Source organism: Triticum urartu, chromosome 6A, assembly GCF_056163025.1.
Source record: "Triticum urartu cultivar PI428250 chromosome 6A, HENAU_Tu73, whole genome shotgun sequence".
Taxonomy (NCBI): domain Eukaryota; kingdom Viridiplantae; phylum Streptophyta; class Magnoliopsida; order Poales; family Poaceae; genus Triticum; species Triticum urartu.
In genome coordinates, this window is record NC_141878.1 from 577,558,608 (window position 1) to 577,630,696 (window position 72,089).

At 44.3% G+C, this 72,089-nt stretch overlaps 4 protein-coding genes, 1 long non-coding RNA gene and 1 pseudogene across 5 annotated transcripts in view; 2 read left to right on the top strand and 4 right to left on the bottom strand.

Annotated features, from left to right (window-relative positions):
- The first annotated feature begins 18,416 nt into the window (after nucleotides 1–18,416).
- LOC147966572 (uncharacterized) lies at nucleotides 18,417–20,641 on the top strand (annotated as a pseudogene).
- A 3,820-nt stretch (nucleotides 20,642–24,461) lies between these two features.
- Nucleotides 24,462–25,091, bottom strand: LOC147966573 (uncharacterized). Its single transcript, XR_015607801.1, has 2 exons — nucleotides 24,850–25,091; nucleotides 24,462–24,736 (listed from the first exon to the last, which is right to left on the bottom strand). It is a non-coding gene; the product is annotated as an uncharacterized LOC147966573 (long non-coding RNA).
- Nucleotides 25,092–30,495: 5,404 nt separating this feature from the next.
- Nucleotides 30,496–31,228, bottom strand: LOC147966574 (uncharacterized). The gene is made up of 2 exons (XM_087528957.1): nucleotides 30,982–31,228; nucleotides 30,496–30,868 (listed from the first exon to the last, which is right to left on the bottom strand). Exons 1-2 carry the CDS (start codon nucleotides 31,154–31,156, stop codon nucleotides 30,756–30,758), a joined length of 288 nt encoding a protein of 95 aa, XP_087385083.1. The 5' UTR covers nucleotides 31,157–31,228; the 3' UTR covers nucleotides 30,496–30,755.
- Nucleotides 31,229–33,638: 2,410 nt separating this feature from the next.
- LOC147966575 (uncharacterized) lies at nucleotides 33,639–35,943 on the top strand. The gene is given in 2 exon segments (XM_087527415.1): nucleotides 33,639–34,784; nucleotides 34,786–35,943. Coding segments are annotated over 2 exon segments (2,304 nt in total).
- A 17,895-nt stretch (nucleotides 35,944–53,838) lies between these two features.
- Nucleotides 53,839–55,288, bottom strand: LOC125512928 (protein G1-like6). The gene is made up of 2 exons (XM_048677989.2): nucleotides 55,000–55,288; nucleotides 53,839–54,849 (listed from the first exon to the last, which is right to left on the bottom strand). The coding sequence occupies exon 2, from the start codon at nucleotides 54,819–54,821 to the stop codon at nucleotides 54,063–54,065; it is 759 nt and encodes a 252-aa protein (XP_048533946.1). The 5' UTR covers nucleotides 54,822–54,849; nucleotides 55,000–55,288; the 3' UTR covers nucleotides 53,839–54,062.
- Nucleotides 55,289–69,315: 14,027 nt separating this feature from the next.
- The window catches only part of LOC125515294 (SAP-like protein BP-73), a 3,429-nt gene continuing 655 nt past the window's right edge, over nucleotides 69,316–72,089 (bottom strand). Inside the window, exon 2 of the mRNA XM_048680739.2 lies at nucleotides 69,316–70,758. Coding sequence (XP_048536696.2) covers nucleotides 69,632–70,758 — 1,127 coding nt within the window. The 3' untranslated portion in view covers nucleotides 69,316–69,631. The remainder of the gene's footprint in view (nucleotides 70,759–72,089) is intronic.

Here is a 72,089-nt window from a genome sequence, read left to right on the forward strand (position 1 = left end):
AGAAGAACACGCTTTAATAAAGGCATCTTTCATAGCACGCGTCCTAGCGGTTCTTTCCTTGCACTCATCAATGGAAATTCTCATGACTTTGAGAGACTCATTGATATCATGCTTAGGTGGAATAGATCTAAGTTTCAAAGAATCAACATCAAGAGCGATTCTATCAACGTTCCTAGCCAAATCATCAATCTTAAGCAATTTTTCTTCAATGATAGCATTAAAATTCTTTTGCGAAGTACTAAATTATTTAATATTAGATTCAAAATCAGAGGGAATCTTATTATAATTTACATAAGAATTGTTGTAGGAATTACCATAATTATTAGAGGGATTACTAGGATAAGGCCTAGGATTGAAATTTCCTCTATACGCGCTGTTACCAAAATTGTTCCTACCAAAAAAATTCACATCCATAGATTCATTGTTATTCTCACTCAAAGTAGACAAGGGCATATCATTAGGATCAGAAGAAACACTCTTATTAGCAAATAATTTCATAAGTTCATCCATCTTTCCACTCAAAACATTAATTTCTTCTATCGCATGCACCTTTTTATTAGTAGATCTTTCAATATGCCATTGAGAATAATTAACCATAATATTATCTAGGAGTTTAGTAGCATCTCCTAAAGTGATTTCCATAAAAGTGCCTCCCACGGCCGAATCTAAAAGATTTCTAGAAGCAAAATTCAATCCGGCATAAAAATTTTGTATAATCATCCACAAATTCAAACCATGAGTAGGGCAATTATGTATCATTAATTTCATTCTCTCCCAAGCTTGTGCAACATGTTCATGATCAAGTTGCTTAAAATTCATAATATCGTTTCTAAGAGAGATGATCTTAGCGGGAGGAAAATACTTAGAGATAAAAGCATCTTTGCACTTGTTCCATGAATCAATACTATTTTTAGGCAAAGATGAAAACCAAGCTTTAGCACGATCTCTAAGTGAAAAAGGAAATAGCTTCAATTTAGCAATATCATTATCGACATATTTCTTCTTTTGCATGTCACACAAATCAATGAAGCTATTAAGATGGGTAGCGGCATCTTCACTAGGAAGGCCGGAAAACGGATCTTCCATGACAAGATTCAGCAAAGCAGCATTAATTTCACAAGATTCAGCATCAGTAAGAGGAGCAATCGGAGTGCTAAGGAAATCTTTATTGTTGGTATTGGTGAAGTCACACAATTTAGTATTATCTTGAGCCATCACAACAAACAAGCAATCCAACACACGAGCAATCAAAAAGCAAACGAGCAAAAGAGTCAAATAGAGAGGGAGGATAGATAGAGAGGGCGAATAAAACGGCAAGGGTGAAGTGGGGTTGAGGAAAACGAGAGGCAAATGGCAAATAATGTAATGCGGGGAATAGGGATTGTGATGGGTACTTGGTATGTTGACTTTTGCGCAGACTCCCCGGCAACGGCGCCAGAAATTCTTCTTGCTACCTCATGAGCACTGCGTTGGATTTCCCCGAAGAGGAGAGGATGATGCAACAAAGTAGCGTAAGTATTTCCCTCAGTTTTTTAGAACCAAGGTATCAATCTAGTAGGAGGCTACGCGCGAGTTCCTCGTACCTACACAAAAACAATAGCTCAACGCAACCAACGCGCTTAGGGGTTGTCAATCCCTTCATGGTCACTTATGAAAGTGAGATCTGATAGAGATGATAAATAATATTTTTGGTATTTTTGGTATAAATATGCAAATTAAAAATTAAAATCAAAGTAAAAGCAAAGCAATAATAAAGTGATGGAGATTAATATGATGAGAAAGAGACCCGGGGGCCATAGGTTTCACTAGTGGCTTCTCTCAAGAGCATAAGTATTCTACGGGGGGTGAACAAATTACTGTTGAGCAATTGACAAAATTGAGCATAGTTATGAGAATATCTAGGTATGATCATGTATATAGGCATCACGTCCGAGACAAGTAGACTGACTCCTGCCTGCATCTACTACTATTACTCCACTCATCGACCGCTATCCAGCATGCATCTAGAGTATTAAGTTAAAAACAGAGTAACGCCTTAAGCAAGATGACATGATGTAGAGGGATAGTTTCATGCAATATGATAAAAAACCCATCTTGTTATCCTCGATGGCAACGATACAACACGTGCCTTGCTGCCCCTTCTGTCACTGGGAAAGGACACCGCAAGATCGAACCCAAAGCTAAGCACTTCTCCCATGGTAAGAACAACCAATCTAGTAGACCAAACCAAACTGATAATTCGAAGAGACTTGCAAAGATAACCAATCGTACATAAAAGAATTCAGAGAAGATTCAAATATTATTCATAGATAGAGTTGATCATAAACCCACAATTCATCGGTCTCAACAAACACACTGCAAAAAGAAGATTACATCGAATAGATCTCCATGAGAGAGGGGGGAACATTGTATTGAGATCCAAAAAGAGAGAAGAAGCCATCTAGCTACTAACTATGGACCCGTAGGTCTAAAGTAAACTACTCACACTTCATCGGAGGGGCTTGGATGATGGTGTAGAAGCCCTCCGTGATCGATGCCCACTCTGGCGGAACTCCGGAACAGGCCCCGAGATGGGATCTCGTGGATACAGAAAGTTGCGGTGGTGGAATTAGGTTTTTGGCTCCGTCCCCGATCGTTTGGGGGTACGTAGGTATATATAGGAGGAAGAAGTACGTTGGTGGAGCTTCGAGGGGCCCACGAGGCAGGGGGCGCACCCTAGGGGGGCGCCCTCCACCCTCGTGGCCGCCTCGTGGCTTTCTTGACGGAGGGTCCAAGTCTCCTCCTGGATCTTATCTGATGAGAAAATCACGTTTCCGAAGGTTTCATTCCGTTTGATATTTTGTTTCTGCGAAACACTGAAATAGGCAAAAAAACAGCAATTCTGGGCTGGGCCTCCGGTTAATAGGTTAGTCCGAAAAATAATATAAAAGTGGAAAATAAAGCCCAATATAGTCCAAAACAGTAGATAATATAGCATGGAGCAATCAAAAATTATAGATACGTTGGAGACGTATCAGTCGACGTCCCAGGGCTCAACAGGGCCGCATCGCAGGAACGCGTCTGGCCATCACGTGCAGGCCGCTGTGAGGGTCCACCACACAGCTGTGTTCGCATGCCCTTCGGCTTGCCGAGCGTGGCATCGGCCTATCAGCGCAATGTGCGGCAAGCCCTGGCAGCTCAGGAGGCCAGGTTCCACGCCGTTCTGGAGGAGATGGGGATGGTCTGTAGGGAACCTCCTGAGCCCCCAGAGCCTCCCGAGCCCCCAGAGCCCTCAGGGTCCCGGTGGCTCATGAGGAGCCATTCCTTCAACGCGTGGCTTTAGCTACACCAACTCTACTTCGTCTACAGAACCAGGTGACATCTACCAAGTTCATTTAAGGTGGGAGCGCCCCTCAGGCTGCATTATTCCCAGGCTACATGGGTCCGTCCCTGTGGCATGTATCCATTTTGCTTAAGTCTATAGTTTACCTTGTTGGGGGCGCCCCTCGGGCTACATCATCCCCAAGCCTCTCGGGCCGGACCCGGTGGCATGTATCTTCCTGCATTTACCTAAGTTGATCTGCTCTCCCTGCTTAACCTGCCTATGGTTATCACCTGCTCAATCATCGCCTCCCACGGGGACTCCTCACAGGCACGGCGTTGGTGCATGGGTCTGTCCCTGCCACGTTGACAAATCTGAGTGGTCGAGCTCTGGCTCGCGGCACGCCCTGCGCCCGTCACCTCACCAGGCCATCAGTGCCTTCACTTCCTCCGGACCAACCAGCGGCAGGCAGGTGGCAGTAACGGCAAGCCATGTTTCTTCTTGTGCCTGTCCATAGGGACCCCGCGGGAAGGATAGCAGGCGGCACCACGAGTCTCCTTTCCTCTCGTGCAAATCGCTTGCGTGTTAAAAGGGGGGTTCCAGAGCATCACGACTCAGGAGCTCTTACTGGCTCTCCAGCCCTCACCCCTGGCCTTGACCACGGCATCGCGACCTGGCATACCAGTGGCGGCTGAGCTCGCTCGAGGGCCGGGACCTGAGGACGTAGAGTACTAAGAAGAGCTCGGGGGAAGGAAAACTCGTACGGACCGGCCTAGCTATGTCACATAAGTTGGCGCGCAGCCCTAGCGCAACATCAGGAATCACCGCGAAGTCAGCAAGATAAGTCTCGCCCTCGGATCGGCTAAATATTTGGGCCTAGTAGTCGCTCACACCATGCCGCAACCCCGTAGCGGCCAAGTCATCTTCCTTTCTTTCCTTACCATGGCCGCTTGGGCGCTAAGGGGGACCTCCTGAGCATCGCGCCTCAGGGGCTCTTACTGGACCTCGGGCCGCGCACCTCCTGGCCTTGACCACGGCATCGCGACCTGGCATACCAGCGACGGCTGTAGCCGCCTTGGGACCGGGACCCATCAGCGTAGAGCAACAAGCTATCGCGAGGAAAGGAAGGGGAACCGAGCCTTAACGAGACACACATTCATCAAATCTTCATAAAAAGGAAGATAAGTACAAAGGCATTGCAGATCCTTACATGCCCCCACGGGGTGATTCATGATTCTTCGCAGGAAACAAAAGCTGATACTAAGGGGAATCCTATCTACACCCTCCCGTGGCAGACGCCATCATCAACAGTGGGCCACGGGAGGCTGGCGCCAACCCCATCAAGATCAGCGGCGGCCGGACGCTGCAGCCCTGCTCCGAGCGCGGCGAGAGCTCGGGGGCATGTAGCTCTCGTCGCTCGTCTCCGGAGTCCCATAGAGCTCGGGAGAGCTGCTGGACTCCCAAGGGCTGCTGCTGCTGGAGTAGTCGCGAGCGGAGCGCGTATCAGTCTCGCGCTCCTCTCCGGAGCAGCACTCCAGGCGGCGGCCCGCGGCGTCGAAGACCTTGAAGGAGAGTGTGGACGGCACGCGTCGTCGTGGCACGGTGACCCCGGATGCGGCGCTGCTCATCGCTCCTACCTCCTGAGCCCCCTGCTCGGGCATGCAAGGGTAGCGGGTACCCCAGTGGAGGCCGCTCGTACCAAGACCCCGTCACCACTTGCATGGCGGCTTCGTCACGGCGATGGATCGACCTCTTCTTCGGCGGAAGTGGCCCCGGATCATCATGGGGAGCTTTCCCTTTCCCTTCGGCGGAAAACCTTCTGATGGGCGCCATTGTTGTCAGCGCCGCAAGCAATGGAGCAGAGACGCGAGCAAGCGAGGAAGAGATGGGCAACGGGGGCTCGGCCCCCCTCCCGCTGTTGCAATAATTCCCTAGAAAAGTCAGAATGTGATAAAATGTTGGAACCTTTTTAATATTAAGATCTAATAAATTTACTACAGTGGGAATTTTATTTCATAATTTTTGGAGCTAGGGAAGTATGGATGTTGCAGTATTCTTTACAGACTATCCAGTTTAGGCAGATTGCTGTTATGTTTGCATTGTTTGCATATGGTTGCTTCTTTAATGATTCTATTTGAGGATAGGACTATTAAATATGCAGAGGCATTTAGTATGCAATGTTGAATAATAATTTTAGCGGTTTGCTACAGTAGAGTATGATAAGGTTTTTGCAATGGTTTATACTAACTTATCTCACGAGTCCTTGTTGAGTTTTGTGTGGATGAAGCTTTTGAGATTTAGGGAGACCGTGATATGAGAGGAATTAAGGAGACACAAAAGCTCAAGCTTGGGGATGCCCAAGGCACCCCAAGATAATATTTCAAGAAGTCTCAAGCATCTAAGCTTGGGGATGCCCCAGTTGGCATCCCACCTTTCTTCTTCAACAACTATCGGTTAGTATCGGTTGATCCTAAGTTTTTGCTTCTTCACATGATGTTTGCTATTCTTAGATGTCATTTTCTTTTGCTTTGCTTCCTATTTGAATAGAGTACCAAGATCTGAAATTATTAAATGTTAGAGAGTCTTCACATGGTTGCATAATTATTCGACTACTCATTGATCTTCACTTATATCTTTTGGAGTAGTTTGTCATTTTCTCTAGTGCTTCACTTATATCTTTTAGAGCATGGTGGTAGTTTTATTTTGAATAAATAGATAACTCTCATGCTTCACTTAGATTATTTTGAGAGTCTCAAATAGCATGGTAATTTGCTTAAAATCCTAATATGCTAGGTATTCAAGAATAATAAAATTCTCTTATGAGTGTGTTGAATACTATGAGAAGTTTGATGCTTGATGATTGTTTTGAGATATGGATATGGTGATATTAGAGTCATGCTAGTTGAGTAGTTGTGAATTTGAGAAATACTTGTGTTGAAGTTTGTGATTCCTGTAGCATGCACGTATGGTGAACCGTTATGTGATGAAGTCGGAGCATGATTTATTTATTGATTGTCTTCCTTATGTGTGGCGGTCGGGGACGAGCGATGGTCTTTTCCTACCAATCTATCCCCCTAGGAGCATGCGCGTAGTACTTTGTTTCGATAACTAATAGATTTTTGCAATAAGTATGTGAGTTCTTTATGACTAATGTTGAGTCCATGGATTATACGCACTCTCACCCTTCCACCATTGCTAGCCTCTCTAGTACCGCGCAACTTTCGCCGGTACCATAAACCCACCATATACCTTCCTCAAAACAGCCACCATACCTACCTATTATGGCATTTCCATAGCCATTCCGAGATATATTGCCATGGAACCTTCCACCATCTAGTTCATCATGACACATTCATCATTGTCATATTGCTTAGCATGATCATGTAGTTGACATAGTATTTGTGGCAAAGCCACTGTTCATGATTCTTTCATACTTGTCACTCTTGATTCATTGCATATCCCGGTACACTGCCGGAGGCATTCATATAGAGTCATCTTTGTTCTAGTATCGAGTTGTATCTCGAGTTGTAAATAAATAGAAGTGTGATGATCATAATTCAATAGAGCATTGTCCCAAAAAAAAAGGCAAAAAAGGCCAAATAAAAAAATAAAAAAGAGAAAGGCCAAATAAAAAAAGAAAGGCCAAAAAAGGGACAATGCTACTATCCTTTTACCACACTTGTGCTTCAAAGTAGCACCATGTTCTTCATATAGAGAGTCTCTTATGTTGTCACTTTCATATACTAGTGGGAATTTTCATTATAGAACTTGGCTTGTATATTCCAATGATGGGCTTCCTCAAATTACCCTAGGTATTCATGAGCAAGCAAGTTGGATGCACACCCACTTAGTTTCTTTTTGAGCTTTCATATACTTATAGCTCTAGTGCATCCGTTGCATGGCAATCCCTACTCACTCACATTGATATCTGTTGATGGGCATCTCCATAGCCCATTGATACGCCTAGTTGATGTGAGACTATCTTCTCCTTTTTGTCTTCTCCACAACCACCATTCTATTCCACCTATAGTGCTATGTCCATGGCTCACGCTCATGTATTGCGTGAAGATTGAAAAAGTTTGAGAACATCAAAAGTATGAAACAATTGCTTGGCTTATCATCGGGGTTGTGCATGATTTAAATACTTTGTGTGGTGAAGATGGAGCATAGCCAGACTATATGATTTTGTAGGGATAGCTTTCTTTAGCCATGTTATTTTGAGAAGACATGATTGCTAAGTTACTATGCTTGAAGTATTATTATTTTTATGTCAATATGAACTTTTGTCTTGAATCTTTCAGATCTGAATATTCATATCACAAGTAAGAAGAATTACATTGAAATTATGCCAACTAGCATTCCACATCAAAAATTATCTTTTTATCTTTTACCTACTTGAGGACGAGGAGGAATTAAGCTTGGGGATGCTTGATACGTCTCCAACGTATCTATAATTTTTGATTGCTCCATGCTATATTATCTACTGTTTTGGGCAATATTGGGCTTTATTATCCACTTTTATATTACTTTTGGGACTAACCTATTAACCGGAGGCCCAGCCCAGATTTGCTGTTTTATGCCTATTTCAGTGTTTCAAAGAAAAGGAATATCAGACGGAGTCGAAACGGAACGAAATCAACTGGAGAAGTTATTTTTGGAAGGAAACACACCTGATGGACTTGGACCCCACGTCAGGGGAGACACGAGGTGCTCACGAGGGTGGGGGGCACCCCCCCTAGGGCGCGCCCCCCTGTCTCGTGGGACCCCCGCGGCTCCTCCGGCGTCCTCCCTGCACCCATATATACCCACGTGACCTAAAACTTCCAGAACGAACAATAGATCGGGAGTTCCGCCGCCAGAAGCCTCCGTAGCCATCGAAAACCAATCTAGACCCGTTCCGGCACCCTGCCGGAGGGGGCAATCCTTCTCCGGTGGCCATCTTCATCATCCCGGTGCTCTCCATGACGAAGAGGGAGTAGTTCTCCCTCGGGGCTGAGGGTATGTACCAGTAGCTATGTGTTTGATCTCTCTCTCTCGTGTTCTTGAGATGATACGATCTTGATGTATCGCGAGCTTTGCTATTATATTTGGATCCTATGATGTTTCTTCCCCCCTCTTCTCTCTTGTAATGAATCGAGTTTCCCCTTTGAAGTAATCTTATCGGTTTGAGTCTTTAAAGATTTGAGAACACTTGATGTATGTCTTGCCGTGGATGTCTGTTGTGACAATGGGATACCGCGTGCCACTTGATGTATGTTAAGGTGACCAACTTGCGGGTCCATGAACCTATGCATAGGGGTTGGCACACATTTTCGTCGTGATTATCCGGTAGAAACTTTGGGGCACTCTTTGAGGTCCTTTGTGTTGGTTGAATAGGTGAATCTGAGATTGTGTGATGCATATCGTATAATCATACCCACGGATACTTGAGGTGACATTGGAGTATCTAGGTGACATTAGGGTTTTGGTTGATTTGTGTCTTAAGGTGTTATTCTAGTACGAACTCTAGGGTTGTTTGTGACACTTATAGGAATAGCCCAACGGATTGATTGGAAAGAATAACTTTGAGGTGGTTTCGTACCCTACCATAATCTCTTCGTTCGTTCTCCGCTATTAGTGACTTTGGAGTGACCCTTTGTTGCATGTTGAGGGATAGTTATGTGATCCAATTATGTTAGTATTGTTGAGAGGACTTACACTAGTGAAAGTATGAACCCTAGGCCTTGTTTCCACACATTGAAATACCGTTTACGCTCACTTTTATCACTTGCTACCTTGCTGTTTTTATATTTTCAGATTACAAAAACTATTATCTACTATCCATATACTGCTTGTATCACCATCTCTTGGCCGAACTAGTGCACCTATACAATTTACCATTGTATTGGGTGTGTTGGGGACACAAGAGACTCTTTGTTATTTGGTTGCAGGGTTGCTTGAGAGAGACCATCTTCATCCTACGCCTCCTACGTATTGATAAACCTTAGATCATCCACTTGAGGGAAATTTGCTACTGTCCTACAAACCTCTGCACTTGGAGGCCCAACAGGTCTACAAGAAGAAGGTTGTGTAGTAGACATCAAAGGCCAACCGGTGTCTCCCACGATTGCAGGTAATGATGGTTTGCCTTGCATGTCGCAGGGACTTGTCAAGTCATGAAGTCGTCAGGGCAGCGTGCGGAAGCCGAGACGCCCACATCCAATCAACCGCCAGGCGCCAACCGAGGCCGCGGGCTTTTGGGGCATGTGGTGCTCCGAACTTGATCCTTGGCTTCGCCGCGAAGCCAAGCCCGCGCGCACCTTAGGCCCGGGGGCTACTGTCGGTGTTCTGGGAACGGGGGTCCCCAGACCTGCCTGCCTGCAGCCCACGGCGTGGCTGAGCCAGCAGGTCGTACGACCCATCTTCGTCAACAAGGCACCCAAGACCCTCACGAGGGTCCAAGCCTCGCGAGGCGGACAACGCAAGACCTCCTCTGGAGCGGCCTGGTCAGGCAGGCTCACGAGGAGCGGAGATATCAAGGCGGGGCGAACCTCACAAGACTCCCGTGACGTGAACCATGATGCACAACACCAGGCGGGCGCCAACGCGCGCAGCGTCCTCATTTCCTCTTTGGTGCTAAGGAGGCAAGCGCGAGCGAGGAGTACCGAGGCCCTAGGCAAAGGTTTCCATTTTAGTGCAACGAGACCAAGACCAGAAGGACGGCAAGACGGAGGTCATCGTGGAGCCCAAGATGGCGTCACCACCAGAGCCTTTCACAGGCGAAGACCGCTTTTGTCAGGATAGCTTGTACTAGCTATCCCCCTTCAAATTAGCCCGCCATTGTTGGCTCCCTTCCCGCTCAATATTTGGGAAGAGGACCAGGGCCTCTATAAATAGGACTAGCCACCACCATAGTAGGGGTATCTGATTTTAGCTTGAGGGCATCTCATCTTAGCTTGAGGGAATCTACACACCACAAGTTCATACGCACAAGAACACCTCAACCTCAGGAGGCTGTTCTTCCCCTTGTATTGTTCATCATCAGCCCAAGAGGCAATCCACCACCACCACACTGGAGTAGGGTATTACACCACAACGGTGGCCCGAACCAGTATAAACCCCGTGTCTTTCTGTGTTGTGATTTCGTCGAGTTCGTCCGCAAGACCTTAGCGAGCTAGAGCGTAGATCGGTAGGAGGGAAAGACTTCGCGTGCACCCCAGTGTTTGAACCTTAAGGGTTTGCCGGAACCCCACATCCGACAGTTCTGGACTCTGCGGCAGCTGGAATTGATTTTCATCGACTCCCCAAGGGTTTCTGGAATATTGGGGTATTTATAGAGCAAAGAGGCGGTCTGAGGGGCACCCGAGGTGGGCACAACCCACCAGGGCGCTCCTGGGCCTCCTGCCGTGCCCTGGTGGGTTGTGCTCCCCTCAGAGCATCCCCAGGCGCTGGCTTCGCCCATTGGGTGTCTTCTGGTCCATAAAAAATCTCCGTGAAGTTTTGTTGCATTTGGACTCCGTTTGGTATCGATTTCCTGCGATGTAAAAAACATGCAGAAAACAGCAACTGGCACTTGGCACTATGTCAATAGGTTAGTACCAAAAAATGATATAAAATTATTATAAAACATCCAAGATCGATAATATAACAGCATGGAACAATCAAAAATTATAGATACGTTGGAGACGTATCAATGGGGCAGGGGTCTGGGTCTGGGCAGGGTCTTGTTCGCCGTGCTGCCTCCAAGCAGCCTGTCGTTGAGGCCTCCGATGATTCTGAGGAAGAGTATGACTCGCAAGATGATGCTCACTATGTCGACCCCAATGATGATGCAGAGATAGAAGAAGAGGATGATCGTGTTGATGAGGAGGAAGAGGAGTCTAGTCCTGAGCAAGCCATTCCAGGCGAGCGAGACCTCCGGAATATGCCTCTTGCCAAGTGGACCAAGCCAGAGCTTTGGGCTGAGAGACAGAGTCAACCTTATGCGGCTGCCAGTAGTTTGGGAGTGGACCCCTGGTTCAAGAACGAGTTTCAGCAACGAGTTTATCATGAGCTTCTCATGACCAAGTCGAAGAAGTTTGCACCGCACAATCAAGTGAATACTGAGAGTCTGCACGACAATGATCATCTATATCCCGGTGTGTATTCAGCTCTTGGGAGGTTGGGCCTCATTCTGTTCGTCACATTCAACCATCCATACAATGAAGATTTGGTGATGTAGTTCTTTGCCACTTTGTTATTCTCCGATGACTCTGCTCACACCCTCACTTGGATGTCAGGGACTCATCGGTGCTCTGCTCCTATGGCTAAGTTTTCAGAGATCATTCCTTATCCTTTCATTGATGAAGAGGTTGCATCTGATGAGTTTGGAAAAGTTCGTGAAAGTGGGCAGCGCACTAAGGATGAGATTGCATTCGCTTACAAGCAGGAGAAGTTGTTTGTCACCAGGTCCATCAAAGACCTTGTGCCTCTCTATGAAACTATGCGCCATATCTTGAGGTATACACTCACTCCTAAGGCTGGTGATTCCCACAACATTCGGAGTTCCATGTTGGATGTTTTTGTGTACCTGCATCAGAAGAAGAGGGTGGATGTTCTGGATTTCATGTTCTATGAGCTCCGTCAGTGTGTTCAAGAGAACAAGTCCTTGATCTATGCTCCGTTCATTTAGGCCTTGATTGAGACTGTCTGCCCAGCCAAGTACATTGATCCGTACAAGACTTCCATTCCCAAGTGCAACTCTAACTGGACCCCAGCTGCTCCTGCTCCATATGTTCCTATCGAGAAGGGGCGCAATCCTAGGCCTGAGGATTGTGCTACATTCACTCCAGGCATGTCCTCCACTACATGGATCCCTCGTGGTAAGGCCAAGTCTGTTGGTTTTGTGGCCGTTTTTGCTAGAGGTGAGAAGAAGTCTCTGTTCAAGACCTTGAGCAACATGTTCAAAATGTGCCAGTCTATCCAGCGCCGTCAGATTAAGGAAATCAACAAGGACAAGCTTATGAGGCATGAGCAAAAGGCAGCTAGGGTTGCAGCCGGTGAGGAGGTCGGTCCAGGGTCTAAGGACAATGACAGTGAGGCCATAGCTCGGTCCTTTCTGATGGTAGGATGGCACTTTGATGATGATGATGATGCCTCGAGTGCTCCTCCTCTTGTCAAGTGGGTCTGTGTGTCGCCATTTGTCTCCTTTTTTGTCTTGATGACAAAGGGGGAGAAGTGGTGGGTGTTGGTGTTTCGTGGGTGTTGGTGTGTGTTGAGATCTCAAGCCTTGTGTTTCTCTTTGTTGGTTGCCTTTAGCTGGCTTGAGATACTCTTATTTGTGTTCCGCTTGTGTGGTGGTGAGCCACTCATTTATGCTTGTGAGACTCGTCATTTATCTTTGAACCTAATGCTATGATCATATTATGCTTATTATGTGTCTCATGATATTTGCTCACCACACCAATTCATGAGATCTAGGCACCGTTATAGGTTTATTATGTTGATCTCACGTCTTGACAATGCCTCCTATGTGTGTACTTGATGCATTCTCAAGCATTCATTTTTTTCAGGCACACATATAGGGGGAGCTATCATGATCATTCCTCTGTCCCATGGCTATTCAATTATATATATATTCTCTATGTCATGCTCTAACCACGTTGTCATCAATGCACCAAAAAGAGGGAGATTGAAAGTGCAAGTGGCACTTATACTATATTTCGGTGTGATGACAATGTGGTTAGTTGAACTAATATCGGTTATTAAAGTTTATCTCAGGATATTGGTTCCAAGTGCGTCGTGATGGAGGTGTGCAACCCCCAATTCAAAAAGGTCAAAGGCGTGGTCTTCCAGCAAATCGAAGGTTTAGTTTTTGGTTTACTTTGAGTCGTAGGAAAGACGGCACTATTAAGAGGGGTTTGTGTGGATGAAAGTTGTGTGGGAATGCCATTGCCGAACCATATACACTAGCCTACCCATTCCTACCACCTAAAATCCTAGTGTGTGTGTGCTTGTGGTACTCAGAAAGCTTGTGGTAGAAAGTTACTGGGTACCCCGTGCGCACGGGGTCTTTTGACCCCCGTGCGCACGGGGTACTGCGTAACTCTCTGGGTACCCCATGCACACGGAGTCTTTTGGCCCCCGTGCGCATGGGGTACTGCGTAAACTCTATGGGAACCCCGTGCGCACGGGGTGGTGTGAAAGTCTCTGAGTACCCCATGCGCACGGGGCTGACTTAGCCCGTGCGCATGGGGTCCAACGGGCAGAAATCCCCACCTCGCCAAGAACACTATATAAAACCCCTTCTTCCACCTCCAACCCTTAACCCTAATGTCTTGTTGAGCTCCACCATTGCTACAACTCTTTTTGCTCAATACTCTCAATCCCTCCACCCAAACTTGTTGTAACTTTGGGGATTGGGAGAGCAAGACCCGATCTACATCTTTACCAAACCAAATCGCGTTCCCCGCAATATTTCTTCCCCATTGACTTGTTAATCTTGGAGCTTGGGCTCTTAGGCGGTTAGAAGTTCCTTCAGAAGCTTCCTTGCTTGTGGTGTGCTCCGGAGAAGTTTGTAAAGGTGTGGTGGTCGCCTTCAAGACCAACCCCGAGTGATTCGAGGCTCATCCGTTGGGGGTGACTCGAAGGAGATTACGGTGAGCCTTCGGTGGCGTTCCGCAAGCTTTGGCTCCGGCACCGCTCCAAACAGAGAGTAGCTCTTCCCCAAGGAAGACTGAACTTCAGGATAAAATATGCGTCCTCGTCTCACTTGTGGTTAATCCTTTCCCGCACCTTACTTTGCTTTGTATGCTTGTTGGCTTGCTACTTATTTTTTTGCCTAGCATATTTAGCTTGGAACTTGCTTGTCATAAAGGTTGCATTCATGTAGTTGCATATCTAGTGAACCCTATTTATCTGCTAAGCCTTAAAATTGACAAGAAATATTAAAATTTGTAGTCTCCTATTCACCCCTCCTCTAGTCGACCGTATCGATCCTTTCACCGTGGGTCTCCTACACTATTGTTGCAATCTTAGCGTTGCCACTTGATGCTGACTACGCCCCTAAGTCCAATACTTTGTAGTGAAATTGCTCTGGAGGAGGATGTTGGCCTTCTTGACATCTTCATGGAGGATTGGCAGGTAGGTCTTTCAGTGCATGTATGCCAATGCCTCTACCGACTATCCATGGGCATGTCAGTGTTAAGCTACTTGTAGTGGATGAAGTGGAAGAGGTGTCGTTTGAGATACTCATAGACCAGCATTGGGTACTCCACCTCAAGGCAGCAGACGAGAAGCTTCAAGACGTTTTGGTGGTTGTCCTGGGAGAGAATATGCATCTCCCTCGCGAAGTCATTGGTCTTGTCCTACTCCATCATCTTGGACTTCTTGATGGCCTCTATGGTCTTGACCTTGTGAACACCTCTATAGATGATGTTGTGTCCACCGGAACTGAGGGGCTGGTCGGTGAACGATCTAGAAAGTATCTTGAACCATTGTGGAAATGCATCTACTACTGTGGGGTGACAACTCTATTGTGCTCCAAGAAGCTCTGCTTTATCTAGGCGAGTTTCATATTCTAGAGCCCCACGCGGAATCAGAAGCAGATGAACATTGACAAGAACATCTCCATAGATGAGTCCTAAACATAAAACATCCCATACTAAATCATTAGCTAATATTCTCATGAAGAAATTGCAAGAAGAAGTAGAATCTTGTACGTTGATGATCAGATCAGTGTGTACCTATAAATAAAGGTAGCCATTCTCTATGGTGGCATCTCCACTGGTCCCGAAGGGTATTTTTAGGTGTGGCTTCCAAGTGTGATTGTGCAGATCCCCTAGCACACGCATTCATCCTTAAGTGTTCACCCTTTGATGTCTTATGTTTTAAAAAGAATTTCATCATTTGATTTGTTCAATGTATTAACAAAACACAATATATTATAAAAACACTTGTGGTGTTGTATCTATTTGATCTAATTTTGAGATTAATAAAATTTCCATTATAAATCATTTTTAAATTGTGTGTACATTGTTGAACAAGAGGTTTCCGCCAAATCTCTTACATCAGTTGCACCAGTACAGATGTCGCTGACGAAATCAGTCCTCGTGTGTGCTCCAATGCAAAAAACAGTTACATTAGTTGATGACATTATTAATGGTATATTGAAGTAGAATGGGCATGATAATTTTTTGATGCAGTTGATGAACACAGACATTGTAATAAGACATGATGTCGGAGTTGAAGTGGAGTCGTCCTCCTGCTCATTTGCCAGTAGAATCTTGGTGCACTCGCGCGACATACACACACCTCCCCGGGGATTATCTAGTGATGTCATAAACATTTTCTAGGTCCAGAGCGAGTTTAAACAAACTTTATTTATACTAAACTTCAGTACTTAATTATAAGTACAACATCAAGTAGCATATTTTTTGTCTAAGAACCATATACAAAGGTTGCTAAATTTAATATAAAATTCTTTGTTTACATTTCTAACATCAGTCATCAAAAATATATGCACACCATGCCAAACTAAATTTTGTGTTGTAGCAGAAATAATTTCTATTTTAAACAATACCCTATATAAGATTATACAATATTTCCTCAAACTCGATTAGTAAAGAACAAATTTTAATCCTTTCACAGATTAGTCTATCAAACTTGTGTAAATCATAGTGTCTGTTTTTATTTTGAAATAGAGGCATACCCTCGACCTTTGCATTATTTCGATGTACACAACCATTTATTAAACAAAGTGCAGGTATCAAGTTCAAACAACTAAAGTAGTAACAATTAAGAATTAAACAACCACAACAAAAACAAAATTGTACTGTATATATGTGTGTGCATTTGTATATTTCAATATTCTTAAATATCTGAGGACAAGGATATATAAAGCGTGGAGTTCAACAAATATCTTAGATCATCTCAAACAACTTTGCCTTGCCATCTCCATTCTTTGTATTGGGGGAATTTGGGCCAAAAAACGAGCTCGGACATCCTACATATCTCCAATAAATTATTGGTGATCATCAATAAAACAACCCAACTCCCAATATATAGAGGGGAAGTTGGCCCTCTCCCAATACCATGGGGGCCATGTGTCATTTTTAGATTTTTTAATTATGTCGAGCTTAAAATTGCAATTCTCTGATTTGAAGCACAACTCAATATCTAGACTATGATGAAGTAATGCAAAAGTATCTTTGCCCATTCTGAGCCAAAGTGCAAATTCTTCTCTTCGCAGGTGCTTCACAGCAGGATACTCACAGTTGACATGCTCGCAGTGAGGGGATGGCATCACTATCCTTGTTGACAATGTTGGCCTCAGGCCAGGGGATTGTGACCGACCTTTGTAACGATTGCCCTTTTTACAATCACAGTCTCGAATCACATTAGGTCCTGGACTAGGGAGGCTAGCATGGCTACTCTTTCTCTTCCGGGCCCTGGGGCCGTCTTCAACTTGTGGCATGACATGCTTTCAGAGGAATATAAGGAATCACGCCACCACCATAGTGGCCACCTTCTCTACACCTTTTGAAAATATAAACTTTGTAAGACGTGGTTTCATATTTCTCTCAACTGTATTCGTGACATTGTTCTGTTAGAGGTTGTCGTGAACTTAGTAACAAAATGCAGCATCTTTAATTTAAGTTGAAGAAAACAAAAATGGTACCATATATGAGCACACGAAAGGCTTCATGTAACATTGTCTGATTGATTCCCTTTGAATGTTATGAACACCTTATTTTGTATTTCCAAACAGTTGTACTCCAGTCTCCAGGAAAATTCCCTTTTTCCGGTGGCAAGGAAAAAATATCTGTTTTTTTTCTTTTAGAGAATAGAAAATAAAATCTGTTTTTTAGGGGAAGTGATCTCCTTTCGGGCTAAGCCCAGCCCGGTTCTGGGCTTAAGCTCATCCCAGATCTCTCTCCGTAGGGTTGGGAACCTGCGCCGTGCCCATTTCCGTTGAAATCACTAATTGAGAAGTACTTGTTGCAAAGATCACCCCAACTCCCTTGGTTGCGACAAGTGAGACACATGCATCACGCCACTTGTCGTAATCTAGGAGTTTTCCCTTTTTCATAGATCTATTTATTCAAAACCTTTTATCTCTCAAACTGTGCGTCCAAATCTCGAACCGCTTTCACCGTTGGATTCCTCGCGTCGAGATCTTCAAAACTAGATCTTATGTTGATAGATTTTAATGAACTTTTTTTCACGAAAAAACCCGAACCGGGAGCACGGGTTTTCTCCCTTTCCGAAAGAGGCACGCCCGTGCCTCTCACGAAATCACAACCGTGCCTCTTGCGGAAGCAAAACCGTAACTCTCGCGAAAGGAAAAAAGAAGAGAAAACGCGTTTTTTTCTGATTCCGAGGAGGCACGGCCGTGACTCTCACGAAAGCACAACCGTGACTCTCACGAAAGAAAAAAAACATGTTTTTTTCCGTTTCCAAGAGGCACGGCCGTGACTCTCGCGAAAGCACACCCGTGCCTCTCGCGGAAGCAAAACCGTGACTCTCGCGAAAGGAAAAAAACAGAAAACACGCTTTTTTCGTTTCCAAGAGGCACGGCCGTGACTCTCGCGAAAAGCAAAACCGTGCCTCTCGCGGAAGCAAAACCATGACTCTCACGAAAGGAAAAAAACAGAAAACATGTTTTTCCGTTTCCGAGAGGCACGGCCGTGATTCTTGCGATAGCACACCCATGCCTCTCGCGAAAGCAAAATCGTGATTCTCGCGAAAAGAAAAAAACAGAAAACTTTTTTTTCCGTTTCCGAGAAGCACGACCGTGACTCTCGCAAAAGAGAAAAAAAGAAAATGTATTTTTTCGTGCAATTTTTTTTTCAATTTTTTTTATCAAAAAGGTAAAAAAGACCGGTAGAAAACCAAAATATCAAAAAAAAACTAGAAAAAACCATTTAAAAAGCCGAAAACGCGTGCAGAAAAATAAAAAAATCCGAAGGGAACGCCGAGAGCGCGACATGTGACGAATGGCTGAGAACGCGATATGTGGCGAATGGCTGAGAGCGCGTCAAGTAGCGCTGATCGTTGCGAGGCTTCCAAAGGAGCGCTCGTTAACTAATTGCTCTCCGTTTCCGTCTCCCTCTGTCGCCACCCGCACTACTCGAGGATGAGCTCCCAGTCGGCGGCCATGGCGGACGCCGTACCAGCAACAGCAGTGACATCTCTCCTCATCGGACTCCTTGACGAGATCGTCGTCATCTGGGAGATCCTCGTCCGCCTCGACCCCAAATCGCTCCTCCGCTGCCGCGCCTGGTGTCGCGTCACCTCCGCTCGCTGCTTCCTCCTGGCGCACCACGCCCGCCAGCCCGCCTTACCCATTTTGGCCGGCAGCCAATTAGCCCTCGGCGTCCACTGCCTTGACATCCTCGCCTTCGACCACCGGGCCGCTGATTCCATGCAGCTCCATACCATCGTCCAGCTTGACGGGTACTTTTATCTGGAAGCCTCATGCGACGGCCTCCTCATCCTCTCCAATATCACCAGGACTGCCTTTGGATCCTGCATCTTTATCTGCAACCCGGCCACGTGCGAGCACGCCTCCCTCCCGGAGCCACTGTGGGATTTCGCCGTCTTGGGGATGTACCTGCATCCACCTACTAGCATGTACCGTCTGCTACTGCAACGGTATGATATGGGCACATTTGAAGACCAAATTGACGGGTACTCCCTTCGTTTCTTTTTACTTTGCATATAAGATTTGGTCAAAGTCAAACTACACAAAGTTTGACTAAATTTATATAAAAAATATGAACATCTACAATATTAAAACTACATAGTATGAAATACATTTTGTGGTGCATCTGATAATATTGATTTCATATTGTCAATGTTTATATTTTTTAATATAAAATTAGTCAAACTTTACAAAGCTTGACTTTGACCAAACCTATGCAGACTAAAAAGAAACAGAGGGAGTATGTCCTTCCATTGGGCTCCTGTCGGATTTCAAGTTCCGGCAGACCCTTGAGGTTCGAACACTGGGGTGCGCGCGGAGATCTCTCCCCTACCGATCTACGTCCAATCTCCTCGCGTGATCTAAGCTGAAAACAACGAACAACACAAGGGACACGAGGTTTATACTGGTTCGGGCCACCGTTGTGGTGTAATACCCTACTCCAGTGTGTGGTGTGGTGAATTGCCTCAGGGGCTGATGATGAACAGTACAAGGGAAGAACAGCCTCGCGAGAGGTGTTCTTGGGCTGGTGCGATGAACTGCTTTGGTGAGTTCAGTCGCCTCTCTCTCTCTCTGCTAGGGCTCTATTAGATCTCTAGATGTCTCTATGTGTCGATCCCCCTCTACTCTGTGGTGGCTAGCTCTATTTATAGAGACCCTGGGCCACTCCCCAAATAATGAGCGGGAAGGGCGCCAACAATTGGCCATTTTGAAGGGGAACATGTAGTACAAGTTATCCTGACCAAAGGTGGTCTTCGGCTGCCAAAAGTACTGGTGATGACGCCGTCTTGGGCTCCACGGTGACCTCCGTCCTGCCGCTCTGCTAGTCTTGGTCTCGTTGCACCGGAATGGCAACCTTTGCCCGATGCCTTGGCCTGTGCTTGCCCCCTTTGCACCAAAGGGGAAACAAGGACACTGCGCAGGCCGGCGCCCGCCTGGTCTCGATCGTCATGGCTTGCGTCACGGGCTTCTCGCGAGGTATCCCTGCCTTGATCTCTCCGCCTCCTCGCGAGCCTGCCTGATGAGGTTGCCTCTGAGGAAGCTTTCTGTCGTCCGCCCCACGAGGCTTGGCCCTTCGCGAGGGTCTTGAGTTTGAGCTGATGAAGATGGGCCGCGCTGGGCCCCCACTTGAGCCACGCCGCAGGCCGCAGGCAGGCAAGTCTGAGGACCCCCGTTCCCAGAACGCCGACAGCTCCGACCAGCCACCGAGGTACATCGGGTGGCCGGGGACAGAGTCAGAGGTCTTTAACCTACCTGTCCAGGTGCGTGATAGCCTACATTGGTACCCACTATATCACCACCTGAGTGAAAGCAAGCCCATAATAGTATACGACATCATAGTTGAGTCGTTCCGGCACATGCATGCTCTAATTGTTCCCACCAAGTCATATATCTTTGAGATGGAGGACACGCTCGCCATCTATTGCCATGATGATGACAACCACACTGTTGGTATATAGTTGTTGAAGAACTACGAGAGCGAGGTTTGGAGCTTAAAGTACCGGATCAGATTGCCGGTCGAAGAAATCAGTGGGCGGTTTGAAGGTTGTGATGACTCTTGGGATGTTAAACTTTGGAGTGTGAACGCTGCTTCTTCTAGGCATGGTGGTATGCTCTTGCTTGTCAGTTTTGGTCAGTGGGCGCTTCACATCGATACTCATGGCAAAATTATGTTGTGAACAAGCAAAGCCTTGTTCAGCAAAATTATGTGGTCAGTGGGCGCTTCACATCAACCCATCGTGGTCTCCTAGACCTCCATATTTATGAATGTCGGCTCAAGCAAAGCCTTGTTCAGCATACCTTTTTTCCGGCTCTTGAAGGTTATGTTGTGAACACCTTGGCCTTTCCTCTGAGTCTGATGGTTGTTGAGTGAGGTGGTGCTTCTTAACAGCCTCGATTCCCACCTTATAGGTTGCAATATCTATGAATTGGATCAACCATGTGTCTGTTGGCCTCTTCTTTTTTGTTCATTGATGTATATAAATTATGATCAGAAGCTCTGACTGTTATATGCTTGTCTCCCTTGGCTGAAGTGAAAGATGTTATGTTGATGCTTTGCTCTGCTTTTGAAACTATTTTGCCCTGCTTTCGAAATATTTGCCACCCAATTTGCCTAATGTGTCTATTTTCTTGGCTGAGGAATTGACTTCACTAGTGGTGCCCTTTTTCTTGAATTGAAGAATTGACATTACCATTTCTATCTAGTGGTCTTCTTAATAGTCAATAGTAAGAACATGGTAGTCTGTTTCTACATTTCATTGAAACTGATGATGAACATAGGCAGATTATTTGTTGACCTACATGCCGCATCTGATATTTTAGAAGACCTTGGAGTACTAGTAGTTAAATTAAATAGTTGACCATAGTCGACTACTCAATGAAATGTTCTCTTGTAATTCATTGTTTTTCATGCATCCATTGCATCTGGTCAGGTAGAGATTATGGAGACTTTAAGCTGGTTATCTTTGTCTCAATCAAGGAGATTTAGTATTTTCTAGGAATGACTGGTACCGTAATCTGAAAAATCTATGGATACCATTTTGTGCTTTCATCAGGACACTATTTTTCTATTATGTTGTTTGGAATGACCTCTTACTATTTCCCATATCCTGCTATACATTTAAGGATTGGTGCTTCTTGTGATGCACAATCTGAACATAAGTTGAAGAAGCAAAACCTGTACGGATAAGCACAAGAAATGTTGGTCATTGTTAGGCCCAGGTTCCATAATTTTTTGTTCATGTCTCGAGCAGGATAGCACAGGCCTGTTGTGTGGCAATACAGTTGTAGATTACTTTAGAATTTAGAAGTAAGGTGTAAAAGTAAGTTCCATCATCCAGATTAATTGATCTGGTACGTGTAACTGGCGATGGATCAAGAAGCCTCTTCACCTTAAACTGTATTGGGTGATGTTTGGTCCAAGTTTACATCCTCTATTTTTCAACGATCTGTAACCAATCACATTGAACTCAAATGTTCTGTAAGAGTAAGCTGAGGATGCATAGTAGTTGGAACATTGCAGAGTAGTAGTTGCACATGCACTAGTTCTTACTATACATCTATGCATTCTTCACCTAGTTATATTTCTCTCGGAGGTCATTGTATGCAGCCTTACCTAGTTACCCGACACTGATGTTATTTCAGTACCTGAATGTCGTTATCAGGACTCTAGTCTACGTTGCACCTTGTTGGTGACTTTTACAAGCCAGCGTGTGAAATCAAATACAAACTAATAGTTCACAGATTGTTATCGACCAGAGTAGAAAAAAAATGCAGAAACATGCCTTGTTTTTCTCTTGCTAATATCGAACTCAAACACGCAATGAAAACTTGCCCAGGAGGAAGAAACCTAAGGTTGGTTAAGTCCACAGGGGCAGAAGACACTTTGGGTGGTTCTATACAATGTAGAAGCTGTTCTATACAGGCAGGCTACTGACACTGGTAGTAACCTAGTTGTGTCCAAAACCATCTGAACAAGGTTTAGTAACCAGTGTATTTTTCAGATGAGTCGACCAACATTGCAGCCTGCACATCATTAAACGCATGCTACTAGGAGTTGCAGTTTTTTTTCTGACGAAATATATCCACAACACAAGATAAATATGGAAATCTAACACAATATAAACATGGAACTGCCTCCTGAATTTTGTATGTGCAAGACTTCACATGAAAGAACATTGTGTCTTATGTGACTACACTGAATGACCTTCATGGTAATTTGCAAGACATGAGGGACATGTAACATGCTGGTGTTATGGCATGGAGGAAGACACATTTAAAATTTTCTGATTCTTGTTTGCAAGTTAATGGCTAAAGCCCATTTTAGTTTTTCTGATTCTTCTTTGTACTGTCGCATCAAGTCTTGCATATTCTCTGGGCAAAAAACTGTGTATTGATTGAGTTCATATGAAACTGTAGTGGAATGGATCCTCATGGGCCTGGAGGACCAGGTTTGGGAGGCCCTCGATTTCTGGGTGGTACTCGCTCTGCTTATTGTCGGGCTGGCTTTGGTGGCTTCTTTGTATCCTGGTAAGTTGAATCCTCAGTTAGCAAATGGAAATTGAGAATTCACAATTTTTTTCCACCGGAATCATCAGTTTGTTAAGTTAACATCTCAAAAGGAAAAGAAGAAACAATTCATCCAGATAGTATAAGTGGCGAGGTGTACATTAGTGGTTTAGCTTTCTTCGCTCGAAGTTTTTTTTTTCTCTCTGTTTGAATCAGATATCTCTGATTCTCTGCAACTGAAGAATGTTTCTGTGCAGTTTCTACCTCTGTTGTTTCTGCCTGCTCCAAGGTTCCCTGGGCCAGGCGGCTCACCACCACCTTTCTGATAGCATGCCCAGCATATCCACTAGGGCAAATAATGTACCGGGTTACAATTCTTGGCCTAAATGTTTGCTGAAGAGCTCAATGGGGTGAACACTCTGTTGAACCTGGGTTTCGTCTGTGTGTGTGTTTGTCGGACCTGCTTGCGGTGGCTGTGTGTGTGTGTGTTGTGTGGTTGGAACCTTGATACCTTTGTGCTCGGTGGTTGCTTTATTTATAAAGCAGGGCGAAAGCCTTTTTCGGTAACACTCTGGCTGTTTGGAGTGTCCCTTGCTACATTATATACTCACTAGTGAAAACAATTGTCCTGTATCTCTTGGTGATCATTGTATTCAGTATTAGTTACATGGTACTGATGTTATTTTAGTGACCGATTGCAATTATCAGACCTGGTACTGATGTTATTGCCGCTGCTGTTTCTAGATGGTTTATGTACATTCAGTTCTTTACATCATTTTTAGTTTTTTTACCACAGGTCTTCTACTTTTACTGTATGCTGTTTGGAGGATGCAGCTGTTGATTAGATTATATTAGATCAAACCATACTGTAAACTTAATTTGTTTGACACATTTTTTACTCTATACACAGTTTTTTTGTTCATTGTGTACTATGTACAGACGAGGGTTGCATATAAGTAGAAGTTAGAGAATCCCCTCTCTATCAAGATAACAAATGGGCAGGTCTCCGTTTTCTCTTGGAAACAAAATTCAAAGCACAAGTGGACCGCATGAACACATGGCTAGAAAAAATACAAAATATAAATATTTACGATGTTTACATAATAAATACAAGATTGATTCTTAGCTAAAAGGGATCAGCACAGAAAAAACGCTAACTACCGCAGGGCATGTTGACATATTATTATCTCTAGTTAGAGAGATCGATGGTTGCGGTGTCTGGCCAAAAGTGAGGAACCGGGATGTATATATCGGTTCTTCTTTTTGCGATATGCTTGCAGTCTTTACCTAACTCAAGGACAAGTGATTAGGATCGTTTCGTTCGAGACGTCGTCGTAGTTTCAACCATGTATGGTTTTAATTACAACAGTGCAAGATCGAAAACGTTCATGCACGATTTAGATACATCCATATTATGTTCATGGTAAGATGTAAACGGAATTTCGGAACAAACTTATATATGTTCTCTTGAAACCACTGTGAAGTCCCAACTTTCTCAACAGTACTTTTATTAGTAGTTCGGTGTACTCTGCTTTTACACCCCTGATGACAGGAACAGAGTCACCACAGGACAACTTCACACAAATTTATTCTTATTATTAGTGCTGGCCACTGGGCCGCTGATCTCAAGCTCGACTGCGTTGCCTAGACGGACTAGTGACCGGTAGGCGGGACAGGCAGCGGGCGGTCGTGCGCCGGCAGGCTGTTGACCATGAAGGCCTTGTCTTCTTCCACGGCTGAAGGCCTTCCAGCTCCTTCGTATTCTCCTGCCATATTCACAGACCATGCAAACAAACAACAGTCAGAACCAGGGAAATGACAGGAAAATGAAATGGTTTATCAATGGCAAGCAAACGGAGAAACAACAGAGGTAGATTACCAATGGTGGAAGAGTGGCCATGGGCAGGAGGGTAAGTCGGTGGCTGCATTCCGGGAGCAGATCCTCCTCCCCTGATGCGGCCGCCGCCGACGTAGGTCTGGGCATGGCCGCCGACCACAAGCTGGCCGCAGACGAGCGCCACAAGGACCAGAGCAGGGAATGCCTTGGACGCCATCTCTCTTGGTCTCTCACTTTGGTTTGATTGCGTGATTCTCTGCCTATGTGGTGCTCTGTGCAGACACAACTCGGCCGGGGTGTATATATAGCAAATTGGATATACATCCGTGCATGTGGCATCAAAGAGATTAACGGCTGCTAGTGCCTAGTTAGGCAATGGGGTTTGATTATCAATCAACCGTAGCCCGGAGAGGAGGAATCAGTATCTTGTAGGATATGAATGGAGGAGTCAGTATCTTGTAGCATATGAAAGGAGGAATCAGTATCTTGTAGCTCTGCGGGCAAGGCACACCACCTAGCTAGCCTCTAGTCTGGCATAACCATCTCGGCACAAGTTAGCCAAGTCTGCCAAGAAAATGTTGCACATGTGCGCGTGTGTGGTGGTGTGCTGTCCGCTGTACAGTAATATGAAAGAAGTTTTACAGGATTAATTAGGAGACCGTCCGTCTCTCCACCAATCGTGGGCGTTGGGGATTCTTAACCTTGACCTTGAAAAGTTTCGAGGGCTTTGCGGTTGAGATGGCCATGGTTGAAATGGAAGAAGTGGTTAAAATTTTGGGCCGACAAGGGCAAAACTGTGCAATAGCGCGAACATGGACCTATTTTAAGCTTGCACTGCCATTGTCTTTGGCAATGGAGAGACAACATCATTTTGAAAATCACCGTGGCTGCAAAGCTCAAAACCGATTTATTTATTTATTTATTGCGGGAAAACATCCCATCTATTCATCTTCGAAGATGGCGGTACAACAAACACCAGAAATAATAAAAATTACATCCAGATCCATACATCACCTAGCGACGACTACAAGCACTGAAGCGAGCCGAAGGCGCGCCGTCGTCATCGCCCCTCCATCACCGGAGCCGGGCAAAACTTGTTATAGTAGAAAGTCGGAAAGTCGTCATGCTAAGGCCCCATAGGACCAGCGCACCAGAACAGCAACCGTCGTAGATGAAGAGTAGCGTAAATCGGAAAGATCCAACCTGAAAACACACGAACGTAGACGAACAGATCCGAGCAAATCCACCAAGGACAAATCTGCCGGAGACACACGCCCACCGACGATGCTAAACGCACCACCGGAACGGGGGCTAGGTGAGAGTACCTTATTCCATCTTCAATGAGCCGCCGCCGTCTCGCCTTTCCGAGCCGAACACAAATCCTAACAAATCGTGAAGGCACATCTAAAAACGGAGACCTCCCACCGGCAAGGGCCGGGATCCGCCGCGCTCCCATAACCCTAAGGCCACCAGAGATGAGGCGGACCGGCGCCGGCACCGGTGGGAGGCAGAGGAACCCTAAAAGCTCAAAACTGATTGACAGCCCTTATCTTTGATGTCCAACAAAGAAGGCATTGAAGCGTCAAGCAGGCCATTGAGGAGAACGTTTGGATTGCAAAGATTAACTTGAATGGTGGAAAATGTGGGTTATCGTGGTATAATTGTTGCTGATGGTGCTGCTTGACCGAGGCGTTATGCTGACTAACACCCCCCCCCCCTCCCCCCCGCCGCCGCGCGCAGTGTCAACTGTGGTCTCGACAACATTAAGACTGCATGAATATCGATGAAAGATGCTATCGAAAGCTCATTGGTAAAGATATCAGCAAACTGAGCGTTGTTTTGAACATGAAGAACAGGTACCTCTCCGAGCTACCTTGTCTCTCACAAAATGAATCTCTATCTCTATGTGCTTAATTTCTACCTGTTGAACATGGTTACAAGACATATACACAGCTGGTACATTGTCACAATAAACGATGGTATCTTGATGAAGATGGCGATGCTGCTCGGTGAGAAGTTGACAAAGCCAAACTGTTTTGGCAACTGTATGAGCGAGAGAGCGATATTTTGCTTCCACAGATGTCCTGGAAACGGTTATTTGCCTTTTTGAAGACCAAGAAACCAAATTATCACCCAAGTACACACAATAACTAGAAGTGGACCAACAAGTGTCCGGGCATCCTGCCCAATCACATCAATGTATGATGTGAGAGAGGTAGGAGCAGACGGAGTGATGGACAGACCATGATCAAGAGTGCATTTGACATAATGAAGATTAGGACCAACCATGTAAGTAGTTACAATCTTCATCATTGATCCGGTCAATTTTGATTTCAATCGGGGTTTTATGGTTACACATAGTGGTGACACAGTAAGTTGGAATTGTTCCAAGCAGGATATCGTGGTGAATTCTACAACAGAGGCTAAGTATATCGCCACTTTGAAAGTGGCAATGGACGGCGTTTAGATCAAAACTTTGTTTTTGAGCTTGGCATGGTTTCAACTTTGTTGGTGCCAATGGAACACTGTCGAGGATACTGGCGCCATAGTTCCAGCTATGGAACTAAATGTCCTATCAGTGATTCAAACATATACAAAGTCAATTCCACATAATCAATGAATTTTGTACAACATGGAGACGTATAAGGATATGCAAGATACAAACGAACTTAAATGTCAGATCCGTTGACGATGTCTATACCACAAGAAAAGCATGCATTACATCGGTATGCCATAGGTGTAAAGTGCATTAGCATTGACTAGATTATTGACTCTAGTGCAAGTGGGGGACTCTTGAAAATATGCCCTAAAGACAATAATAAATGTTATTATTTATTTTCATGTTCATAATTAAGTATATATTTTTATGCTATAATTGCAATGATTTCCCTTGTTCTTGTCAGTTTGCCTGTTCTTTTTGGATTTTGTGTGGGACCGCGTGGCATGGACCATGACGGCTAAAAGAAGACCTGGCCTTTATTAATTAGTGATTGTTGTCCCCTTGCCTCCATCCGCCGTGTTGCGAGGTGAAGGGATCTTGTAGAGGAACTTGTATCGCTATATGCATATTCATCAGTTTATTAGAGTGATATATTCATTCTTCATCGACAACATTTTGATCTCGGGTGAGATGCTGTTGATAATGAATGTACTCTGATTCTTCTTCTACTATGGTGAAGTCTTATTGGACGATGCCACAGAGTTAGATACTCTGTGTCTTTGTAGGTTTCGTGTATCCGACGTTGCAGTTTTAAGTTTATATCCTCGCAGATTCATTCGTACGAATCTCTAATGCGTTTGAGTTAGTATATTTTTTTTTGCTTCTAATGGTGCGGTCCATTGTGGCTTTGGAGTCATGCTTCAGTGTTCTATTGAAGATCTTGTGGTTCGACCACCTGTACTATTAATAGATCATCCCCTATCCGAATAGGTTCAACGCTCACGGCTTCCCATCCTTGTAGTTGGGCAACAAAAGAGGATTTATCAAACCTATGACGCTAGTAAAACTCATGTAGATGCACGAGTGATGGTGTCGAAACTCCAATATGACTGTGTTTCTTAACTCAAGGCTTGGCAATATTTCGTGTTGCAAAGATTGAAACCACAGAGAAGATAATTCCGAGAAATTTCATTTTAATTCTTAATTATAAGAATTATTTTGCAATTTCTCGAATCTCTATATGAAGCATTGTACCAGTAATTTTGTCAATTTTGAATAAAGTTACAGGTTATTCTGAAAAAGTTACTGACTGTGGTAGTTCTAGAAAATGTTCGGAACAAGTTCATTATTGTAGTATGCTTCCACCAAGAAAGAAACATGCGGCAAGAGAAATGCATAGAGGGTTGGACGAAGACCAAGAACTAATCGATCACGTTGATTAATTGGTGCAGTTGTCCTCTAGTTATGTAATGTACCTTTCTACCCATTTGTTATGTCCATCTATATATAATTAGGGATCTTTATAACGGAGGGAGTATGAGACAACTAAAACAACACAGGAACAAAAAAAAAACCATGGCTAAGCGGAAAGGATCCCTCCCATAACTTTTTGTTGTTAGGTAGAAGCAAGACCACTCCACGAAAAAATGTTGATAGCACGCCATCAAAGTTCCTATGGGGGTTAGGATGAGGGTGGACGGGTTCAACAACCCAAACTCCTACCACTAAGTTACCACTCAACTCCCAACACAAGAACAAAATACAAATCCAAACTTGCATACAACAAAATTAACATTTCACCTGCTTCCAAAACCCTGCTATCTTTGACATGAAATAGTATAACTAGTAGCAAATTAAAATCAGGCGACCTTCAAGCAAAAAATAACATACATACTTAATTAGTATAGCCTTGGTGCATTTGACAACTTACAAAGCAAATGCTTGGAATGACCCACATCAATCTAAATTAGAGACATATTACTTGCATAATTGGGGACTTAGATATAGAATTCAACATCAGTGTCAACCATTTTGTTTATAGTGGACATGGCAGGAGAAATCTTGATCCAGGAAAGAAATTGCGAAGCATGAATATTGGTTGGTGCTGATAAAAAACATTGTCTCGTTCGTTCACCTATATATGCCTCGTCGGTGCTCTATTTTCTCAAGTGGGAAAGAAGATTTGTCTTGTACTTAACTGATTAATATGATCAGTTCATGCTTATGTATCTTGCGACTGAAATTACCTTTTATATTTATTGATTTTTCTGAACTTGGGACAGAAATTCTCTGATTTGAAGCGCAATCTTAGTATCTAGACTGTGCTGACATATTAAAAGTATCTCCACTGATTCGGATTGGATAGGTTAATCCATTCAGGCAAACCTATCCTGACTTCTTTATGCTCTCAATCGAATGCACGATTCCAAATACACGGAAATATTACAAACGTAGAATTAGGATATCACGAATTTTTAGGTCCTGTATAAAACTAAATTTTATGAGTCTGCAGTGTGCTCATGCCTTTAAGCCAAACTTCCTATGAGAAAAAAAAACATACGATTCAAAATTCTGTAAAATTCGAATAAAAATACCTTAATCAAAATGGGCCCATAATATTTTGCAATTTGGTCTGCTACACCATGTTGTACTGTCGTAACAGAGCTGCCATTCTTTTCTTATCAACAACTATCGTACCCAACATTTTCCTAATTTATGAAGGATAGTGGGAGCTTCCGGAACACCTTGTGACATGTTGAAAACAACTTCTTGTTATGTCAATGGTTTCAGTCTGGTGTTTGTTGTACTGTTATGATCGAAGATGAATAGATCGAAAGTTTCCCGCAAAAAAAGAACACTTTGGTAACAAGAAATGACTAAGATTGTACATTTTTCCTTGAGAACTTAGCTGCCTGTGCACAAAATGTAAATATTTACGATGTTTGCATAATAAATATAAGATTGATTTTTAGCTAAAAGGGATCAGCGCAGAAAAACCGCTAACTACCGCAGGGCATGTTGATCATATTATTGTCTCTAGTTAGAGATAGATGGTTGTGGTATCTAGCCAAAGTGAGGAACTGGGATGTAAGTATCGGTCTTTCTTTTTACGATATGATTGCAGTCTTTATACCTAACTCAAGGAGAAGTGGTTCGCACCGTTTCGTTCGAGAGGTTGTCATAGTTTCAACCATGTATGGTTTTAGTTACAACAGTGCAAGATGAAAATCGTTCGTGCACCATTGAGATACATCCATATTCTGTTTATATGTGTTTCCTTGATAAACTTATATGTGTTTCCTTGATAGCACTCTGAAGTCCCAACATTCCCAACACTACATTATAGCACTAGTTCGGTGGTACTCTGCTTTTATACCCCTGATGATGATGGTAGAAACAGAGTCACCCTGCAACAAACAGGACAACTTCACACAAATTTATTCTTATTATTAGTGCTGGCCACTTGGTCGTTGGTCTCAAGCTCGGCTGCATGCATTGCCTCGACGGACTAGTGAGCGGAAGGCGGGACAGGCAGCGGGCGGTCGTGCGCCGGCAGGCTGTTGACCATGAAGGCCTTGTCTTCTTCCACGGCTGAAGGCCTTCCAGCTCCTTCGTATTCTCCTGCCATATTCACAGACCATGCAAACAAACAACAGTCAGAACCAGGGAAATGACAGGGAAATGAAATGGTTTATCTATGGCAAGCAAACGGAGAAACGACAGAGGTAGATTACCAATGGTGGAGGAGTGGGCATGGGCAGTGGGGTAAGTCGGTGGCTGCATTCCGGGAGCAGATCCTCCTCCCCTGATGCGGCCGCCACCGGTGTAGGGCTGGGCATGGCCGTCGACCACAAGCTGGCCGCAGACGAGCGCCAGAAGGACCAGAGCAGGGAATGCCTTGGACGCCATCTCTCTTGGTCTCTCACTTTGGTTGGCTGCTCTGCTCTTCTGTGTCTGTGGTGTTGTGTTATGCAGACACAGCTCGGGGTGTATATATAGCGAAGTGCTAGCTAGTTAGGCGGGTCATATTACAAAGTCTCTAGTCAAGCATCAACATCTCGACACAAGTTAGCAAGGTCTGCCAAGATAATGTTAGACACGCGCGGGTGTGTGGCGGTATGAGTGTGTGTGCTACCGCTTCTGAGAATAAAAGAGGTTTAAGGGAGTGACAATTGCTTATTTGACTGATGATAGCCGGCTTAAAACTAGTAGTAGCTATTCCTTACTTGATCGACGATACCCGTCTGATCATTGATCAACATCTACGCGCGTCCCTTTTGTATTTGCTTCATCATCAATGGAAATTGTTCCCCATTCTTCATCAGGGCCGGTCCTGATAATTCAGGGCCCAGAGCGAAATTGCAACCCGGGGCCCCTACTATAAATATCATACTAATAATCTCATTTCTTTTTAGATTCATTCATTTACCTAACTTATCATTGTCTATTATTTCAAAATAAAACAAGAATTGTAAATAGTGTATTCCTTTACTTAATTAGACAAATCGAATACCTGATAGAGGGTAAACATCAAGATGAAAGGTTTAAAGTTTAAAAGCTCCATTTGCAACAATAAAAGATCATTTACCTACCCGACGGCTACGGGAGTCTGAGTGGCTTTATTATATAACCATGTTTGGATTGAAGTTATGTGTGTATAGCCGAGACCTTCTTCCAATTTTTAAGTTAAATTTGCAGTCATATGATTTGGAGAGAGAATGCAAAGAACGACAATCAAACACATAGCAGGCAACTTTTTCAATAGATAAGGCGATTGGTGTTGTGTCGACAAAGTCCAGATTGAAGTAAGAAATAGAGCAACGGGCACACGAAATTAAAATTTTGTACTGCATCATATGCGAGACCTTCTAAGATCTGACTGCTGCTGCACTATATGAACATGACTAACTAGAAAGAGGAGGTTAGGGATGACCTTATAAGTGGGGTGGCTTCGTCTTGCACATGAGAGGCATCTCACGAACGGAGGATAACACAACGGGACCGGGGACCTGGAGGAAGACCAGCCGGCCGCATGACGGAGAGAGATCTACATTGGCGTCAAGACTCGCAATTGGAGCCCTCGCGGGAATAGGATTGTCACGAAGCGGCGAACTCGCGATGGGAAGAAGGAAAACAGGGATTTCTCCGTGCGTGTGCGTCTAGGTCGATGCCTCCTTATGGTCTGGGCCATGGGCTCCTTGCGAACCCTGGAGGGGGCCCCTAGATTTCGGGGGCCCTGGGCGGCCGCCCCCCTGCCACCCCCAGGGCCGGCCCTGTTCTTCATAAAACTTGACCCTATTAATTAAAATGGTCATGTATTTCAAAAAAAGTTCATGTTACCTGCTGAGTATTAATCTAGGTCCACGTCCCACGTGACAAACATGTTTAGTCTTTTCTTTTCGTTGCCCAGACAAAGAGAAATTTGTAATAGAAAGATCATATGTGCCATGGAAAGGAAAAGGATGGGCTCGAGGCTGTATCGATCGACGACGTTAGAGACGCATGCAGCGATCAATCGGTATCCTCCTCCTCCAGCTCGCGCCGTAGGGTTTTGGTTCGGCGTACTCCACATCGGCGGGCGGATCCTGGCGGTCGTGCTCGTCGCATTCCCCCGCTAGTGTCCATGGCTGGACGTGGTGCGGCGGGGAAGAGACCGGCCGAGCCCCCTGGGGCGAGCCGCGCTGGGGCCGCGTTCCTGTCGGGCGGTGGCCGTGGAGCGGTGCCTTAGGTTGTGCCGCCGCCGGCTGCTGCCTCCGGCCGTGGTGCCCTGCTCCCTGGAGCTGGTCGTGGCGCGGTGCCCCCCGTGCTGCCGACGGTCGGTCGGGGAGGTGCGATGGCGGGTGCGGCCGTGGGGCGTGGTGCCGCGGCGCCTGCCGGCGCTCGCGTACCGGTGCCTGCGGCCTCTGGTTTGGCGCCTGGTCACTGTGGGCTGGCTGGTGGTGCTGCTGGTCGGGGTGGCACGGCGCCTAAGCCGCCAACGACGGAAGCGCCGCGGTCTGTGGGACATCAGCCTAGGCCAGCACCGCCACCTCACTCCGTTACCAAACCTTCGGTTGGTGCTAATGCCGTACCTCAGGGACATTGGGGAGACGATGGTTTCGACGCCTATGGGGCAGGTGTGCATCGTGGCTCGTCGTCGACGGGCGGTGGTCGAGGTTACGCTTGGCAGAGTGACGGTTCGGCAGAGCGACCGTTCCTGGGTCCACAGGGTGGCTTTGTTGAGGGTGCTTCTGGCCCGGATTCTAGGCAATGAGGTGGCTTCCGTGGACATCGTGGTGGTCGGGGCGTGCGAGGGGGCCGGTACCGTCCACGTCCGCCGCCACCACCTGTTGTTGTCGAGCAGACGACAGATAGCGGGGCTGCCGAGGAGCCAGTGTTGACCGGTCACGCTATGGAGGCGGTAACGGCTCTTGCTACTGTTCCGGTTCCTGAGAACGAGGTTATGGCTGATGTGTCCGTGGAGATGATGGACAGAGCTGAGTCTGATAGGGCATCCAAGTGGGCGCGCAAGAAGGAAAAGATGCTTTGTTATCGTTGCGGAGACAAGGGCCACTTCATTGTGGAGTGTGTGGCCAGGTTATGTGATACCTGTGGTAAACTGGCACACGACTCTGGGGATTGTCCATTACTGCGCGATCAGGCACCGTCACTCATGATGTATGGAGTGTACTGTGTTGAGCTAACTTTTTTCGAGTCTCCGACTGAGCGTGAGGTTCCTGACGAGTCCCCGAGTCTGACCACGGGGATTGTCAAGGTCACCAGAGGGGAGGTGTCTGAGACACAGATCGTGCAGAAGCTTCGAGAGTTGGCCCCTAGGGATTTCCAGTGGGACCTTGTCAGTCTTGATGATAAGATGTTCAGGGTTGAGTTCCCTTCCGTGGAGGATCTGCAGAGGTTGTTGAGTTTTGGGATGTGTAAGGTGCCGGGTACTGATGGCATCCTTGAGTTTCAGGAATGGAAGCTTGTTGAGCCTCAGGGTAAACCGCTTACGCAGGAGTGGTTGCGGTTTTTCGGGGCCCCTTCCAAGCCGCTGCAGGATGCTCGGGTTGTGGCCAGCATGGGCATTCTAGTGGGGAAGCCTGAGCGTGTGGACATGGCTTTCACCAGAGCTCACGGGATTGCTCGGGTTCTGGTCAGTATTCTGAACGTTGAGTATGTGCCGGAAGTGGTTAAGTGGGCTTATCGAGGCAGGATTTATAATATGGCTATTGAGTTTGAGGACGAGAGCCTTCTGGCTGCGCCGGCTCACGAGTCTGACGTTGATATGCACGAGAGTGACGGTGGCGCGGGAGTACAGGAACCGCCGGTCGAGGACTCTGGACGACAGCTGTCCAAGGGGCCGGGGTCCGAGACCGTGACGACCGGGGATGGAGCTGTCCAACCCTCCTCGGTGCCTTCGACAACACTGAGATTTGGGTCCTTCGATCCCTCTTCTGCACCACCGAGGTTGTGGAGTGATCGGGTCGAGTCCGAGGAGGCTTTTGAGCTCGCCTTGCCTGCTTTGGAGTTTTAGGATGCTGTGGATACGAGTCCTGGGGATCTTGGGGTTCCATCAGGTGAGTCGGCAGGTGGCCACTCCCTCTTCTACTCAGCACGCGGTTCCCCCTCAGGAGATGACGCAGCTTCTCGTGCCTGGCGTGTCGGGAGGAGCCATGGGGCAGGCGGCCTTAGATTGCTCTCTTTCTGCTGAGGGAGGGGATGCGGGGCAGGTGTCTCCCGTGTCCTTTTCTTCGTTGGGAGGAGGTCTGGGGCAGGAGGCCTCGGATACCTCTTCTCCCATTGCGTCTTCCTGTCGGTTGGTTCCGGCTTTGCCTTCGGGAGAGGGCTCGGGGCAGGTGGCCTCGGAGCTTTCTCCTCCTAAGGCGCCTGTGGTGGTGGCTTCTCCGGTGCTGGGTGGGGGGCGAGGGCGGGCAGCTCTTGTTCTGCCTCCACCACCCTTGCTGCCGGGCCCGTCTTGTGGGGCACACCAGGCATCTGAGATAGTGGTGCGTGTCTGTCCACCTTCTGGCGAGGCTGTGGGGGAGCCCGTGCAGGTGGATCAGCCAGCTGGTTGGGGTGAGGCAGGAGGCCGGACCCCAACCGCGATCTCTCGGGAGGAGGTCATTGCATTTGGAGGGATTCAGGATCCGATGTCTGAGGGGCACCGGGTGAGTGGCCGTCTCCAGGCACAGCCGGATGTGGACGACATTCAGCAGCGGTGCGCCATGAGGGCGGCTAAGATTCGTGACGTGGAGGTCACTACTGGTATGTCGGTCAATACTTCTAATTCCATTTTGCATTTTTCAAATGATGAGATTGTTGATAATGCAAATCAATTAGGAGTTTCGTTGGGTAGTAATGGCACTGAAATTTCTAATTCTATTAATGATCTTCTGGATCTAGAGGCCGAGCGGGCCTTAGAGATGATTCGTAATATTGCGGCTGTTAAACCCATGTGTGATTCTGAGGTTGATGCGCTCGGTGTCAGGGTGCTCGACAACTTTTGTGCGGATCTTATGCCGCCTAGTTCTGAGGCGGATGTAGAGGATGATTCTACTGACATAGTTTTGGCTAGCCCCTCTAACATTGGTTGTGAGGACCAGTTGCAGCGTCAATTTGTCCCCAAGCGCAAGTGGAAACGGAAGGTGTACCCGGTGTCCGCTGTGCGTAGGAGTGCTAGGATTTGTAAGGCAACAAAATTCCATGATGAACTATGAAAGGAATCTTTTGGAATAGCAGAGGTCTAAAGGACTTGGCTAAAAGAAGGTTTCTTGCTGAGGCGTCTGTCGAGCATCTTTTAGATTTTATCGCTCTATCGGAGATGGGTAGAGATAATTTTGCGCCTCAATTTCTAAATACTTTGTCGGGGGGTATAGATTTTGATTGGCATTGCTTGCCGCCGAGAGGGAGATTGGGTGGAATCTTACTCGGCGTTAGGTGCGAAACGCTTGAGGTTCGCAGTGTGGTTATGGGTGACTTTGCAGTCAAGTTCCGGGTGCGGTCGAAGGAAGATGGGTTTACTTGGGCTCTGGTTGCGGTATATGGGGCTGCGCAGCCCGAGCTCAAGCCCGAGTTCTTGGCTGATCTCGTTCAGATTTGTGGTTCCGAGCAATTGCCGATCCTGGTGGGGTGATTTCAATATTATTAGAAGGCGTGAGGATAAGAACAATGATAACTTTGACGGCAGATGGTCGTTCATGTTCAATACTATCATTGAAAGTTTGAACCTGAGAGAAATTGAGCTCTCGGGTAGAAAATTCACCTGGGCTAATGCAATGCCAAATCCGACGCATGAGAAGTTGGATCGAGTGTTGGCCAGTGTCGATTGGGAACAGAAGTTCCCTCTAGTAACAGTCCAGGCCCTGTCCCGTGGTATTTCTGACCACACGCCGTTATTTGTGGACTCTGGTGAGCCCTCCCACCTGGGGAACAAGAATGTGTTCTCCTTTGAGATGGCTTGGTTTGAGCGTGAAGGCTTGCTTGATCTCGTGACTAGAGAGTGGGCTAAGGATTCAGGAGGAAAGACTGCGCTTCAGCGCTGGCAGAATAAGATTAGGCACTTGAGGAGTTTCCTGCGTGGATGGGCTAAGCATCTTAGCGGGATTTATAAGGATGAAAAGGAAAGGCTCCTTTCCCTTATTCAGTCCCTGGATGTAAAAGCAGAAACCATGATACTGCCGGCCGCGGAGCTGCATGCCAAGCTTGACGCAGAATTGAGGTTGAAAGAACTTCTTAGGGAAGAAGAGTTGAAGTGGGCTTTGCGGGCCAAGGTCCGGCGAGTAGTCCAGGGGGACGTGAACACTCAATTCTTTCACATGATCGCTAATGGTAAGCATCGAAAGAAGAGGATCTTTCAGCTTGAGCAAGATGAGCGTACAATTGTAGGACAGGAAAACCTAAAATTGTACATTACCGAGTACTATAAGCAGCTATTTGGCCCTCCATAAAAGAACTGTGTGTCTCTGGATGAGTCCAAGATTGAGGATGTTCCTCAGCTCACAGCGGTGGAGAATGTTATTCTTACGACTCCTTTCTCCGAGAAAGAGGTAATTGAGGCCATTATGCAAATGAAAAATAACAAAGCGCCGGGCCCCGATGGATTTCCAGCGGAGTTTTATAAGAAATGCTGGCATATCATTAAAGGGGATTTGTTGCCTTTGTTCAATGATCTGCTTGCTGGACAGCTTCATCTTTTTCAGCTAAATTTTGGAACGATCACCCTTCTTCCTAAGAAAACAGAGGCTGTGAGAATTGAGCAATTCAGGACAATCTGTCTTCTTAATGTTAGTTTCAAAATTTTCACCAAGGTCGGGACCAATAGGCTCACACAAATCGCGCATGCTGTTGTGCAGCCTACCCAAACTGCTTTCATGCCGGACAGGAACATCCTTGAGGGGGTTGTGGTCCTTCATGAAACGCTCCATGAAATCCACACGAAAAAGCTGGATGGGGTTGTTTTCAAAGTGGATTTCGAAAAAGCGTATGACAAAGTCAAATGGCCATTCCTTCAACAGGCCTTACGCATGAAGGGTTTTGATGAGGCTTGGCGACGCCAGGTAGAATTCTTTACGCAAAAAGGTAGTGTTGGAATTAAAGTTAATGATGATATAGGGCATTATTTCCAGACACACAAAGGCCTGAGGCAAGGAGATCCAATGTCCCCTATTTTGTTCAACATTGTGGCTGACATGTTGACAATTCTCATAGGCAGGGCAAAGGAGGCCGGTCAGGTAGGTGGTTTGGTGCCTAACCTAGTTGATGAGGGTGTGTCCATTCTGCAGTACGCTGATGATACAATCATCTTTATGGAGCATGACTTGGCAAAAGCGAGAAACATGAAGCTGGTGTTGTGCTTATTTGAACAATTATCCGGTTTAAAGATTAACTTTCATAAAAGCGAGTTGTTCTGCTTTGGTAGAGCCAAGGAGAAACAAGAGGCTTATAGGCAATTGTTTGGATGTGAATTAGGGGCTTTACCTTTTACTTACCTAGGTATACCCATTCACCATCGTAAGCTCATGAACAGAGAGTGAAAATGCATCGAAGATCGGTTCGAAAAGAAACTTAGTTGCTGGAAAGGAAAACTTATGTCTTATGGAGGCCGGTTAATTTTTATTAATTCGGTGCTCACAAGTATGCCAATGTTCCTACTATCTTTCTTTGAGGTTCCAGTTGGGGTTAGGAAAAGGCTGGACTTCTATCGATCAAGATTTTTTTGGCAGAGTGATGATCTTAAGAGAAACTATAGACTCGCCAAGTGGGATGTTATTTGTCGACCAAAGGATCAAGGGGGGTTGGGTATCGAGAATCTTGAGGTCAAGAACAGATGCCTACTTAGTAAGTGGCTGTTTAAGCTATCAGTTGAGACTGACGCGACTTGGGCACAACTTCTCCGTAACAAGTATCTGCATTCCAAAACTTTGTCACAGGTGACAGTGAGACCAACTGATTCGCCGTTTTGGAAGGGGCTTATGAGAGTTAAGGTAGCCTTCTTTAATAGAACAAAGTTTGTTGTCGGAGATGGCAACGATACTCGTTTCTGGGAGGACACTTGACTTGGTGATACACCATTGGCATTACAGTACCCAACTCTGTATCGTATTGTCCATCGCCGTGATGCGCTAGTGGCAACGATTATGCAGTCCATTCCCCTTAATATCCAGTTTAGGAGGGTGCTTGTTGGTGATAGATGGGAAGCTTGGCTTCATCTGGTGCGTAGACTGATGGAGGTCCAGCTACATCATCAGCCCGATCAGTTGTGTTGGAATCTTACTAGGTCTGGACAATTTACCGTTAAGTCGATGTACATTGATGTTATTAACTCGAGTGTCATTCCTAGCTCCAAACATGTTTGGAAAGTCAAAGTTCCTTTGAAAATTAAAGTGTTTATGTGGTTTGTCCATAAACAGGTCATTCTAACAAAGGACAACTTGGTTAAGCGCAATTGGACAGGATCTACTAGGTGTAGTTTCTGTGATCGGGATGAGACCATTAAGCATCTCTTTTTTGAGTGCCCGTTGGCGAGAATTTTGTGGCGCTCCGTGCAAATTGCCTTTAACATTACTCCTCCGAGTTCGGTCGGGTCGTTATTTGGAACGTGGCTGGATGGGATAGAGTCCGATACAGCTAGACACATTCATGTAGGAGTTTGTGCGTTGCTCTGGGCAATTTGAAACTGCAGAAATGATTTGGCTTTTAACAGAATAACTACTATTCATTTTTGCAGGTTGTATTCCGTGCTACGGCGCTGATCCGTATGTGGTCCTTACTCACTCCGACGGAGGCCAGGGAGCGTTTGGTTACTGGATCTGTCCGGTGGGAGATGGTAGCGCGGGATATCTTCAACCGGTTTGGATGGCGGTCATGTAATAGGATATGCAATTAGTTTTCCTATCTTTATTTTGCCAGCCGGTTCTGGCTTTATGGCCTTTTCTTGTTTTAGCGTCGAGGCTCTATGTGAGCTCGCCTTTATTTTGTTTTACGACTCTTTGACATTGTTGAACCTATTTTATTTATCTAAGTGGCCGTATGCATCGTTCTGATGCAGAGGCCGGGGAGTCCCCCTTTTCGAAAAAAATGGAAAATTATATAAGATGGATATTTTCTAAAACTACATCAAAAGAATATCCATTAGTTACACACAATGAAAAAATGTATCAAGAATAAAAAAACAAAATAAAAGAAGAAGAGAAGAGGTAATAAAAATTATAAGACCAACTGTTGGGGATATAACCCGCAGTGTGACCCGCCCGGGAGGGCCGGGTTATACTGTTGGCGACTCAAGAAATGAAAGGTTTAAGATGGGCCTGAGATATGAAGACTAGAGGCGACTTAAGGCGCAGGCCTATTGAAGGCCCAAGACCCGGAGGTGTAAGCCATCAGGCGGTGACTTGCCTGGTAAGGCAAGGTGATTTAGAAACCGAGTTGGTCACGTTGTGTGATCCGGCTTGGACTCTTGTAAGCCCTGGGCCTCGACCTTTGTATATAATGGCGAGACCCGGCGGCGAGTTAACTTAAAAAACAATTGATCAATAGCTAGGTCAAGCGTGATCGCTTCCTTATAATCGAGACTCAAGCAATACAACTAGAAGCAGGACGTAGGCTTTTACCTCGTTGTGAGGGGCCGAACCTGGGTAAACCTTTGTGTCCTTTGTCCAGTTCAACCCCTTCGAGCTAACCTACGTTGCGATGGCTCCACACCTAAGTCCTTTCACAAGGGCATCTGCCGTGTTAAATCCATGACACCAACAAAAGAAAAAATAAGATAGAAAGAGAAAAAGATACTGGGTTTGATTGTTATCAACCAGAGAGAAAATGCAGTAACTTGTAGTGTTTTTTTTTGCTAGTATCAAACTCAAACACGCAATGTAAACTTGCCTAGGAGGAAGACACCCAAGGATGATTAAGTCCACAGGAGCAGAAGACACTTACCTTGTGATAACAGCACCCTCAAGTTTCGGTTTTGTTGAAAACAAGCACAAAATTACTACACCAACACCCTAAGGCTTTAGTTTTGTCACAAACAAGGACAAAATTTTGATAAGTCGAGGAGAAACTTCAATAGAAATAATCAACATCAACAAAGGACCTAATCAACAATAGTATACGGTAAATTGAACAGTAGAATATAAAAAAAACACTAAGTGATCGAGCAACATTAGATCACCAGATCAATAACCAGATGGGACATACAACAATGCTGGCAAGTAAGGATCATCATAGGTTCTAATTAAGCCAGACAATCCATTTAACAGCCAGACCATCAACATCACATCAAACAAGACCAAGAAATAATCAAAAGCCAACAAGCCAACCTTATATATAGCACTAGCTCCATATCAACAAAAGCCCACAGGATGGATTCATGATTAGATAATCTTAGAATTCCATGATGCTTAATATTAAAGCCAATACAACAAGTTGAGACATTTCTCTCTTTCTCAAGAAATAAAGTCCACCATACATAGGAAACATTTCCATGTTACCAAGTATTTTAGATAACATATCCTTCTCAATTAGTTTTTCTTTTGCTCAACGATAAGTGATTCAAAATGTATTTTTGGACTCATGTGAGTTAAATCAAATAAGATTTATATCAAGCTTTTGTACTCTTCATAATTTACTTTTTGTAAAAATAGAAACTTAAATATTTTATTTGTATAAAACATAACATTATTGTTAAATATTAGCTAATATGTTCTTTTTTATATATTTAAAATGTGTGTCATTCAAAAATAAATGTTGACAATGCTGAGCTTAATTATATTTTCTAGTGAAAGTTTTTTTTCACTTTTGAAACAATATCACTTACTCCCTACATTCCAAAATAAGTGTCATGGTGTTAGAACAGGGGGAGTAAAAGATTAAGTGTAATTTCCTTAAACGTTAGAAAAATGAAAAAAAACAGAATGTCGTGTATCTACAAATTATCAAGTGACACTTGCATACATGCGTGTTATATTCTTATATATCACAACCCATATTTATAAACCGTACATGTCACAAACCAAATTTCATCTACTGGATTTTTCTGGATTTTCTCTCAAAATTTATTTCTTTGATTTGCTTCTCTTGGTTTAATTCTAAAATCTGGCTTCACCCACATCCTTTGCTAATATGGATTGGACTCAAACCAGAATTAGGATGCCATGGATCGTTTTAGGAAACGGTTACGATTAAACCTTTTTCATTTTGAAAAAATAATTATAATTAGGACCATAAATTTTATATAAAACCCTTTTGATGTTTTAATGGAACATGAATGTTTTTCCAAACCTGTGTGAACTTTTAAGAAGTCTGGCCATTGGAGAAGAGATGGCCCGGCTCTTGGCAGCCGGGTTTATAGTGGAGGTTTTCATCTGGAGTGGTTGGCTAACCCGGTGCTGGTGCTCAAGAAGAATGGCACTTGGCGTATGTGTGTTGACTACACAGATCTTAATAAAGCTTGTCCAGCTGATCTGTTTGCTCTCCCCCGTATTGACCAGATTATTGATACCACTGCGGGTTGTGAGGGTTTATGTTTCCTGGATGCTTATTATGTTATCATCAGATCAAAAACGACAGTTAAAGACCAAGAGAAGACGTCTTTTACCACCCCTTTTGGAGCCTTCTGCTATGTCTCTATGCCTTTTGGGTTTAAGAGTGCTCAGGCGACTTATCAATGATGCGTTCAGAATTGCTTTCACAGTCAAATTGGGTGCAATGTGCATGCTTATGTGGATGATGTTGTGGTTAAATCCAGGAAAAAGAGATGCTCGTGGATGATCTAAGGGAGACTTTTGACAATCTCCGGGTGTATAAGATGATGCTTAACCCGGCCAGGTGTGTTTTTGGTGTACATGCAGGCAAGCTCTTGGGTTTTCTGGTCTCAGAGAGACGTATTGAAGCTAACCCGGAGAAGATTAAGGTTATTACTTCATTGGCTAAGCTGGCATGTGTCAATGACGTCCATCGCCTAGCGGGTCGTATCATGGCTCTAAGCCGGTTCATAAGCCGCCTAGGAAAAAAGGTCATTCCCTTATACCAGATGATGAAGAAAACAGATCATTTTTTCTGGAGTGACGCTGCGGATAAAGCGTTTGAGGCGCTCAAAAAATAGTTAGTTGAGCCATCCGTCCTTGTGGCTCCCAATGAGAAAGAACCCTTGCTCCTGTATGTGGTGGCTAATAGTAAGGCTGTCAGTGTGGCGATTGTGGTGGAGCGCAAGGAGATGGGAAAGGAGTACCCAGTCCAGAGGCCGGCTTATTATGTCAGTGAGGTGTTGATGGAGTCTAAGCAATGATATCCACATTGGTAGAAATTGGTATATGGAGTGTTCATGGCTAGTTGCAAGCTGAAGCACTATTTTCTTAGTCATCCTATTATGGTGGTCAGCTCTTCTCCCTTAGGAGACATTATTCAAAATAGGGAGGCCACATGCCGTGTTGCTAAGTGGGCAATACAACTTGGACCTCATGGTTTGAAATATGTGCCAAGAGCAGCTATCAAATCTCAGGCTCTGGTGAATTTCATCAATGACTGGACAGAATTACAGACGTTGTTGGGGATATAACCCCGAGGTGTGACCCGCCCAGGAGGGGTCGGGTTACACCATTGATAACTTACAAAGCAAACCACTTGGTTTTAGTACAACATTAACATATACTCCCTCTGTCCCAAAATAAGTGACTCAAGTTTGTACTAACTTTAGTACAAAGTTAGTGTAAAGTCAGTCACTTATTTTGAGATGGAGGGAGTACTTAGTAATAATTATTTGAAAAAAGGACACAAATTTTGAAAATATTTTTTAATTATGTTGAAAAAAACCACATATTTGAAAAAAAAACGTATTTGAAAAAGGATCAAATAAAATGGAAAAAAATTGTGAAAACAAAAAAGTTCTTGAATTTGAAAAAAAAAACTCATGAATCTGAAAAAACTTCACGAATCTAAAAAAGGTTTGTATAAATTGCATATATTTCACGGAAATTACAAAAGTTCATGAATTTGAGAAAAAATCACAAATTTGAAAAAAAAACTCATGAATCCGGAAAACATTTACGATTTTTTTTTAAATCACGAGCTAAAAGTTCATGCATTTAAAAAACATGAACTTGGATAAAAAGTCCACCAATTTGAAAAAGAGTTTGTGGATTAGGAACAAAGTTCACAAATTTACAATAAAAATGAAGTAAATGAAAACCCAGCAAAACCCGCACTAGAAAAACAGAAGGAAAACCCGCCCAAAGAATCCTTCCGAACCTACAAAACCGATGACAAGTAATACTTACATGGGCCAGCCCGTTTGCTACCTAGTGCTGTTAACCCAATATATGCTATAATTGGCGCTTAAAGCGCCAAATAGGAATTGGAGGATTTTGATACCACTTCCTAATAATGACTGGGTAATGAAGGATCTGGTGGTTACTATTGGCTATTCCGCGCATATGTGAACTTGATCAAATATGTTAGGATAAAAGGTGGTAAAATAGTTCAAGTAGGGACTTCAATATTAATATATTCCTACCTCTGCCCAGTCCACTACATCGGGAAGTGATATATGTATATCGTTTATAGTGATCGCTCAATATTCATAGCTCATAGGAGACGGTAAATAAATCGGACCAACACATAATAAGAAGCGTGTCACTCAGGAGCGCACGGTCTCTTTTCCACTTCCAACTTTTTCACTTATTTTTTTCTCAATCGGTTTTATTACCAAAAAAAATCTTGGTCAACTTTATTTTAATATATAATTGTTCCAGAATTTGAAAAAACTCATGAAATGAAAAAACGTTCAAGAATATGAAAACTCGTCATGAATTGGAAAAATGTTCGCAATTTTGAAAATTGGTCATGAATTCAAAACAATTCTCGAATGGACAAAAAATCATGAACAAATATGTTCCCAGATTATTCGCAAATCATGAATAAAAATGTTCACGAATTTAAATTATTCCCAGATTTTCAAAAATTCTCAAAATTTTAAAAGTGTTTGTAAATTTAGAAACAAATCACGAAATTCTAAAAATGTGTAATCATTTGAAAAATTATGTGCGGAATTAGAAAATGTTTATGATTTTGAAAAATATTTGGGAATTTAAAAATGTGTAATGATTTTAAAAACGTTGATGAACTGAAAAAGTTCCAAATTCAAAAAACGTTGATAAAATTGAAAAATAAATCGAGTGTTTAAATAATATTCACGAATTGTCAAAATAATCATAAATTAAAAATGGCCTCGAATTGGGAAATTTTGTGTTCTTAATTTGTAAAAAATCCGCCACTTAAGAAAATGTTTGCAAATTTTAAATATTTAGAAAAACATGAATTCAATACAAACTTATTCAAAATTGATTAATTGGAGAAATATTCAGGAATTTGTAAATAGTTCAAGAATTAAAAGAGAAAAGGAAAACATAAAATAGAAAAAGTCTAAAAGATAAAATAGGAGAGAAAAATAAAAGAAAACTGATAAAAACAAAACAAAAACAAATTAAACAAAATGAAACCTTCTGGAAGGTCCCCCGAAGATTTACTCTAGGCCTGCTAATGTGCCGGAATTGCAACACTACCATGCCCAACTGGGGAGGACTATGGAGCTCAAAATAGAAAAAATAAGCTGGGAGCCGTTGGATCTTTAATGGGAGCTTCAGATTTGAAATGCGAGGCTTGTAGATTATCTTTACATTTGGTGAAAAGCTACTCGAGTAACTACTATATACAATAAACACCCTCCCACCGGCTCCCACGTGCCTCCCATTGAAGATCTGATGGTTCATATTCGTTTTGCTATTTTTCAATCATATGCCCAGCTTCTATTATAGTCTTCCCGTCCCTAACATGATGTACTTTACATTATTGGCGATTTCAAATGTTTGTGAGTTTAAAAAATGTTCACAATTTTTCAAAAATCATGAATTCGGCAAATATTTAGAAAATATAAAATCATGAATTTGAAAATAATAGTCATCAACTCAAAAAAATTAAGAATTGAAAAAGAAAAGAAAAGTATCCCCTTTGTAACAAAATGTAAGATGTTTTTATGTCCTACAACCAAAAAAATATCTTACATTTTGATACAGAGGGGTAGAAAAGGAGAAGAAACAAAAAAAATGAAAAAACAGGAAAGGGATACAAGAAAAGGGAAAAAGAAAATAGAAAAATAAAAAACAGATTAACCCAACGGTACCTTCTAGAAAGTTTCCAAAATCACTGGCGCAGCTTCCCAAAACTGCTACTGTAGCCCTCTAATGAGCCGGAATTGCGTACTATGTGGCCAATGTGGTGTATTTGAATTGTTTTTTTTTGAACCGGATGTATTTGAATTGTTGATGATCTCAACTTACTATTATTTTGATTTTTTTAACAGGATTATTATTTTGATTTTGATCAGGTTGATGTTTATCATAAGAATAGGAGCATGAACAAAAGAGGCCCATTAGCTTGCGAAGTTCTACTCGTGATGATTTTGGTCGCCGCATGTGGCTGACAAATGCGCTTGAGGTGTAATCTTGTTGAACTCCAAATAAAGCTGTAATCTTCTCCAGAAAAAAAACTGTTTCTGTTTTTACTTTTATTTATTTTATTTGTGAATGTGTTGACGTAGACATTTCTTCCGATTTGGATATCCCATAAACAAAATTAACTCAAATTCAGAATACATTCTCTCTCTTTTTTGCGGGGAATTCAAAATACATTCTAGGGTTACTGCAAGAGATCGTATTTCGAAATTTGGACGAAGTTTGATCGATCGTATATTTCTCTTGGTGAATGCATGTCAAAAGATGTGCAGCTGTAGCAGTTACTCTGAGCGACAATCTCTGTGCATAAAATTCAGAATACCTATCAAGGTTTACTGCATGAGTTTACTAGTTCAAAATGTTCTTGGCCGTATTTTGCGGACCGAATATACAATATTTTGGCAAATGTATGCAGAAAATGTGCAGCTGTGGCAGTTACTTTGAGCAACAATCTCTGCAATATAAAATTCAGAATACTTTCAAGGTTTACTGCAGCAGTTACAGCTTGAAATGTTTTTGGGCGAATTTTGCCTATCGTATATACAGTTTTTTGGCGAATGTATCCAGAAAATGTGCAGCTGTGGTAGTTATTGTGAGCGACAATCTCTGTACTCGATCCTCTCTTTTGTACAGTACACGCATGCGTACATACTGTGCCTCTGTAGATTGTTTGGACACATGCGATTCAAACGAATCACATCTCTGGTGTCGCAGACATGTGGACCCACCTCCTTCTCTCTCTTTGGTCTGCCTCTCTGCTTTGTGCACGCACATAAACTGCTACAGGTACCCAGCGATGAAAACACTTTTGTTGCCCTAGAGATTTTTTTTAGGGTTGTTGCCCTTGAGATTATTACAAAGAGTTGCACACATAATTTCCAAATCGTAAAAAGACAAGAAGTTTTTTGATATGTCAATTATATTGTACTTTATGAGCCACATATATAATTATTATGTTGACAAGTCGTCGTACGTTGGTTGGCGACTGATACTGTGGAATACTGTTGTCGACAGCTATCTTTGGCTCGATGTATGTAACTAACAAACGTGTGTGCAGGTAGTCGGGTAGTAACGACTAGCTATTTCAGTACAATTAATGTAGCGCACACTATAACCTAATAGTTAAGTGCACTATTTAACTTCAACTATGCTACTATACAAATATAGTCTATGATTGGCTCATGGTAGGTTTAGCACTTCAAGACCGGTGTACGTACGACTTGCGATTTCACTATTTGATGAATTAACATGAATGAAAATAGACAATTATATATACATGCACTTACGTATTGTTTTTGGTTCGAGATATACATGCCTACTAGTAAAGGCGCGTCTAAGTTGTCAGACTAGTCTTATTTTTTGAAAAAGAGGTTGTAAAAACCACTAGCTATTTTAGTATGATTAATGTAGCACACACTATAATCTAATGTATACATACACTCTCTGAACTTTGTGATTTCAACAATAATTAGCTTTATAATTAACCAAGTCCTCTGTCATGGTTGGCAACCAAGCAATAAACCCTAATACATCTACCAGCTGGAAGTGACTATATATACAACGTGTGTGGCCAGGTCGTGTTCCCGTAACAAAATAGGACGCACTGACGCAGCTCTTGTGATAGGAGTAGATGACTGAAAGTCTGAAACTAACGTGAATGCAGCGGGTACACGAGTGACCTCACCAACAGTAGCTGTCCTGGACAAAACACCGGATCTATCTACCCATCCACCCAGTGGTTACTACATCTAAGTACACACGCATGCATGGCTCTCTTGAGCACTCACCCGCATAAAAAGTATACACAGTATCAAAAACAGTCCTCCGCAAGCTTTTAAAATATTTGGAAGCAAGTACACACGTACAAATGTTGGAGGACATGGTTTCACTATACATTTTGCACTGTAGTGACCCAACATTTTTTTGAAGGGGTACAAAATGCTCAGTATTCATGAAAATTTGTACTGTAGTGACCCAACACATTTTTTTGAAGGGGTAGAAAATGCTCAATATCCATGAAAATTTGTACTGTAAGTCTACCATTTAATGAATGTGTCTTTACGCACACAAAATGCTATCGCTTATCGTTAGTGTTTCGGTCGGCTGCGACTTAGAGATTAAACGGAAATCAACCGATTAATTGATTTTATCTTTCAACTATTAATCGGACAGTTTTTGCTTCAATTCCCAGGTTCCAAGTACTAATAAGGTAAAAAATGGAAACAACCATCAGAGTGCTCTAAGACTTCAAATGGAAAAACACTACATCAATACATAACTACACATTACATGTCAAACAATGAGTCACTAACAAATAAAATAGGACAACTACAACACATGTCCTAATGGATGGGGGGTGAAGCGTGATGTGTGGGAGGCTACAAAAGGGGAGGCACTGTTTTGGGGTTTCTGATCACGAGGGCTTGGCCCAATTAATCGCTAGATTCCTGATTAATCGCTCGTCAAATCGATAAATCGGCCCAAATGATAAATATCAGATTCAAGGTATAATCTTAGCGGTCACCTATCGATAAGCGATAAATCGGTGAATCGGATGATATTTTGAACATTGGTATTCATGAGTACCTGTGCGGGAGCATTTGCATCCCTGGTCACAAGAGGAGAGAAAATCAACTAGCACCGATGCAAAGGGATGTAGGAGTAGCTGTTTTAGTTTACCACTATTCCGTAAAAAAATACCATTGATAAGATAATATATTTTTAGGTCATTAGGTTGGCGTGGAGTGGAGTATGATTACGGTGTAACATGTAAGATGTAAGCTGTAACTGTACCTGTGGAGGGCTTTCTTTGCCTTTTCCCCCTTTTATAGATAATACGCATGCTATGCGTATTCGAAAAAAAAAAGAATGTATATGCGGTGTCAAAGTATACACCAATGGATGCTTAGAAGAGTGAGTGGAGAGAAAAATTAAGTTGACATGTCTACCTTAGCATCTAAATTGTAGGCGCTAGGGTTATTATATGCCATGTCTAGGTTTTTTCATGGAATTTCTGAAAATAGAAAAGAAGTTTTTTTGCAGGAAAGAAAACAAGTTATTTAGCCCAAAGAATGTGTGCCTAGTTGCAGCATAGAATTACTAGTGCGTTGTAAGTGCTTTGCACATGAATTGTGTGCAATGGAGAAATTATCTACAAAGATATATAGATTTTAAAAGTGGTTGATGATAAGTCTTTCACTTTGAATTAAAAACCGTAAGGTAATCCTAAATGGCAAGTTTTCTTCAAGAGAGAAAAAAAATTGGAGCAAAAACATGCAAGGGAGGGTCTAGAATAGAAGAGAAGACTGTGGACATACTACGTGTGATAAATATATTCTCCATGAGAAAGGGTGTACTAAGAGATATAATCATGAAAACTTCTAGTTAGTACACATGAAAAAATCTGATGTGAATAAGGGATATCAAACAACCAACAACACTCGGATTTCCACCTCACAACCATCAGATGGAGTTCATTCAATTGCCTATATTCAAATTTATTCATATACTATATAGTGGCATAATTTTTTAATTTTTATTGTCCCAAAATATATTTATCTGTCGATCCATATCTTCCACACTCCATTGCCTTTTTTATTGATAATGACTCTGCTATAACTTTGCATGGTGTGCACCTTTGAATAATTTGTCATTTTCTTAATTCTCCATATGAGTGGTACTAATAGTACCATTTTCATGACAATAGTTGATAGCATGTATTTTCCATTTAGCTGGTGAGATGAATGAGATTGATTATGTCATCGAATCGCTTTTTCCCTTCTGTTGATGTGTGTGTCTGTCTTTGCACCTAAGTTTCGCAAACCTACTCTAGACTCTTCGATCCTAGGTGCAGCACGAGGATCAGGGGCGCAAACAGCAGTGAAGGATGAACCGACATAATGGAAGAGGTATATTGGAGCCTAACTGGTTTGATGCCAATATTTGCCATTGCCGATATTTGGTGAAACTAAAAATTGCCAAAAATCGGTAACTTTTCTGGAGAGTGGCAAGAGCCAATTAGTAGCCATCAATTGCTATTTGGCAACTTTTTTAGTGAGTGGTAAGAACCAATTGGTAGCAAATCAATTGCTAGCCAATATTTTGGATTTGTCAATATATGGCATGCCAATTATTGGCCTCGCCAATTAAGCTTTTAATATACTACTAGTTTACTATAATCTTACCTTTTTCCAATTTTTTCGTGCGAGTTAGCTTGTTCGGATTTAATCTAGTTGCTACACTTATAGAGCACAATTATTTGTTGATCGTTATTTACTTTCATTGGATACATATAGTAGACTTTATGAAAAAAAAGATTATTTGAACTAAGTACACTACAACAAAAGGAGTTCACTGTAGAGGGAAGATCCAAAAAACTTCTTTTTAACAAGACAAAAGCAGTTCTCCATTATCAACCGCACAAATTCTACTCTCAATGACTCTTTTAGGAAATTGTGACACATTAATTAACGCTTGTTCATCTTTGCTTGCTCATATACCCCCAGCCCAACCCCCCACACACACCACATTCAGAAGTCACAAGATGAGTTTACAGTAAACTAATGCGCATTTGAGGACTTTTCACACCATGATTTCCTAGCCCTTTGGGGTACCAAAGAAGATGGGAAGGCAACATTATAGTCAATAAAGTGAGAAGGCAAATGATAAAACATATATAGTGGATGACGACCCACATGTTAGCGAAAAAGCACTTAACACAATGATAAAACATGGATATATCAATAGAGTCGAGTCAAAATCATAAAGTAAAGTGAGTGTGCGAACTGTGTACGGTGAGTTCCCGGGAAAAAACTATATATATATATATATATATATATATATATATATATATATATATATATATATATATATATATTGGTGTAAGATAAGAATGGTTTCCTAGTTGTGGCCAACATGTAGCCCAGGACCACGTACATGTCAGTTAGACATGCACGTACAGAATGGCAAACCCTGAAACATCATTTGCACTATTCAAATCTGAACCGTAGCATAGCTATTGCAGAAGTACATTGTGGAATTAAAGGTGGAAAATGGAGATCTTGTTATGATTATTTTCTCAACTCAAAGGAAATTTGTTGTACGTGATATAAACTGTGAGAATAAACACAATTTCTTACTCGTATAATATAAGCTACTCTAGGGTTTGTCCATATCAAAGAATTAATGCGCGTGTGTACAAAGTGCATCTAGATGTACCATGCATGCGTGAATGTAGGTACACAGTTCCGTTTAGTACGTCAGATGGTAGAGCACAGAATACAAGTATGTACTATATTAACTACCTAGATGGTACACACGTATCATTCAGCCATGTACCTACCTATCAAGTTATGAGGTTGAAACTCACCCAATGCTAACTACTCCCTCTGTAAAGAAATATAAGAACGTTTAGATCACTACTTTAGTGATCTAAACGCTCTTATATTTCTTTACGGATGGAATACTATACATTTACATCGAATTAAGGAACCAAGGGCGCGCGGAGGGGGGGGGGAGCAATATGGATTCATGCAATTCTAAATGTTTTTGTCGAGAGATTAATCTTTGTTAGCTCGAAAGAACATCAAGGCTTAGCCAAAAAAAAAAGCCTACACAGTTAATAATAGTTGCGGACATACAAATCCAGATTTCCCTTTTGAAGATGTGTAGGTATAAATCACTCCATCCTATGTGCAGTAAATTTAATTATGACAAAACTGTTCGCCTATGAAATACTCCCTCTGTCACACAACATAAGATCGTTTCTCAAGCTAACATGGCTTGAAAAATGATCTTATATTATGGGACGGAAGGAGTAGTATTTTAACAAAGTAATTCAAATAAGAAATAACCTAAAAGATGATACATAAGCACAAATATTACTGTGCTGCAGTTCTTTCAACGAACATCTAGAGATATGGAAACTACTTTTGGATATATTAACAAGAGTTAGCCATACCTATAAAGTACAAATTTATATTATCAGGTTATCATTTAATTTCAAGAATTAATATATACTCTCTGACTTACTCTATGAATATATAGTGGATTTATTCTAATAAAAAGAATATACTGATTTGTTTCAGAGATAACGTCAAAACTCCAATCCAAACCATTTGGAGCTAGTACAACAGTACACACAGTCAAGGAGGCAGATAGTCAAAAATATCTAGAATACTGTCCAGAGAGACTTAAATTCCAATCATGCATGTTTTAATGGTTTATAGACATAAATTCAAATTAAAATTGAAGCTACGTGTTTTAAAAAAATGAATCCTAAAGTTCCATCAGGAGTTACCACATTAACCAAGCAGCCGATCATATCCTCTTGTTACAATTTGGTTGTTTATGAAGGAAAAAAAGGTTATGGGATATATGAACAATGCATCTGATCATAAACAATACCCTTATCAGGGTAGCAGAAGGAATAGGATAGATTTTGTCCGTTCCCTCTCCATAAGAAAACCCTTTTTTCTCAACTATGCATTGAAGGGACAAGCAAAATCTAAGATAGTGATAGGTAAGAACTGTTTAAACAGGAATCTGAATGTGCTCTAGGCTCTTGCCTTCCATAGTTTTCAGGCAGAAAGAATAAACTGTGAAGCCTAACAAAGATAGCAAATTAACTTTAACCACAAATAGCATATGTATTTCTTACTCCAGGTTGATGATTGATTGAAGGCATGCATGCATGATGGAAATATACGTGTGCATACATGCATATATCTAGCATCTCTACTACTCAAATCAGGAAAGGGACAAACCAAGACAAATCAAGCCAAATCCAGTAATCCTAGCATGAACATGGAAAGAGAGCCCGGAACATCAAAGCATGGGCTAAAATAGGGGTTGCCAGATGATATTGAAACCATATATATATTTCTAGTGCCTGCCCGTCTTTCTTTTCTCTGCTCTTTTCAAAAGACTCCTCTCTTTCTTTCTTCTTTTGCATGGCTTTGTTTGTTTCCTCATCTATCTGTTGCCCCTTTGCAGTTTTCTACAGTGCTGCAAAAGTGAAGCTTGCTGCCCATAGCTAGCTGGTACTACATATCGTTCAAACTAGCACTACATGTCCTTGCATATTGAGGAAACAGCAAGCAGTAATTTTGTAATTTTTGTGACAATGCTAGCACAACAAGCCATAGCATATAGGAAAAAAAATATATGACTTGCAATTGGACAATATATAGATCATATGGATGCTCAAGGACAAGTACACTTTTTAAAGCAAGACAAGTACACAAACACATGTTGTTCCTGTCTTTAGCTACCATGACAAAAAATCACTCAACTGTGCCTTTTTAGCTTTCCTAACAATGGGAACCACCGGCAGTAGTACATATCGATGAATGAAGCATTGCTGCCAATACAACAAGTACTTGTGGCTTAGTTAGCAAAGCTCTTTTCGCAAGAGCAAATTCTATATAGTTCGATGCTAGTTTTGTTCTTGCAAGTTTCTCCAATGCCAAAATGACTCGCTGGTCACTAGTTCACTACTACTAGCTAGAGATTCTCACGAGGAGCTAGCAAATTGAAACAGGCAGAAACAAAATCAAACAGCTACCAATTGATCTCAATCTAGAGAGAATTAACAGCAACGACACAAATTAGTACTCGTCACGAATGACCTTACTTGAAGTGAAACAAATGGAAATTAAGGAGGAGAGAAATCCTTTGCAAAATGCAAGAAGCCAATTGGGGAGGCAAGTAAAGAACAATGGCGGCCTTGGCGTAGTTGATGAACCAGCACTGCAGGCATCCCAAGAAGGAGAGAAGTTGCGCGGCGGCTAGCTAGCTCAGATGGATCACCTAGCTAGGGAAAACTCACGGTACAGTCACGGCATGATGAAGTGTGGCGACGCCGACGTGTCGCCCCCGCCGCTGCCGGACGGGCCGGGAGGCGGGCTCCCCTCGGACGACGGCCCCGCGGCGGCCGACGTAGACGACGACGGCTTCTTGCGCTTCTTCTTCTCGTAGCTGATCCCCCTGGCCCGCGCCTGCGTCTCGCGCACCTCGCGAAGGTAGAGGCGGACGGCGCGCGCGCCGAAGGGGTTCATCTCGGGCGTGCCGCCGTTCTCCTCGTAGGCGGCGCGGAGGCGGCCGATGAGCGCGTCGAGGGAGCCCCAGGCCTGGCGGAGCGGGCACGGGCATGGCGCCGGCGGGTTCGGGTGGCCGTAGAAGGGGCACACCGCCGTGTGCACCTTGGTCTTGCCGAACTGGTCCATGTACTTGAGGAACTCCAGCACGTGCGCGCCGCTGCACCGCGACAGCGACAGCGGCGGCCGGTGGTTCCTCAGGTACTGGCCGAACGTGTTCCAGTCCCGGCGCTTCTGCGACTCGTACCGGCTCAGCGACGGCGACGACCCTGACGGCGACGGGCCTCCTCCGCCACTGCCACCCGCCGAGGTCCCGGCGCCCCCCGCGGCGCCAGACGAGGACGAGCCGGCCCCAGACGCGCCGCCGACGCCACCGAAGATGCCGACGCCGGCGGGGCCGAGGAAGAAGTTGTCCTGGGGTGCACCGTCCCCGGCCGAAGGCTCCTGTCCAGGGATCATGTGATGATGGTGGTGGTGGTGGTGATGGTGGTGATCCATCCCTGCTAGCTCTCCTTCACTAGCTTCCCTGCGCATTGCGACATGGCCAACCAAGAAGGACGCATCATTTCTTGCTCCGATTCAAGCGAGCTCGCTAGGTCAGGAGATTTACGGAACATGGATCGATCGATCCAAGAGAGGAAGGAAGTGAAGGAGACGCGTTGAGATGCATATATACCTGAATCTGCTGGTTCAGCAGTAGTCTATCGATCGAAATCCGTAGCGCGTGTGCATGCGCGTGCTGGAATCTTGGAAGGCGAGTGTGAGCCTAGCGGCCGGTGGTGAGGACTGATCCAATCATGTGCCCACCCAAGCAGCAGCAGCAGCCCAAGATTGCCATGCTCAGGTGGTCAATCCATCCTGGAGAACCTGCAGAGAGAGAAAGATGGAGGGGGAGAGAGATGGGGATGGAGGAACAGTGGATGGCGCTGGAGGAGGTGAGAGGGAGAGGAGGAGGAAGGGGAGGGGGAGGGGGATGGGGTGGATGGGGGAGATAGGTTTTAACCTTTTAGCTAGGCGGTGTGGTGTGAGGTGGGGGGTATAGTGATGGTGAGAGGGGTGGTAGGGTAGGGTAGCTTTAGACAGGGAGAGAGTGGTGGCTAGGAAGGCAACAAGATGGCTCCATCATTTTATTTTCTTTGGTTTTTCTGTGGCTTTTCTTGGTTAGGTTTGAATTGCCTTCCTTATATGTTGTCAACTTTGAATTAGATGATGTATCTGGTCCTGTCTGGGAATTTTCCTACATTCCAAACAGGATCTAATTTTCCTAGTTATGCCTCATATGGAACATCGCAGAGGCCTCGCCGTTTATAAGAAACAAAGAATGTCGAATCAAATTGATTGTGTTCACTATCCTGCCATGGCTAAATTCACAAAAGATTAATTGTTGTGTATTGTTGAAATATGTTGTGTAAGGTGTGTGGCGCAATGAAAAAAATAGCACGCTATACCAAAATAGTGCCGCCGCTAAAATACGTCATTAGGTGCTATATCGTGCTATTGTGTGTTATTAGTAAGACATTATACACCTATTTATTTAGCGAGACATGATTCAGAACGCTGTAGCGCGCTACTTTTTCAGTGGTGTGGCGTGCGTATTTAAAATCTTAGGGTCGGTTTAATTGGGCTTGATCTCTATCTGTACAATCATGTACGGGGTGTCAATAGCATGAAGATTAAGTCTTAATTACCAAGTCATAATCTCCATAAACTCTTCTGTCCTCGAGCCTTATATAACACACACCGTCCCTGTAGTAACGCATATGCTTCCACCAAATTTACATGTATCGACCGCTGACTTAATTTTGTAAAACAAAACTTGCTAGTATTCATGCTCAAAAAACATGCCTGAGGTTTTATCTCAAGTCAAGCTTCTTTGAATTTAAACTAATATATAGAAAAACTATCAATACTTAATATCTCCTAATAAATATAATACTTCCTCTGTTCACTTTTATAAGTTGTTTCAGACAACTGAAATTGACCTGTTTTACATGTTGTCTGAAATGTCTACAAGGTCTTATAAAAGTGAACAGAGAGAGTACTTAATAAATCCAAATAAATATTTTAAAAATACATATTTTAGGAGCAATATGTTGATGTACATTTGACAAAGATATATAAGTGTTGATGTTTTTCTGCAGACTTGGTCAAAGTTAAGTTTGACTTGAGGCAAAAAAAAGCGAAACATGCAAGAGAACTGCATGAGGAGGCCGTACTTACTTATGCATCTTGTGAAGAGTGTATGCATGTAATTCCTTCCATGCCCTGCATCTGCATGACATGACTGCAGGATAATCTGGAGTGATGGCCACTTCCTTCTTCTTTTTTAATCCTGCCATTGCAGGCTGTGGCCGGCCGGCCAACTAGGATGGGATGGTGCTTCCATCGGCGTTGCACGGGCACTGATAGAAAAATGAGGCACAAAGGAACAGCCCACTCATGTTACTACTGTAGACGACATGAAATATGGTACGCTGTGCACAAATATCATATACGTGTGTCCCTGGAATATACACGTACGTACATATATTGTATCCATAGTTTTGGAAACAGTAGGCCATTGACTACTGGTCAAGATTCCCTGTTCCACCTGACATCACCAATCCCATCTCATTACTATTTGTATTTGTACGTATATATATATTTGGTCCCTGTTTGTTACAACAAAATTTCTCCCTTTTTAAGATCCGTTTACAAATAAAATATGAAATTTAGCAGCATTGCCGTCCAAAGACAAAGTGAATCCGATCACCCCACCCCATCAAACACATGCAAGAACTGTCATTTAGGCTTTCGTTTCGCTCTAACGGGCTTAACCTACAAACCTTCGGCAAACATTACATACTAATGAACCCATAGAAAATTAGTACTCCCTCCGATTCAAATTAATTAACGCTGATTTAGTAGAAAAGCCCTCTAATCCATATTAATTATGGATGATTTAGTATAACATATGTTTATGCTGAATCAGTCGGCCGTGCATCAAAATACCGCCCCTTTCTTGTGCCAACCTTGGTGTGCTTCCCAACACCGTAAGTACACACTCTCAATACTTTTGCACTAACCTTCTTGGTCTTGGTCACCTTTCCAACTCTACATGTAACTTCCTCTCTCAAATGCCTACCGTAGCCTTATTCCCCAACTTCACTATCTTGTCGACCTCCACTGGGAAATAACATACTTCTACCCCAAGGTTTCTATAGAAAATACTAGAGTCATCTCAAACCCCTCATCTTTTCATGATTCTACTCCTTTGACAACTCCTCTCTCTAGACAAAACATTTCAACCCAGTTCATATCGTGCTTCTCCTAAAAATGACACTTCTAGCTCGGCCCTTATCACTTCAAATCTGCCCCATGGAAGTCATTCATAACCTCTTAACCACTAGGCTTAAACCCATCATCCCCTCCTCATGAACAGTGACCACGCATGCTTCATCTCAGGGTTTTTTTTTGCAATAGAACTTCTAAACTACTATCATGCCCAAAAGCTCCCGCCGAGGTGGTCAAGCAAGACTTTAGTAAAGCCTTCGACTCCATTGACTAGGATCCTCCTCATCTTAAAGCTCGTGGCTTCCTTTCGCGCTCGTATTCTTGGATCCACAAAATCCTCTCCACTGGTAAAATGGCTATCCTCCTCCATGAAGTCTATAGAGATAAGATAAACTAAAAAACCAGTCTTCACTAAGGGAATCCGCTCCCCCCCATACATGTATCATCGCCAGTAGCGGAGTCAGGAACATCACACGCCCCGTGCCAGCACCTATAGCTATAGTGTTCTACATTGTGCTATAGTGCTATAGTATCTATAGTGACGAAGTGTTTCTTCTCCACGCCCTAGGCGGAGGCCCGGGCTGCTTGGGTCCTGACGCCGCCCTTGATCATATCGTCATTGAGCACCTTTAGAGACTTTTCGCTAAAGGCCATCACAACCACCTTCTTTCCCACCCCCCTTAAAAACACTCTCCTATCACCCATCCTGCAGTATGCCGACGACATCCTAATTATTGTCAAACCTCCTTTGTAGCTCTTACCCTGAAAAAAATTTCTAGATAATTTTGCCACTGCCACTGGCATAGCCTTCAACTTCAGCAAAACCTAGCTTCATCGATCCATCTCCACATTCCTGGTGATCTGATATATAATGTTACCTCTGCTCGGCCATGACATCTCTTCAATCTCAAATCCTATCTAGATCTTACAATATCTTCCATGAAATTCCACTCTTCTCCCTTTCTTCCCATTATTGCTAAATGAGAAAAATACCTAACTGGTTGGAAAGCTAAGCTTATGTCTAAGGGAGGTTGTTTAATGTTAGTTTTGTTGTCCTTGACTGTTTAGTTATCTATTTTATGGCATATTTCCTTGTCCCAAAATATGTGCTTCTCTCTATTGAATTAGGAGAACTTGTTTTGGGTAGCAAAGAAACTTGTAACTGTGCTATTCATTGCCTAGAAAGGAAAAAAATGCAAGCCTAAAAGGTTTTGTGGTCTCAACAACAAAACCCTATCTACCCAAAAGACGCATGCTCCTAGATTTTTTTACAAGGTTCTTCACCCCTCTAGCCTCTCCTGCATTAAAGGTCTTATTGAAGAAAACTACCACTCAATTGAATCTCCTTGCTCTCACCCTTTCATACTTGTGGAAGTTATTGCAATCAACACTTCAACCCAGAATAATATTAGTTTCACGCTTCATGGAAATGGGCGGAACACCTTTTTCCAACATGATGCCCTTCGTAATCCGTCCCTCCTAGACTTCACCTTCCCAAACTTGCTCTCCCATACACCACTGCCCCAGTCTTCTGCCTAACCTACGTAACCAGTCAACCTTTTTGTTCAAAAAGGAGAAGGCCCCGGCTTCTGCATCATCATGATGCACACATCCAAGATGTAATCGGTCAACTTTTGTGGCCTAGTCCGTGATGCCTTCCTTCGCCTCTTTGTTGCAGGATTCTAGGCCATCGACTAGCGGTTGATTGTCGAAGGGCATAATTTCTCTCATGTTGTTTATAGGAGCTCACCCTCTACCACTATGAGGACCCAAATGTTGTTATTCTCTGGGGATCATGGTTCCCAAACAACACATATCTTGACCATAATGATGTGTTGCCTCGATGGCAGGATCATGTCAAGTCTAGGCACCACTTGTTATTCATCTGTTGAATATGATATGCATTGAACCTCTTGAATCTTTTGATGATCTATAGTGTTCACCCTCAAATGAGATCCCGATATTTTGAGCCTAGACATTGTCGTCCCCATTTTTTCAAGATATAGTGAAAGTTTTATGGTTTTGCAGTGATCATTTTTAAGAGAAAAATGTGGTGGTGGGGTCTATGTTGGTGGAAGAACGGCAATGGGGAACAATGGTGGCCAGGTAGGATGGAGCTACAACTGAAGGAGAATGTCAAGAACAAAAAAGTTGAATCCATGTGACTTTTCTTCCAAGCACACGTGTGTGTATTGAGATTTCTCAAGATATATAGACGATGTTGCACTATCACCGTATAAGGAATTACATTACTATAATGTTTTCTCCTGCAACTTCCTTTCAAAAACCTAGTATGGTTTGTCATGTTGTTGACACATTTTCTTGTACTGCCCACAACCTAATATATGAGCTTTCTAGACATTGACCTGCGGTCTTCAAGATGGTATTTTGGTCATCAATTTATGCACGAAAATCCTTCCTCGCATAAAAATTGTTTGTTGATAATTCTAGTAATATCATTTATGATGTTTTGGGTGCCGTGACATTTTCATTATAGATGGCCAGACTTTTTTTTAGGAACTGGCAGGAGCAATGCATTTCCGTTTAGGCGAGAAAGAGCATTTGTGTACAGTAGTGTGTTACTTTTTTTAGGCCCTGTTGCAAATCTGATGTTAGATTTTCAAACATGGAAAATTGGACGTATTTTATGCAAAATAACGTGTCGCGAGCCTGGCAATTCCCTTCAGCAAGCATGGCAAATCATGGCATGTTAAGTTTTTTTACCGGGATTTGCTGTACTTGCATGGCAAATCCTGGCATGTTAGCTTTTTTATCGGGATTTGCTGCACTTGCTGAAGAGAATTGCCATGCTCGTGACACGTAATTTGCCATAACAATGTTTGATTTTCCATGCTTTAAAAAGTAACGCCAAATTTTTAGCATTTCCCTTTGGGGGGTGGGGTGTGGGGGGGGGGGGATAGTGCCAAAATGGTATTTTTGATGTTTCAAAAAATTCCTAAAAGCATTCACCATGTTCATGTGGATGTATACACATGTGCAAATTCTGATGATGAAATAAGTAACCATGTGAGTTACACAAAAATGATAAAATCGTGATTTTGGAAAGATGAACAATGCATGCATTATTCACTATTCATAAATCATATTTCTTTTTTCAATTTTATATAGCTCACATGTTTACTTATTTCATCACCAAACAATACACGTGTAATATACATCCATATCATCATGTACGATTCTTGTCGGATTTTTTTTAAAAACTCAGAGTGTGATATTAAAGTATTTAAAATAAGGTGCTAAAAATCCACCCTGTTTTCATTTTAGATCAAACTGTTTTTTTAGAAGTGAAAAAAATGGAAGGGGATCTAGCTATGTCCTGGACGATTTAAACCACTCATTCTGGGATTAGATCTGTTGATCATGGGCTAGGGCAGGAGACATATTTAATGCGTGGACAGAATCTAATCTCTGTGTATCTGGACCCAATAAATAAAGGGGCAGTAAATTAAACCAGCAGTGTACTCCTCCTCCTTCCTCCTCCTATGAATGAAGCGACTGGAATTGAAGCAGAGGAGACCAGCGAATGTGTGAAATGCCGGGCAGCAGGCGAAGCGACATGCGCCCGGCTCAATAATTCTCCTGGACGTGACAGGCTAATAAGCTAGGAAAATTTTTCCACTTGGAATTAATTACAACACGTCAACAACAAGTGACTCCCACAACGGTCGTCTTCTCTGCAGGTGGGCCCATGCGTCGACCACACATGCATGCATGTTCAAGGAACACGCACTCACTCGATCACCCACCACCACTCTCTCTCTCTTGATCTGGTGGCCAGTAGTAGTACTGTCGCTTGTCAGGAGAAAGAGTTTGAAAGTCGTTTGGGACGACGGGGGGGGAGGAGGACGACAGTGACAAGTGAAACTCAGTTGCATGCGGTAGTAAAAAATTTCTTCCGTTTGGAATCGACCGGCACGAGAGACGGCCGGCAGCGGGCAGGATACACACTACAGTGGTGCGCTAGTACCCCTCCTCGATCCCAACCTACCTAAGCTAAGCTAGCTAGATCTGGCCATGTCCTCTCCCGACCTCACTCACTACATCCAAAACCCTAATATTTCCTTGCCCCTCTCTAGCTCTCACGCAAGTAAATAAAACGAATCATGCATGTACACGTACGATGCCAAACCAGATAGCGAATTCGATCTCATGCTAGCTGATTGGACGGCTAATCCACGTCATGCATGTTTCACTTTCGAAAGTGGGGGCACAGAAGAAAGTAAAGAGGCGACGGCTACGTACACTGTAAGCAGTTGAACAGACATGATTGGTCGCAGTCCAACAATCAAATCATCAAGTAACATCAAAGGAGGGGGGGTAGAGAGGAACCAGATATATTTTCCGTCCTCTCCTCTGGGGCCGGCCGGAACGCCGACCGGTCGATCGGTATCCGGCCGGCCCGGGGCGTATCATGGAGTTAGCTAGCTAGCGGCAGGCGGCCGGTGGATCGGCACTGTTGCGGCGGGGGCCGCGGGAGATGCTCCACCGTATGCACGGCGACGAAGACGACGCCCGCCAGGATACATGCATCCTAATCAGTCAAAAAGGCCCCGGAATGATTAGGGAGAGATGGCGTGAACTGTGAAGGATAGAAGTGGTAGAATACGCCTTGCACGGCTGGGGAGAGGGGCAAAAGATAGGCAGGGATGGGCGACGTTTGTTGGTTCGTTCCAATCCCCACTCTACCTAGCTCTTCTTTTTCTTTGTTCTTCCCTTTACTGTTTGCATACGTGCAAACGTCTGTGCACCTTGGTGCCCACTACTCCCATACATTTACGCTTTTGAATAGCAGGAATAATGTGAGTAGTATGCAAGTTACGTAGATTTATGGTTTCGCCGTCAATGTTGACCAAAGAATAACTATTTCGAAGTGTATTTAGTGCACGTACTAGGCCTTTTTGGTTATTGATCGGCCAGTAACCAGACTGCCTTCTGAGCCAAAATTTTCTAGTGTAAATAAAGTTCACAACATATGAAATGCTGCCATTTTGATTTTGTTTTCTTAAGATAAAATTAAGGGCACGAGCCTCTTATAGGATCCTACTCCTCCTCCCCCTCTTCCAACTTTGCCCCATAAAGAAAACCGTGATGTGTAATATATGTGGAGTACTTTACCATGGTACATTGTGAGAAAGATAGAGTTGCAGGAAAAAAAAAGTGTGGCACCATGCGTACATTTCTTTATAAAATGGTTAGTTGCACGCAATTTTTAAATTAAAGTTGCATTGACTACCAAAAAATATTCGATGAAGAAAATCATGCTAGTAAATTACATGATGAAGTCTATGGATGTAATTTGTGTTATAAAATATTATTTGGTATGTGCAAAAGTAAGTATGTACTGTATATTTTTCCGCATGGGTCATAAACTTTGGGTCATCTTACATAAATGATCATTTTCTGATTTCTTTTAGGTTTTCCAGAAGAGTATTTTTTTTATTGAGACAGCTCATAGTATTTTTATAAATTTTCACGAGTTTACAAAGTTAGTGATAGAGTTGGCAATAGTTCAGCTCTCCACAAAAAATAGCAATAGTTCTGCCATAGGCAACAGTGAGAAGCAATGAAGAAAATATACATCAACTAGACCTAGAATGAGAGTTATCTAAAAGACTTGACCCATGCCTCAAAGTCTATGTATTTTGCCTCTGTGCCCTAAAAAGTATCCAGTTGACCTCCTCCTTGAACCACTTCCTACAAGCACACTAACCTTGAGGAGTGCATTGGAAGATAAAATCATTGCGGGTGTTCCAGATGGCACATGCTATGAAGATGACCAATTCAAGAAACAAGGAAATTTTAAGGGAACATCTAACTGGTTTATTATCTCCTGAATGCCATTGCGCCCTGGCTCCTAATCAGGGCAAAGATAATTACAACAGTGTTTATGGGTAGAATGTATACGGATATAAGTACAAACAAAACAAAAAAGGTCAGGATGGCATTGAGCTAATTCAAAACAATATTTATGGGCAAAACGCAACTATAGTAGTGTTTATGTATCCTCCCGCCCAAGCAGACCTGAGCCCAATAGGTGTTCCCATACGATAACACAGTGTTTACAGAGTGGTTGTTATGGATCAATAGCTCCAGAAAGTAAAAACTAAAACAAGGCAAATTGTCTGATTGCAAACACATCTCCTTAATTTATCAACATGTCCGCACGGGAGCATAGATGACCTCCATCATCTCATAAATGAAGGTGGCTTGTCTTGTCATCCTAGCTTATATATCTGGAAGGGAAGATCCCCATGAGAAAATGACGTTTGTGTCAATTGATAGTGCTACGTATTGCCCTCGCTCACCGCTCAAAATATTGGTTCTATCTTGATGCAATGAAGGCGCAATGTGCAAGAGGAGTCTGATTGAAAAGTCAAAATACTTACCAATTATAGCTTGTGGTTTAGAACTTTGATGGCTGTAGCCATCAACGCATACGATATTTTGGTGTGGTTAACTTTGTGTGTGAGGAACTGCGGTCCTATCTAAATCAAGAAAACGACTGGCTGTCTGTGGCTGCAAACAGGTTCCTTATGATGTGTATCTGGCAAGTTAATTAACTTGGATGTGTATGGAATCTGGTGACAGTGATAGGGACTAGCAGCCTTGTCAATGTAGCACCCAACTAGCCAATAAATCGGTGAGGGGGACAAGACGGTCTCGGCCATTGACAGAATCGATCAATAATGAACACACCATCATGCACATGTGTCCTCTTGTCACATCAATATCCGCTCGTGGATGCCATCCATCTACTCCTTGGACTAGCAACAAGGATAACCCACATGCATGGTGTACATATATAGTAGCTGCGAGGAGAGGAGACACGGCACGTACGTGTACGTGCGTTACACGAGTATAGGTTAGCTACATAGCTGTAGTGAGCGAGTTCCTGAGTAGTGTACGTCTGCATGCATGCATGAGTAAATGGGATTGTTAACATGCATGCATGCTTGGTCCTGGGCGGCCAGGGAAAAGGCGCGCGTCCGGATTGCTGAACAACGAATGGGAGCTGATCGACATGGATGAGCAGTAGTGGTACGTAGTGTGTGGTGTAGTCCGAGAAGACATGGGTAAGTAGTGGTAGTGGTAAGCTTAAGCTACTCTACTACACTACACTACAGGGTGGCTATGTAGGGGATTCTGTATGTAAGCAGCACACAGCATATAGTAGGGGTAAAGGAAGAAAGGTGTGGGAGGAGGGATGGGGATGGCCATGACCATGGCCATGGTAGGCAATCAAGCGGAGGAGCAGTGGAGTTTGGCGAGCCATGGAATGTCTGTCCAAATAAAGGAAGGCATGCAGCTAAAGCGCGAGGCCCAGGCCGCGACTGTAGAGCAAAGTGGCTACCTAGCCGAGAGGCTAGCACTCTACCACCACCACCACCATCACCACCACTGGCGCAGCATGCATGCATACGACTGACCAGTAGCATAGTACTTGAGTTAGGCGCGCGCGTACATGGCAATGGCATGCATACGAGTGCCTCTCCATCGCAGTTCATGGCCATGGCCATGGCGTTGGCGCGCCGGCCATGCATACCCACACGGTCACACCACGACCACGATCCCACTCACTCGCAGGTCACAGCTGGAGTAGCTTGCTAGCCGGCCTGGGATTGAGCGCCGTGCATGCGCACACGTACAGTTTATGCCCTGCCACATTTGACCATTTGCCTCTCCACGGCCACCTGCATCCCCGTTGGCGTTGGCGTTGGCGTTGGCGAGTATGTGCGCAAGTACGCTTGCGAGCCGCACCCTATCATCATTAATCAGAGGAAGGATGCAGTTGGCTGGCTAGCTAGCGGCCGGGCTGGGCAGGAGCTGCGCCTACAAAGGTTAGGCTGACACTGTGCTTGCACAGCGGCGGCTCGATCGGCTCCGTCCGGTCAGGCAGGCATGCATGCACATGCATGCGAGCGGGCGACAGACAGCGCCACCTCCTCCTCTGATTCAGATTCTGATTCTCGCCACGACTAGACAGCCCAGCCCAGCCCAGCCCAGCCCAGGGGTGCGCGCGACGGACGGACGGCTGTAGCTGTTCGCTGTAGGATCATCCATGGATGTGACCGGCCGAGTAGATGTGTAGGAGTCCTCTATCTATGTTGTTGTTGGTGTTGTTGTAGTACGTTGAACATATTTGGGCCGGTCAAAAGGTGGCCGTTTTGGTGGCGGCCATATGATAACAAGTGTGTGCCTGTACGTACGTACGTACGTGTTTGTTTATTTGTTTATGTGCGTCGACGTGTGGATGGGGCCGGCGGCCAGCACGACACACATACACACCATGTGTAGGCGTACGCCGACTTCACTGTGGCCTTAAAAGGCCGGGGCCTACGCGCGCACAGTGCGTCGCCAATCATCCACTCCATTCATCGGTCGACCGGAGGAAGAAGTCGCGGTGCATGCAGCGAGCCCAGGCCGGCACGCTCCGTGGCTCCGTCGCTGTACGTACGCCCCGCCACGGCCGGGGACCAGGGGGAGCGCGCGAGCCCGGCCGGCCGGGTGGTCAGCGCCGTGCTCCCTCGCTGGCCGCATGACCCTGCCTGTGCATCATCGGCGTCGTCCCATCCGTGAGGACTGAGGACCATGGCTAAACTTAGACGGTGACAGCGCCAACAGTGCCCTAGGTACGTAGGGGGCTCGCCGTCTCGGTGTGAGGGGGAAACAAACTTGACGATCAGAGGAGGGCCGGGGGACAAACTCCTCAGGCATGCATGCATGCCGTGCGCCCACTGCCTCGCACGTTCCACGTGTAAGCGTACGCACGTACGCACGTACGTACGTACGAGTATGATCACTGCCGGCCGGTCTCGCACATCGCCGTGCCAACTGCATGCCAAGGTAGCTAGCCACGTCGTACGTCGTGGCTTATTCGTACGTAGAACCATCATGCGGCGCGAGACCAGGAGCTGTACGTAGAACCATCATGCATGCCCGATTGTCACACACCTCGCGGATCAGATCGATGAGGCCACGCATGTATAACATGCGCGTCCGTCCGTGCGTGCACCGGCCGGCCCACCCATGCAAGCGCACAGCGGCACACATGCGCCCATGCATGGCGTTGGCGTTGGCATTGGCGTTGGCATGGACACACGCATATGGTCCAGATATACGCGGCCGGGCGGGTGATGTAGACTAGTCGCGGCCTCGGTTTCGAACTACTGCGCGCACTATGCATGCGTGCTTGCTGCCTGTCCCGTGCACGGCGCTGCCGGTGAACAGTGTCGGCCGCGCCCTCCCTGCGCCCTAACAATAGTGGAGCTAGCCCGGCCAACCCCCGGCTAGCTAGCTCCGTTCGTTCTGCTTTAATTCCAAGATGAGTTTCAACAGTTGCTCTTTCTCCGGCCGTGCCGTGCCGTGCTTGGACTGGACCAGCTGCCACACCGCCCATGGCTCACGGGGAGATTTTTTACACACTTCGCGGAGTAGCAACGCAAACATGGATGATTAGGATTGGATTTAGGAGGTGGGAAGGGCCCACCCCCCCTGAAAAATTGCTTTCTTCCCACTTTCTGTTGGGTTTCGTCCCATTATGTATGCATGCATGTCCATGTCTGAAACTCAAGGAAGGAGAAAGAAACAATTAAAGCTAGGCGACTAGACAAAGTAGTGGTCTCTTCACAAAAAAATTGAATTTTTTAAAAATTTTCTAGTATTAGTTTTTAATTTATTGTTCACCAGGTGCAGATAGGCCCGGGCTCAGAATTGGATATTCGTTTTTGATAGAGGCGTTTTAGCTCCCAGGCTCAATGAGCCCGGGATTGAACAAAAAATTGCTTAAATTTATAAATAAATTCAAGAAATTCCAAAAAAAATGAAGAAAGATGACTGTGTTCATAGTGGCCAACCTTTGCCTCGCAATTGCAACAGTTCCCCGAGACCAACATGTACCGGATAAGTTCCTTTGGCCGGCTGATCCCTCCACCAGTTACACGGCGAAGTCGGTTTACAAGAGGTTGTGTATAGGTCATGAGCGATCTCCTACAGACGGGTGCATTTGGAGGAGTTGGGCATCTTTGAAGTGTAAGATCTTTGCGCGGTTGACAACCAAATACCGCCTGTGGACGTCCGACCCACGTGCGAGACACGGGCTGTAGGACGACCCGTCACCCTACTACCTTTGCCTACAGGAAGAAGACAACGTGGATCACATTTTCGGACATTGTCTCTATACGAGGGAAGTTTGGCATGGATGTGCTGACAGGCTCCAAATCAATATCAGCATCCCCTCCACCACCGACACATTCCAGGATTGGTGGTTTGGGCAAAGACTACACTTCTCCGGAAAATCGCGAAGAGGGTTCGACTCTTTCGTGATAGGACCTCTTGGTTGATATGGAAGCAGCGGAATGCGAGGGTCTTCAACAGACAACAACAGCAGAGGGCGGTGCGACAATTGGTAGACATGGCCTTGGACGAGGTGAAAGAGTGGAGGGACGCAAGATTTGGAGTAGGTGGTTTAGATCGTTTTGTGAGAGAGTGACCTTTATTTCTCTTTGGTGTAAGGTGTCAGTGTGCCTGTGTAGGTGTTCGCACCCACAGTAGGCTCTTGTAATTAAACCTTCTCCCTTCTATAAAATTAAGGTATGCCATTGGCGTACTCTCGAGAAAAAAGATGTCAGAGCATTTGGATGTCAGGGTAGCTCTTAACAAAAAATAATAATGAGACAAACCGAGTACATTATATATCAGTTTTGCTAAGTCTCAGTCGACTAAGACTTAAAGAAGTCTAAGTCGATGATATATCCATAAGATCTTACGTTGAGATTCGTGCAAAATTTTCTTTTCAGTTTTTTTACTTTTCTCTATTGCATGTTATGTCACTTGGCTAAGACTTGATTAAATCTTAGTCGATTGAAACCTAGCCACACCCATTATATATATCCGTGGGTGCGTTCGTTCGTTCTTCTTCTTTTTTTGCGGGGAATGTTTCGTTCTTCTTCTTTTCTTTTGATGACATTATATATATTCTTTCCTAAGGACACACACTGAGACTGAAACTGGCTACCACCGCTGCCGCTAGAGGGTACCATGCACCGTTGCGGCCGTATCAAAATGGGGCAGCTTTAATCAGTGCTTCACACCACACACACACAGAGTCACAGACACAGCCAGCCAGGCCCTGGGAGCGCAGCGCAGCGCAGGACGAGGAAGCAGGGCCACGTGAGACTGGCCAACTAACCGTCCAGTCGCCCAGATCCGACGGCCCCCAGACACCAAAGCAGAGACACCGGCATGGATCAAGGAGTGCGTGGATCACAGGCTGAGTGAGCTATGCGTGTTTACTTCCTTACCTTGGCGGCCGGCCAGCACAAGGAACAGAAGCCGATCAATAATGGACTGCGACTGAGCTGACGAGGCCATCGACTCCATTGCTTTGCTTTCTTCATCACGAGGAAAGCTGCAGGTTGCAGCCGCAGTCCTGGCGCGCCGTATTGCCAAATGCCAGCCGGCCAGCCTCTGCTGCAGAGAAAAAGAAAGGAGAAAAGGCATCAGGAATTACCATGATCCATGAAGTGCCGGTATCCTTTTCATATCCATGATAAAAGAGATGGTAATCGACCAGGGGATGGCAGCATGCATCCAGACCCTGTTAGATGCACCGAAGACTGATACGAGCACAACGAAATCAGAACAGTATCAACGGACCGCTGCAGCCTTACACGCTCACTGACGAGTGACCAACCGAATCGAGGAGGGAAACCAAGATTGCCTTGCCTACAACACCAGCGGTACAGCACGGAAACAAATGCCCCAGCACGGCTTACAGCTTTTGCTTATTTAACCCTAACAGAGTCCGGCTAATCAACTAAAGAAACTAGGACATGACAGCAACAGATCCGCGGCGGCGATGAAAGGAGAAAAGTTAACCTTGCTCATTTACAACTTTCTACCTAGAAAAAGGGCCTGGTCTTGGCGAAATAGGAATGGAGGGTCGTTCGGGCACATGGCCATGGCAGAAGGGAAGCAAAACGGTGGGCTCGAGCGGGACTGCCGCCACCAGCGGATCAGGACGCGTCCCTCAGTAGTGCGACCAGGTCGCCCTTCTTCATCTTCGAGTAGCCCCTGAGTCCTCGAGACTTCGCCAGCTCTCTCAGCTCCGTGACCTTGAGCGAGCTCAGGTCGGAAGCTTCCGCGGAAGGACTACCTTCCAGACTGTCATCAAGGGATGCGCTGCTATCTGGAATGTCGTCGACATCATCCAACGGTTCCAGATAATCTTCAGGTTCATCGGCATCCAGCACGTCTGACTCATCATCTGAAACAACAAAGTCATCCAAAGATGCGTCTTCTGGTGCTAGCACAGAGTCGGGTTCGTACGGGGAGACTGAATCAGGTTCATCTTGAGCAGTCTCGTCCTCCAGTGGCGTCTTGGCTTTCAGCACAGCATCGGTCATGCCATTGACGACAGGCTTGGCACCAGCTTCTGGATTGGTAACAAGCTGAAACTTAACCCCAGGGACAGGAGATCTTCGCCTGAAGCTTGAAGGCGGTCTCTGGAAGGTTGCAGGAGGTGGCTTCTGCCCTTCCTGCACGTCGTTCTTCGTGCCAAATATCCTTGAACTTTGCTTGTTTCCAGAATCACTGCTTCTCCATGTCTGATCAAAATTCTGTTCTTTCTCATCGCTGCTCTTCCGTTTTTGGTCCACCGAGTGTCTCCTGAGCAGATTAAGAAGGGAATCGACACTTCCCTTCTCACCCTGAGATTTTGCAGGTTCAGGCTTCTTGTCCTCCCTGCCTTTTCCCCTGGCTCGCAGTTGTGCTTGAACCCTTTTAAATAGCTCTACAATCTCCTTTTCCCTTTCCCCTGGAGCTGATGTTGCATGGGGGCGTGAGTTGCTTGTCAAAGACATAGGTGGTCCATTTTTGGAGGATACTGTATCACTATCAAATTCATCATTATTCTCAGAGTCGTCCCTTTCTTGGAATGGCTTGCTTTTCCCCCTTGATGATGAACCCCTCTTCTGTTGTCGTGAGATATCTGGATTCCTTGGTCTATGGTTGTTGGGGCTAGCACCACAAACCAAAGACACAGTCAATGGTCCCAAAATAGTTGATTTGCTGAGGAAACAAGATCCTGGGACGAATCTGCAATTGCCATGATAGACAGGTAAGGTCCCTCTGCTTGAAACTCCTGGACAGAAAAATAAACAGTATACATCAGTTATTGCTTTGGAAGAAGCTTGGTGGACTAATGGGAAATAGGCAGCTTAAGATGGAACAGTATGCAGCATGTCAGACAGAGGTGAAATTTGAAAATAAACATTATATTCGAGGAAACAAACAATGGCATTACGAACAATAACACTTTTAAGTTTTGACCAAACTGGCAACAGCCATATCAAGATCCACATGGGCAAAACTCACTTCATCATAGACACATGCATAAAGGTAACTTGCGGCGTTCAAGGAAAAGACAAGGCATTTGACAACTGAAAGAAAATGGACTGCACTTCAGAAGTAGCTCATATGGGAAATAACAAATATTCCAGTCACTTTCATCCCTAAATGTAAGTCATGAATAAAAGAGGAGTGTATCACAACATGAATTGCTGCCAGGCACAGCTCAATCCTGAACAGATCATAAGACGGGTTAATGAGTATGAGCCAGCTAACGTGGCCTGTCGGTCGATCTCTAAAATACATACAGAGCTATTTGATTAGTGGAGGAGAACGCCATACAGTTGCTCTGTGCATATTCATGAATCAACTAACATATGCATCCTAATTAAAGCCAAACGACACAGAAGAGATGCACGTTTACACCATGTGCAATCGAGTACAAGCGCCTGCTCCTAGCGGCAAACACGGAAATAGCGAGCAACAGCAGTCTTGTATGAATTAAATTGGGAAACCAAGTGTCTCGTGTCCAGTTTGAACAAGTTCAGATTTCAGATAGCGGGAAAATTTGCGCTAGCAGACATCTAACGGGCAACATTTAAGTCAATCCAGGAAGAGAGGACAGTGCAAGGCATCTAAAGGGACGATCCCCCAAAATAGTTAGGCAGTTGCTGTAGAACTGCAGGAAGTGTGAGCTGCACATGCCATCTAATGTGCATACTGCATACATACATATTCCACTTGAGTGGTTTATAAACCCCCAATCCACTTAATAGGTAATCGGCTATCATATTCATATATGAATAAACATGGCAAATTGATATACACTGCCTTGAGCACAACATGATTGGCATATATAAATCTAAATAAAGCAGCTCAACTTGCATAATCTGGGCCAGAAGCAAACACCACTACAGCTAGCTGAGGAATGAGGATAAGAAATAGATTCAAATCCCCTCTTAGTACCTAACGAGGTGGTTATTGCAGGTAAACCAGGCCACATTTTTCTGCCTGTCCATTAGGCATGCCGTCAGGGAGAACATAAATTCAGAAATGCTCCAACATAAAAGAGATAGGAGTATTGTCCCAAACCACTCTCTCTGTAAGCCGAATTAGCACCGCCCC

Coding starts and splice junctions, on each gene's coding strand:
- LOC147966574 (XM_087528957.1), bottom strand. CDS start 31,156: ATGGCGTCCAAGGCATTCCCTGCTCTGGTCCTTCTGGCGCTCGTCTGC. Junction 30,869..30,981: donor TGCCCACTCCTCCACCATTG/GTAATCTACCTC, acceptor TGAATATGGCAG/GAGAATACGAAGGAGCTGGA.
- LOC125512928 (XM_048677989.2), bottom strand. CDS start 54,821: ATGGATCACCACCATCACCACCACCACCACCATCATCACATGATCCCT.